The sequence below is a fragment of the Sparus aurata genome, chromosome 16, assembly GCF_900880675.1.
Source record: "Sparus aurata chromosome 16, fSpaAur1.1, whole genome shotgun sequence".
NCBI classification, from domain to species: Eukaryota; Metazoa; Chordata; class Actinopteri; order Spariformes; family Sparidae; genus Sparus; species Sparus aurata.
In genome coordinates, this window is record NC_044202.1 from 21,640,609 (window position 1) to 21,701,556 (window position 60,948).

The window sequence follows — 60,948 nt, forward strand, 5'->3', positions numbered from 1 at the left end:
TGCCATTACTAGCAGTATTATTTCGAATTATTATATGAGCCCACAGCAATATAACATCATAGCAAGGACTATTACATAACGGAGAGGCCTTTTTTCTGAGTTCTGCCTCGTTGCACTGTGTCTGTCGTGAGGGGGCGGGTCGAGAGGCGAGCTGCCTGAATCTGACCAGTGTTATGCCGAGAAGTGCCAGGGGCATGCAGATCCCAGCGTGCAGGCACTTCTCGGCATAACACCTGTCCACCATGAAGAAATTAATTTTTAAATACACATGTAGATGCCGAATACGCTACAATGACTGCCGAGCTCAAAAGGGGGAAGAAATAAACGTAACGCAATAGTTACTTTTCCCAGTAACTAATTACTTTTATAGTGGGGTAATTCCGTTACTAACTCAGTTACTATTTGGGAGAAGTAACCAGTAACTGTAACTAATTACTTTTTAAAAGTAGCGTGCCCAACACTGGTTGTTGGTCTTGTGTTTCTACTGTACACTACCCGGGTAGGTATTAGTTTATGTGTTCACGTGCTTATCTGGGAAATCCTGTTGCGCTCCACGACGATCTGACTGTGAGGACCTTGTAGTAGCTGGCCAGTGTACTAACAGATTTCCTCAGAGTTCTCCTGGTGGGCTTGGCTCGCCATCAATCTCAAACTTCTCTCAGCTGATCCGGGGTCACCAAAAACCAGTATACACATATTGTGCAGAACAACAAATCAAATTACTTTATCGTCTGCAATAAAAAATTAGATAATCATAAATGAAATAATATCAGATTCAATTAATCAAGATCTTTTCACTTAACTTTTTAATTTATAGAGATATTCTTCCCATGAATTTACTATTTTTTAACAGTATTCTTATCTAAACAATTATTTATCAGATTTTTAACAGTATTTAGACATGAATTTCCTCACATCCACATTCACAATGAAATTACAGCATTTTAAATAACACAGTAACATGTTTTTAACCTTTAAACATTTTTAACAGTGCTTTCACACAAAATGATGAACTCATAAACACAATATAGCAATATAATACTCAGTAATGTTCAGCATGTATAACTTCCAAAATACTCCGACTGGTTTGAACTCAAATACTTAAGTGCTAAATGATACCTAAATGGCTATTGCCCCCGTAACTCCGAGTCTTGACCCCCCTGTGTGGAGATGTGGGTTATAAACGCTACGCCTGTCCGTACAAACAGCAGGCGGCAGCTCACGGCAGTGATGCGGTGTATGCTACAGATCAGGCCAGGGTGGCGACTGCTCCTGCGGGCTCCGTTGCTGGCGGTGGTGGTGACGCCGATGTCCGCCAGACATCCCCTGGCCGTGACAGAGCCATGTCCGCCAGCTAGGTTACGTAAGCATAACAGAGTAAACATTAACATTTAGCCTAATGCTAGTTTGGCTGAAGTTAACAGAATTCAGTAATTTAACGTTACTGACACGTAATTGTCATTATCTTATCTATCATCTTACCACTGTCTTGCTTTCCATTTCCAGAGAGATAACTCCTCTAAACTCCTGGGATGATGGGGGTGAGTACAACTGGTTGGAAGTCATTAAGGCTCACCGCAGTGGATTGTTTTGGCACCGGCGTGATGGTGGTGATTTGGAAGCACACAGGGAAAGCTGCATGGACTAGTGACAGGTTAAATACGTCAGTCCAGACCTCAGTCAGCTGCACAGCACTGGCCCTGAGGATCACTTTGAATTTTGTTGTTAATCAATAATATCATCCTTTGACTGGGACAACAAATCCAATAAAGTGAAATGAAGAGTTGAAAGCTGGTTCTATTGGGCAGCTTTCTAAAGTGAGAATATAAATAAAAGGTTGCAAAAAACTTCTTTCTCGACAGTTAAAACATTAATCAGTCACATATTAATGTTATTAACAGCTCACCTCTTTACAGCAGAAGGTTGTTGTCCTTAAAAATCAATGTAATGACCTTTTGACCGGTTACTCTTGAAGGAAACACAGCTGGGCTCATTTCCAGGTCCAGGTCCAGTGGTTTTAGAGTGAGGGACTCCCTCCTCTCTGTGCTCACATTTATTCATGCTGCTCAACTCACACCCACTTTGATCTGGAGAAGAAACACAAATCATTCATCTGAACATCAACTCAAAGCATCATGTCTCCTGTCAGAATATCAGCTGCTCCTCCTCTGATTGGCTGCTTCATATCAGTCACATGAATGCTGCACTTCTACTGTCTGTCCAATAGATGGTGTCATGGAGCATCAGACTGGAAGTGAGTCGTCTGCTCTGAACACCAGTTTAACCATCAAGACACGACTGGAATATCGGTTCTAGTAACACCAGTAACAGTAGAGGAAAGTATATTTACTCGAGTACTATACATAACTACAATTCTGAGGTACTTCAGTCACTTCATGCTCTTCATAACTTTACTTGACACATATCTTTAGTTTATTTTAATATTCAGATGATCAAGACACAATATTATTGTAGATGATATAAAGTCATTAATGTTGGTGTTTTTATTCCATGTGAACCTCCTGTGTTAATACAACTGACATCCTGCAGTTTACTTCCAAACCACCAGATGAAAACATCTCAACACTGAGGGTTCAGTTTATGTAATGACATCATAGTAAATGGTGAGCCACATTTGAGTGTTTGGACTTTGAATTTCCAGGATAACATGTATCTGATGATTATTAACAAGAACCTGAACACCATCATATTATACGTCACATCAGCTACAGTCAACAGCAGCAGGGAGGGGAGAAAGGAGAGGAAGTCTCCAGAAAGAATCACTCCATTTTGTGAGTTGTTGAGTTCAGAAAACCTTAATAAACTGTGTGAATCTTGTAAATTCAGCATATGTTACAGCCTCGTTTTAGGGGGTCCTACATCCAGGAGAACAGCTGCTCTCCAGCTGCGTTCGGTGTGTCAGACAGCGGGAGAACAAAAGCTCGTCTCGGCCTCCTCCACAGGCTGATTCAGGCAGAAAAGGTTTCCATCATCATCAGCAAGTGGAGCTACACAGTTGACAACCACTCTGTGTTCAAACACTGACCAACTCACTCCACTCTACTCTTATTTCACCAGCAACACTCACACAACGATCCTATAATGACACTGCATTCTGACTAGTAGTACTGTTGAGCCCCATAAATGATGCAACATGTTTTCCCCTTGTGTGAATGCAGGTGTAATTGTTTTAAACTTTGATGGAGATTTTGCTTCATCCCTTTATCTCACCAGGAACATCTGGTCACCAGAAGAGGAAAAAGCACCATGACAGTGAGCAGTCAACAGTAGTTCATGTTCCAGTCTGCAGCTTCTCTCTCGTCAGTCTATCCAGCTAAGCCGGACACTGCAGCTCCTGATTCATCTGCACTGCAACTTGACTCTTCCCCATTTTGGAGGCAAATATTGTACTTTTTACTCAACTACATTTGTTTTAGAACTAGGTAGACAGGTACAGGTAGACAGGTAGACACAAAGGTGCAGGTAGAAAGGTAAAGTAAGACAGCTCTGACATTTCGGTCAACCTGAGCCTCTTCATGTTTACTGTGATTTTATCAGTTTTTCCTTGTGTGTTTTGAGTCGCTGAGAAAACAACTTGTGCCAACTTGTGCCATCAAACCAAGTCAACCTGTTTGTTCAGATGAAGGTTTGTTATCTTGTTGTCAGTTGTGAAACGCAGGGAAACCAGTTTTCGGTCTTGGCTCTGATGCAGCATCTGTAATGTAACTTAACCTCTCCGCACCCACCCGCCCGCCGACGGGCGATTTCAGATAAATGACTGTATGTCTACACTGCGCAGTGACGTATCCCGCTTCAACTTTCATCAATATGGACATACTATACGTCGTTAGAAAGAGGAGAATCTCCGCAATTCATTCATCCAGTTGATTTTGCAGAAATCATGAGCACCAAACCATAAATCATTGATATTCACCAGCATGGTAAACGTGAGACACAAGAAACACACGGCGACTCCCTACCTTTGAAGCGGCCATAAAGCCGTAATATGTGTCCATTCCTCAATTATCTATATTCCAGTTGTCCGTAAGAATCCACTGATCAAAAGCATCAAAATGGTTTTTCATAAAATTATTCCAGCTTGTGAATATCGTCCTGTAAAGTCCATTTGTTTACCGTCTGCCAACTTTGTCCGGCATATAAAGTTCATACTTTACCGGCCGCACCGAAATGTTTTCTAGTTCCTGTATGGTGATGTTGGGTATGCTTGTTTTCATCACTTTGCTAGCTACAAAATAAAAGTGTCCCCATCTTTTTCTGTTCAGTTTTCACCCCAGCAGAGCCCCTGAAGTAGATCGAGCGCTGCCTGTTTGAAGGACCAATAGACTTTGTTTACTGTTTTTCGTTGCCTTAGTATAGGAATAGCGTATTGGCTATCGACATGTCAATAACTCAGGCTTCTAGCCAATTATTTTACCTTTCTAATGAGGGCAGGCGTGCCCAGGTCAGGTATTTATGAGCCGAGGGGTTTCCGTGCGTCTGGCGACTCGTGGGCGGACTTTACGCAGCAGACGCACGGTGAAGAGACGCAGCAAACATTTACATTTCTTCGTAGGCATTTTCAGAGTTTACAATGCCGAAAGCCAGGAAGAAATCCAAATATATCCGAGAAGATGACCAGGAATGAACTATAGCATCATCTGATGAGAGTCAAGACAGTGAGTATGACTCTGAGAGAGAGATGTTCGCTCAGGGACATGACGACATCTTAGATCGGTGAGTAACGTTATCTTTGATCATGTTTTATTTATTTATTTAGCCATGAGTGAAATTTGAATGAAAGTTAGTGGGTGGGGTTTTTTTTATGATTACAGTAAACAGTACAGTATACATTAGCATGTCATAAATGATGCTAAATGGTTAGCGCCCCAGGGCCTAATTAGCCTTGCTAAGTCTAGCTAGCTAGCTAGCTACTCAACTACTCAACCAAAGTTATGTAATCCTTGTAATCCTATTCTATAATGTCAGGGTTTTCCCTGCCATTATACGGCTTAGCCGCGGCGCCCAAGCGTTTTTGCCTCCCGCCTAAGTAGGGTTCTCCCCAGACGGTGGAACAGCGGCGCTACACCGCTAAACCGCTAGGTCAGCGGCGCTATACTCCGCGCGTGACGGTGACGAGCGACCGTCCCCCGGCTGACGGCGATGAGCGTCCGTCCGTCCGTGTCTCTCTCTTCCCCCACCCCCCGGGACAGACTATCCTCTAATTCCCTTTTATTTAGATTTTTTTTTTCAAGCTTGTAAACAAATTGAACTAGATCTTTTTCACTGACCAGACACTGGGAATATTCCCCCAATTCAATTATTCTGTTTATGTACAGTTATTTCCCTGATGTTTTTGTGTAATATATAATATCATATCCGTGTTTATTTGTTTCCTATGTAAATAACACCCCATTGAAATGCATTTATATATTTTTTCATTATATTTGGTAACATTTGTGCATTGCATTGTGTTTTGTAGGTCACAGTCTGACAGTGACGTGGATTGGGAGCCTCAAAGTAGGACACTCAGACGCCAAACCCCATCTCCTGCTGAAGGTGGTCGGCAGATGCGGCAACGATCGTCTGCATCCACCAGTGCTACCTCCCCCGCTGCATCTTTCACTGCCCCCTCTGGCTCAGGGGAAGCTGCAGCTTCTACACCAACTGCTGGACGTTCCCGTGCTGCCAGACGTGCCCGGGGGAGGGGCAGAAGAGGAGGATCCTCCAGAGCACATAGCTCCCACACGGAGGAACAACAGTGGCATGATGTGGGGGATGACGACGTTGAGCCTGCTCAAGTTGCCTTCATGCCGGTGAGACAGCCCGGACCACAGCAGGAGACCAGAGTGGCAACCAGTCCACTGCAGTTTTTCAGACTGTTTTTCACCGACGCAGTGCTTGGGACTTTGATGGCAAACACTAATATTTTGTTGATATTGGCACAGTTATACATACAGTAATAGTGTATTGATAGATAATACAATCCTTGTTTGAAATTCAGTTCAGTATAGTCTGTCATTTTTGTATAATGGTAACTATTCTGTAGTGTCTTGTCACATGACAATATCTCAATATGGCCACCTAGAAGCGTGTGGAAACCCCTCCAACCACCCATCAAATGAATGTGTGAATAAATTATGTTTTGAATCATGGAGAAAGGTTTTATAGTCACCAGAATGCTTCAGTAATGTTTCCAGTGTCACAGAAGTGAGTAAAAGCATTTGGCACAATTTGGCCATTTGGAGACGTTTTGGAGAGGTTCGTGGACGCCAGTGACACCACAAACTAAAACCTCCATAACTCCCATAAGGGTAGGCCTAGAAGTCTAAAATTTCACCCAGGTGTAGTTGACAAGATGAGGAAGGTATGTGCTATATTGCCATATGCCTTACATAAAGCACATCCTAGTTATTGTTATTCAAATGTGACCTATTATTTTCGAAGACAAAAAAAATGTTTTAGAGCCATGTTTGAACTGATGTCATTTTGGTTGTGTGTATGGTACATGCTAAATAAACACATTCACAGAAACTAGAGGTTGTCAGCTTTCAAATGGCGTATCATACATCCATCTCGGACTTGTAGTTCTTGTGTTATCAGCTTTTCCATTTGGGTATGCTAAATAGGTGAAGTTACTGAAAATAGGTGGGTGCGAACAGGTTAAAGGAGAACTTCGGTCGATTTCAACATGCAGCTTTATCGCTCAAGCTACCCTTGACCTGCCAGTACCGAAAACGCGAACACTTTGGCGCACCTCTTACAGCGCTCCTTGAACGGAGAGTTAGCATTGACAGCTAACAGCATGGGGTCAGAACATACACTGTGTTTTAAGCGTCTTAACGTGCTCCAAATCTCACCCCAAAAGGTATGCATCATCAGCAGACACCTTACAACACAGCACTGTAGCGTTATGACTCACAATGAATAAAAAAGTGGTTAAAACAGTGTGTTTGTGCAAGCAGCTACATACCGTTTGTTGACATCCATGTCGTAGACCAAACTAGTCAATCCGTCGAGCGTGCGCTTACTCCCTCACTGGCAGCGACAGAAACTTGAATTTTGCAGATAGAAATGTATTCCAGCTTTTTCGTTCTTCTGTTCATAACGTGCATGTTCATGTTACAGCCTGCCATGAGCCATTAGCCTTACAATAGCCTGATATGAGTCTATTCGCTCTGCACCGAGAGTTAGCTTGGTGGCTCATGCTAATGGTTCTTACAGAGAGCAGAGCAGAAAGTCCGTGATGATCGAGGCTGTTTCCGAAATAGTCACGACAGAGAGCTTGTCTGATGTCGAAGTGAAAGACATCGACGATGAACCTTTTAAATTTGACGGTAGTCCATATTTGTTCGTACCGGGGTTTACAGATGAGGAGTTACTTGCACTAGAGAACGAGAGAGCGGAGAGAGAGGCGCAGACAGCGGAGCAGACAGAGGCGGCTTCACGGTCAAGGACATCAGCGACCTGGTGGTGCTCTTCTGGATGTTGTGTCCAAATGGATACAGAAGAGGAAAGCCTATGCTGTAAGGAGTGGGACATCTTACAGCCTAATGTGTCCCAGGATAACGCACAGTGTGTCACCCGCACAGAGTTCAAACGGAGTTTGCACGTCTATTTGAAGGACGACCAGCCTCAACAGTGATGTTTTGGGGTCATAGAGAGGCAAACGGTGGAGGCTTATATTCTTATATTTCTTTATTCTATTGCCACAATTGGGCATTGCACAATCTCGTACCATTTTCAGTAACTAGCGCTGCTTGGATCATCACGGACTCTCTGCTCTGCTCTCTGTAAGAACCATTAGCATGAGCAGACAAGCTAGCTCTCGGTGCAGAGCGAATAGACTCATATCAGGCTATTGTAAGGCTAATGGCTCATGACAGGCTGTAACATGAACATGCATGTAATGAACAGAAAAACGAAAATGCTGGAATACGTTTCTGTCTGCAAAATTCAAGTTTCTGTCGCTGCCAGTGAGGGAGTACGCGCACGCTCGACGGATCTACTAGTTTGGTCTATGACATGGATGTCAACAATGGTATATAGCTGCTTGCACAAACACACTGTTTTAACCACTTTTTTATTCATTGTGAGTCATACACGCTACAGTGCTGTGTTGTAAGGTGTCTGCTGATGTTGCATACCTTCTGGGGTGAGATTTTGAGCATGTTAAGATGCTTAAAACACAGTGTAAAGTTCTGACCCCATGCTATTAGCTGTCAATGCTAACTCTCCGTTCAAGGAGCGCTGTAAGAGGTGCACCAAAAGTGTTTGCATTTTCGGTACTGGCTAGTCAAGGGTAGCTTGAGCGATAAAGCTGCATGTTGAAATCGACCGAAGTTCTCCTTTAAGTTACATTACAGATGCTGCATCAGAGCCAAGACTGAAAACTGGTTTTCCTGCGTTTCACAACTGACAACAAGATAACAAACCTTCATCTGAACAAACAGGTCGACTTGGTTTGTTGGCACAAGTTGGCACGAGTTGTTTTCTCAGCGACTTAAAACACACGAGGAAAAACTGATAAAAATCACAGTAAACATGAAGAGGCTCAGGTTGACCAAAAAGTCACAGCTGTCTTACTTTACCTATCTACCTGCACCTTTGTGTCTACCTGTCTACATGTACATATCTACCTGTCTGTCTACCTGTAACCATCTGACTGTACCTGCCCGTCTACCTGTACCTGTCTACCTACCTGTCTACATGCCAGTCTGCCTGCCTGTCGTATTGTACCTGATAGATCAGAGAAGAGTCAACTAATGAAAATACAGATGTACACACAGGAAGTAACATTGTGGAAATATTGAATCACTGCTGTCATCAAGATAGCTCCATGACAGCAGTTTCTTCATCAAAGGTGTGTCCTGTTACCTGTCAGAGTTCTGACCTGTTAAAGTCCAGATGAGCTCAAACAGGATGTCTACCTCCAAATGGAGCTGTGTCAGAATCACTTGACAGTAAACAGGCAGAGGAAGAAGAGAAGAGGAAACTGCATTGAACAACACTGCCTCAAACCAGAAGCTGGCAGCAAATTTAGACCGAGAACTGGTTTAACTGCATTTCACAACTGATAAGATAATAAAGTCGCCCCCTCACACAGACTTTCCCGCTCCCTCAGTCAAAATGTAGTATTTTCATTCTTTTTATATTGTTTTCAGTCTATGATGTGTTCAAAACAACTCAAAACTCAGAAGAAACTCCACTGACTTGTTAAAACCATAATGAACAGTTTTGGAAATTCAAATTCCGAGTTTCCAGTGGTCCTTGAACCCATAGTAATAGTAACAGCAAAGAGCACCAAGCATGTATGGCTAGCTGTAAAGAGAAGGAAATGCGATGCAACACAGGCAGTGAAATTTCAACCATGGTTAACTCTGATCAGCTTGCGCGAAACCGCCTGTATGTGTCTGCAATTGTAGACATAATTGAATTTCTCGTCTCAAACGAACTGCCACTGTGGGGTGACGTGGATTCAGTCTATAGCAGAGATGAGGCGGGCAGCGGACTGTTTCTCTCACTGTTTGATTACACTCTGAGGCAAAACCAAGAGCTAGCAAAGGCTTTCAGTACAATTCCAAAAAACGCAACTTACACATCACATGATATGCAAAGTCACATAATTGAACTGATGAGCACGATTGTAACAGAGCAAATTGTTAAAGATGTTGGGGAGTCATGGTTTACACTCAAGGTGGATGGAACTAAAGACCTGACAGGCAGTGAAAATGTATCTATAGTTGTGCATTATGTGGACAAGGACTTTAAAGTGCAAGAGAGGCTGTTATCAATGCAGACAACAGACAAGTGTGATGCCCAGTCACTCACTAATGTTATGCTCAATGAACTGTCAAATGCTGGTCTTGACGTGTGCAATTCCCTTTATAAATTTCTGAAAAAGCCCACTGTAGCGGCACAGTACAAAAGAGAGAAGCTTCAAAGGCTGTTAGAGCAGTGATGGGCTGGACACCTTGACACTGTGTCTGTGGTGCTGAAGTCACACACCGCACTGGTGGACTTCCTGAAAGAAATCGGAACCACAGGAGCAAGTGCTGATGTGAAAATTGGAAGCTGTTGGACTTCAGAAGGCCATCACACAACAGAGCTTCAAATTTCTCACCTGTGAGATGCACACAGTATTGGGGCTGATGGACCCAGCCAATCGGATGCTGCAAGCCGAAGAAACGGATCTAATCACCGCAGTCGGGCTCATTCAAAGTGCCTCCTCTTGCATAGAGGATCTACGATCAGATGTGGAATTTCTGAAACTGTGGGCTGACAGTGGGGATGCAGGTGATGGCGTGCCTGCTCCTCTAAAACGACAGCAGCAGGCCACCAGGACTCTTCAAGACTACGTGGTGAGTGAACGCCTTGGGAAGCGCGAAATAGACATTCAACAGGAGTGTAAGAAGCTGTTTTTTGGCATCATCGACTTGACTTCTGAGTGAAATGGCTGCGCGTTTCCGCGAGCGTAATGGGAAATACATGGCAGCTTTGAACGCTTTGGACCCCATCAGTGAGAATTTCCTGGAGGCCAACAAAGTGAAACCACTACTGGATTTAACAAACACAGAAATGGTTGAGGCACAGTTCACAGTTGCACGGGAGTTTCTGAAAAACAGGTGCACAGGCCAGGACGAAGAGAAAGTGACTTTGAGTCAACTTGTTGTAAAGGAGTACACACACAAGTTTTCTCATACTATGCATCACGTCATCACAAAAAATGTAAAAATATATAGGCCTAATGTACAATAAGTGATTGCATAAGTATTCACCCCCTTTAAAGTGACTGACTGAATGACTTTGTCTCAAGTGATTGTGGTATAGAGCTTAGTTCAGGCCCAAAATATCAAGCCCGACCCGATATGAGCCCGTGCACGTTGTGTCCGAGCCCAGCCCGGCCCGACACATAAACTGTAATTATGAGCCCGAGCCCAATTTAAACCTGACATTTTTAATATGTGGGCTGTTATAACTGGCATTCTAAAGCTCCATGTTGCACTTAAACTACACAATCAGTGACGCCGTTAACGCGTCTCTAACTCTAATCTGACCACTTTTTTCAGTAATGAGTAATCTAACGCAGTAATATTTCCAAACCAGTAATCAGATTAAAATCACTTATTCAAGTCACTGTGCCTTACTATTATTTTTGTCATTTGCCTTAGTAAAAATATATATTTTGCTATCTTCTTGCGTCTCGGGCGTCACGTGCACGAGAAGTCACGTTTTCAGCACGAAGACAACTCACGTGAGATGGGAGATACTCTGCTTACAAGAACTGCTGCCCGGCTTCTTCATCAGTCAAAGCTTTATGGGGGCCATGTCAGAGTTTCTGTAGTTTCTGGGCTTCCCTCCTCAGAGGTGTTGGCATGCAGTTTGATGATAAAAGAATTCTGCGGAGGCAAGGCTGGGTGGAATGATAGAGAAATCTTTATTAAAACAGAACCTAAAGCCTTGAGTCCAGATCAGAAGCGGCCGCATTCTGATATTATCAAATCTGTGGACAAAACAATGCCAAAATGCTTTGCCCTCTGCTCCATCAAAACCTCAGCCTTTGCTCTTAGGAGGTCTACCAAGTGCCACCCCCCTGTTCCTTCTGTCAGGGCCTTTTTTAGAGTCTCTTCTCAAGGACACCCACTTCTTCTGATTTGTTCCCTTGCCAAATTATCTAATGGACTAAAAAAGGAGTTTGACCTGTGTTAGGCATCTCTCACTATTTGGAATGCAGGTCAAACTTAGCTAAGCACTTTACCGTCTGTTACCTTTGGCCCCTCACAATTGGAAGCCAACTCCTGGACCTTCATTCACACAATAAAAATCAATTGGTCATGATTGAATTCAAACTAAGTAGATCAGTCATGATTGAATCTAACCTAAGTAGGTCAGAATGTGTTGTCCTCCAGATACCTCATTTCCATTTTTGTTCCCCAGAACATTTCGATCTTTGGATTGGAAAATATTTTCATTTTCAGCAGGCTCCTCTTCATCACTCGATTCCTCCTCGTCAGTTCAAGCAAAATCTTCATCATTTTCAGTGATGTTCTCTTCCTCTAGCCCAGGGGTACTCAAATACAAACCTTAAAGGGCCACAAAGATTTTTTTTAATGACTCAAAGGTCCATGTATTGAGGTCGGCCAGGCCACATGTAATAATACTGTAATATTCAAAACAAAACGTCCTTTTCATTCTAAACAACAAAATACGAACTAAAATAAAATGTAATTTCCATTTTAACATAAATCAAAATACATAGTTGAATATTTACTCTTTTTGTTTGCCTTCAAACATTGTGTCCATCAGTTCATCATGCATTATATAATTTCATTGTGATATAGATGTGACAAGAATCCTGCTTGCAGCTTGATATGACGATTTCAGTGCATTCATCACAGCTTCTCCTGGCATATTGTAACGCCCCTTGTGGACTGTGGCGCAATGGATCTTGGGTATTCTGTTGATGTTGGTGTAATTATGATTCGTGAATGTGTTTTTGAATAAGATGATATGTAAGATGGTTGTGGGTTAATTCACGTCATTTGTTCTGTGATTAAATGATGTTGAGTTTTAACAAGGATGATACAAATTTTGGCACCGTGAGTGAAAGGGTGTTTGCCGGGACGAACTCCCCGTCCGTTACGCTACAGGTGATAATGTATGATGAGACTTGCTAGAACATGTTAAACAACATAAGTGTGTGTCACTGCTGCACTGTCAGACCCGTGCGTTCTGTCCTGGTCGGAGGGAGAATGAATAGAAATGTTAAGTTCCTACTTCTATGAGTTGCCGTTTCTCACTGTCCACTTTATTATAGCAGTTTACTTGGAACACGCCATCTCAATCTCTTGCCACCGGCAAAATGTGAATACGCGAACTGCTCCGAAAACGAAAGTGAAAGTTAAAAGTTGCGATCGCAACGGTGAGTGACCCAGCTGTCTTTGTAACGTTGGCATGGAGACAAGTCTCGGTGTACACTTGCTGACCCAAACAAAACACACGGTGAAGGAATAACAGTATGGGGGCCACAAACAGGAGGCCGGCGGGCTGGATGCGGCCCGGGGGCCGCCTATTGAGGACCGCTGCTCTAGCCTAATACTTCCTCCTCTTCTTCTGCAGGTTGTTCCTCATCTCTCTCCTCCTCCACAGGGTTAGAAATTACTTCAAGAATCTGTGATCCAGTGTGGGTTGTCTTCATTGTGCAGTCTCAGAGTGAAATGTGAAATTCCACAAGAATGATGTAAACTATTTTTTTGTTTTGTTTTGTTTATTGTTATCTTGTCCCCAATTGGAAAAAGGTATATCAAAGGTGTAGCTTGTGTACTGTCTGGAGGCCCAATGCAATGCAATACCCAGTGTGTGTGTGTGTGTGTGTGTGTGTGTGTGTGTGTGTGTGTGTATGTGTGTGTGTGTGTGTATGTGTGTGTGGTCATTGTTCTGGAAAGCACAATAGTGTGACCCACTGCACCACTAAATGTGGCCGGGTCAAATTGACCCAGGAAGACCACAAATTATATACAATTTAATAAAACAGGTATAATTTAAACAAAATAGTCATAATGAATTTAACTTGAAAGAGCATAGTAAGGAACCTACCATCCATGTAATTTAAAGGCAATTATATGGAAGAAAACCAAAGTTCTGACATATTAACTTTTGAAAACGGGTCAGATTGACCTGAAGAGAACAATTAAGGAGGAGTGGTAAACTGGCTCAACCACCTGGTGGATGCAGGAAGTGAGATTCACATGTACTGCACTGTGCCACACCTGAAAGGAGCAGTCCAGTCTACGGCTCCTACACTTGAGTATGGCAACAGGCTTACTCTCTGAGGTAAATCATTTAAGGAGGCTATATATTAATCATATGTTTAAGTTTTTTCTTTAATGAGTGTTATTTGTGATTTAAGAAGCTAGAGAAGCTTAGAATAGCTGAGAGTTCAGTGATTTTACTCTGGATTCTTTATCGGCAGTTTCTTCCAGTTATTTTGATGTTACATTATAAAATTGGCTTATTGGCTATTTCTTGCATATTTTTTAAAATATTAATTGTACCTGATAAATAGGGTTACAGATAGTGTCCTTGAACAGCTCAAACAGTCAACAGTCAATTGGGTCAATTCAGCTTAAAAGCAGGTTAACTTTATTGTTCTCTGTCACACTGACATTATATATATATATATATATTTTTTTTTTTTCTGCAGGTGATAGTACAGTTCGGACTACAAATGTGGATGCTACGATTCTCCCAAGTGTGTTTGGGACTGCAGTCAGGACTTAACTGTGTAGCAGTCCCACTGTTTAAGTCGGGCTGTCTTTCTTTGTTTTGGGCTGATTTTTCACAACCCCTGGAATGATTTTAAGAAATTCAGATCAGCTGTGTGCAGGGTGGGAAACAGCTTGGGGTGTTCCCTTCCCAGGACAATTTGGATCTCGCTTAACCAATGAACTTTATTTTTTTTAAATATTTTTTTGGCCTTTATTGATAGAACAGCTGAAGACATGACAGGAAAAGAAAGGGAGAGTGACACGCAGCAAAGGGACCTAGGCCAGGAGTCGAACCTGGGTCAGCTGCAGAGCCTTAGCACATGGGACGTGCGCTCTACCCACTGAGCTAAACAACACACCCAACCAACGAACTTTCTGAGGGAGCAACTAACAATCCAATCACTTTGAAACATCCCAGGTAAGCTGAAATTGTTTTTGTTATTTATTAGAAGGTGCCGTTTTCCCCTTAAAACATAACAAGTGAACTTCCCCAGGATAAATAAAGCCAATCTCGTCTTACAGTGGAATATGTAATCGAATTCATGGAAGTTCAAAGTATCTGAGCAGACATGACTTGAGACTAGGCTGACACCTGGTGGCCTTAATATACGTTCAACAGTGCGCGTTCAACGATGCGCGTTCAACAGTGCGTGTGCCCTGGGCGCGCGTAGGCATGCGCATTGTGCGCCTTAGCACATGGGACGTTCGCTCTACCCACTGAGCTAGAGAAGACCGCTACTTTAGCTCCTCGGTCAGCAAAAGTAAAGCTAAATTACTTCTAAAGCTAAATATCAAAGGCCTTGGAATCACAAAGAAAAATCTTGCATTCGAGTAAAATGGTAGGTAGCATCTCTGTTCTGTTAGATGACCAAGAAGAACTTATATGGCTTTTTTCCTCTCGGTATGCCAAGCCATGGGCTGTTAGCCCCATGCTAGCCAAATGCTGTTAGCCTCGGCGTCTCTTTTTGTCGTTCATTAAATTAGTGTCTATAAAGATGTTCATATGTTGTCTGTATTAGGAGTAGTTTTTGAAGAAAATCATTCGAGTCCTGTTGAGCAGTTTGCTGTGGTGATGTGTTTATTCAAAGAATACCGGTAAACTGGTGAGCTGACAGGCACAGAGCAGGTGATAGCCGATGAGATGACCCAGAGCAAATGAAACAGTCGCATTTTATACAGTCACAACAAAGAATGGCAGATTCAATCAACAGGTGGGGGGAGGTATGGGGCACACATTTAACATAGCGATAAAACCAGGTCCAGACGTCTCTTGATCAACTGGTGTTACGCAAATGTGCATCCGCAGGGTGCAGGAGACAGACAGAAATCACCATTTAGGTCTGGTAGTCAAAGGGCTCTTTCCAAACGTCACTTCAAAATGTGTATTTTCTTCCTCATAGTTTTGTAGTGTGTATGCAGGCATATATATAATGTGTGTATGTGTGTTTGTATGTCGGTATGCGCAGTAGGTGATTTTAGGGGGGATGCCGCCCCCCTTGCTAGCAAAATCACCAATAAGCATCCCCCTTGTTAACCTTCCATCACTCTCCATCCGCTAGCAGCAGAATTTGTGTTACAAATCACAAGCGGCCATGCCGGCGCCGACACACAGTGGAGTCAAGCCGGGCACGGCTGCCTGGTTTATTTTTGACGAAAGCTGCAACAAGCTGCACAGAGCAGATCCTGCCAACAGGAAGTCAGATACACAGGAACGGCATAGAGCATCCGGCCAATTTTCAAAATAAAACAATCTGTACAAACTCATAATTGTATAAAAACAGAAAAAAAGACCAGCACCAACTGTTTTATCCCCCTTTAAAACGCACTCTGCAGGACAAACTATGTGATTACACCTAAAACCTTATAAATCAGATGGTAAATCAATAAAGCCAAATACTGATAAATTGGTCGGGCTCTGCTAATTTGCATACAATACTGATCTGCATACAATTTAAAGGTGTATTTACCCATTACTTTAATACAGTTATAAAAAGACCTTTGTAGTAGGGAGAGAAGGAAGGTAACTGGATAAAATGGAACTGTAGAATTATAAATGTCACAGTTATGGTTAAGGTGTCCTGCAACAATGTTCTTTGGGAGGTGTACAGGTGTGTCGAGGCAGGATGGTGCTCCCATTGGGCCATCCCCCCTGTTAAAAATAAACAAATCACCTACTGGGTATGTGTGTGTGTGTGTGTGGATGTATCGTCAAGTTAAAATGTTGCACTGCAAAAATATTATGGGATTTAGTTTTGTTGGGCCTCGCATTACACAAGGCCGAGTTAAGGAGTGTTTAACAACAATAAAGGGGGGATTTAGGTTCAATTTGGCTTTCCTTTTGAATTATATTGTCTATTTTATATGGTCTATTTTGCTATTGCTCTGTTCTTGTAATATTCCGACACTGCTGTGACAAACAAATGTCCCCATCTGCGGGACATTAAAGGATTTCTGATTCTGATTCTGAAAATATTGGTTATTTCAATTTCATTAGAATAAAATAAATGTATTCATCTGCCCTCCTTTCTACGTCCAGACCGAGAATAATCCCACTGCTTCAGATGGACTTTATGAGGAAGCAGCCCATCCCATACCTTCTTTAAGTACTTGCACACTAAGATAAGCTTTCACTGTACCTAAAGATTTCCCTGTTATTTATTTCTCTCACCCAGAGCGGTGTAGCCCAACCTTTTCAATTAGTGACGCCTGATAACTGAGAAAAGTCCATTAAACTCTGTTAAAGCCTTGTAACTGGATGATTACTGTTCGGTCAAAACTGTTTTTTTTGTTTTTTTTCCTCAGGATGGAAACGACCAGCCTGGAGATGAGGCCCCACCTGTCCCGGCCCCATCTGACCACAGGTAATTTCATTGTTAGACTTCGTACTTTACAGCGTGGACATGTGCTCCACAGTACTCACAGATAACCTCAAAAGCAATGCAATATTAGCACAATACAGTGTATTACATTAATTTGCAATCTATTAATAAAGTACAATTTAGTGTACTTTGCTGGTGTTTATATATCTGTCTGTCTGGGGACAGACTTTGTCAGCATATTAACGTCAACACTTTGCAAGATTCAATCAAATAACTTGACTGAATGAAGGCAGGGTTGTAGTTGTGTACAGGCATGTGCACACATAACATTTTAGGGTGATTAAGTTGACTTAAGTTATTTAAATCCAACAACGCCACCTAGGGGAATTTTGCCCCCAGGAAATATTTTAGGTGGATGCAACCACTTTGGTATAACACAGAAAAGGTCACAGGTTCGATATCACTCAGCAGAGACATGCTTCCAAAAATAGACACGTTTATTTAATATTTCTCTTTTTAATAAACACAATTCTTTAAAAGTATTATATAAGGTCTAGTGGAAATTATTTTGTAAATTTTATTTCACAGTCACCCTTTTGGCCCAGTATTGCACAGTTATTCCTTTGGCCCCATAACCTTCACTCAAAGTATAATCAAAATGAAAAGTGTAGTACACAGGGCTGTGAGCCTCCCAATGAAGGTGACTAGCTGAAAGAGAGGGGAAGGGGTCCAATGAGACACACCAAACATGAAAACCTGCACACCATTGAATCACACCACGTTGCGCTATTGAAAAAGGAAGTGAAGGGGACCGCCACCAAAGGAATCAGTCAGCCACTCGCTCAGGCCCAACAGCTCCTGTTTGATGAAAGAAAGACAGCAAACGTTAATAAAATCAAAGTCATGGAAGTGGGGGCACAGCACAAACCAACACACTAGCTTCAAAGAGCACCACCACACTAGAATTGGGCCAAGATGTCAGCACTGGGTTTACTGGTGCTTCACACAGACACCACGTCCAATGGGATAAATGAATAATGAAATAAGGAAAATATAAATAAATTAAACACTGGGATTTACAACAAAAATAATGAAAAATAAATGAAATGATACTGTACAAAACAACCCAACGGTCATGTTCTATGTAAATAAAAATACCGAATGCTCCTTTAATTATGCTCAGAGTAGAGTGAGCGGACAGAGCAAAGCAGAGCAGCGTGGACAGACAATGCAGGCAGAACAGCAGACAGAACAGCGGAGATTCCCAGCGAGCAGACGGCTTAGGGTTGGAGATAAACCACCTGCTGTGGTGAACAGCTTGGCCGGAAGGTTTCCTGTGCAGCGGCCCCGTCAACGGGAGCGAGAGGCACCGGGGATGAAGCACAGCAGCTCAGCAAAGCAACGCCGAGCACACACTGGTCGTTACGCACAGGCCGTTACGCACGGGCTCTGGGCCACACGTTCCCAACACAGTCCCTCCAGCCAGCAGACAGGCCAGCTCCGCTTATGATCTCAGTGAGGAAACACGATCCGACACACACAGCTTCTGAAACAACCACGCCACGTCACGCCACGTCACGCCACGCCACGCCACGCCAGACCACGCCGCCAACGTGAAAACCAGACTCCATATGACAGGGAAGCCGACACATCTCATGAGAAAGGCGCGCATAGGTCGGTGCAGCACCGCCCCGCAATCAAGGTGATTGAATTCCTGCCTACAGCCCGATGGCACTTAAAGCAGGAAGAAGAAAAGAGATTTATTCTGCAGCACCTGTAACCTTATGAGAGGACATTTAACAAAGGGAGAAAATTACAATTTAGCCATAGTGTGTTTTCTAAATGAATAAATAAATTCCTTGTGACTTTGCTGTTGTAAACATGCTGTTCCTACTTACAGTCACAGTAGTCATTTCTTGGTTTTGTCACATTTTTAGATGTGTAGCCTGTATTTCTAGTTTGCACTTGCCCTCCAATAAGCCTAATAATAAACCAGTATTTTATTGCTTTTAAGCACCGCAGCTGAATTGCATGTCTTCTAAACCTCAGTATTATGATAATGTGAATAAACTCAGGTTGACAATAACTCTTTGACACAAAATAAATGGCAATTGCATATCACTCACAGCTACACAGGATACACAGCTAAGTAGTTAGCTTGCTATAAGTACTTTGTTTATTAATTTTACATCAATTAATCTAAATATTGTGTAATTAAGGCCTGAAAAAAAATTTGGCTCGTGCTATGCGCGCATGTACTGCCCTTTTCTGACTTTGAGCCCCTGCCCCTTTATAATCATGTGCACATCCCTGACTGGGTATGATCTCACCGGCTGTGTGAGCAGCTCGTGTTCTGGCAGTAATGTCTCACTTTTCATTTCAATGTCCATGTTCACAGGTTAGATCAGACACACTGCCGAATGAGACTGCAGCTGTGATGCATCATCGACAGATTCAAAATCAGGTTATTTTAACCACGACAAGTGCTGTTCTCTGCAATCATATGGACATCATACTAGCTTTTCACTAAATTTTAAATGTCTGTATCTGTAGAATCTTTCACAGGCATGGAGAGAATACACACAACCAGTGAAGGTCATCTTATTCCCTCGCTGTCTTTCCTCCACCCACTTTGTCCCTCTATTGGGGGTAAAGGAAAATCACTTGGGGTGGCTTAAAAAAATCGATTTTCATAACAAACGCAATTCTTATCTCGCATAACTAAAAATGAATTCATTATTGTCAAAAAACAATAGTGTGATGTGATGGAATAAAATTATGAGAGGAGTACAGACCCCAGATTTACACCCAGGATTTACAGCATGCACAAGTTCCACTTATCTTCAAAACACAACAGCAGGAGCATGCATTTGCTGTCTTTAATGACTGGATGATTACCTTTGCAAGATGAACGTTCAGCGTCACATGTCTGACAACAGCTCACACTAAAAGAAGCGTCTGTTAAATGGTGGATACATTATTTTGAGCGACAACTCCTGAGACAGGACTTGTTTACCGTCAGAGTTTGATCTGTTTGGTCCAAAACATTTAGAAAGTCTTGAAAAGATTCAATGATTTTATCTCTATTCTTTGAGTTACTGTTAGTTGGTTAATATTTCAGTTATGTTAAAGTCGAGCCATTTTGGCTTCATGCTCAACAGAGCAGCTTTCATAGGAATGAACTGGGCTGTGCCTCCAACACTCTGTCCACATTTATGTAACGTCCTTGCACCTGAGCTGACTGAGAAACTACATTACCTGAGTACAATGTAGTTTCTCATTCTCTCATGTTTTTACAAATAGCAAATTGGTCCTAAAATAGAGAAGGGCCAGACAGCCTCAAGCAACGGATGACTTAAGAGGTTTGCCTTAACTCCAAGTCTTAGTTTGATCTCGGTCAAAGTCAGAGTCACAGTATCTTTTGTAAAAGCGGACCGTGGGAGATGAAGAAGAAATCAATGAATGTGATCGACTACAGACAACCTGTGATGGGACCCCATCAGCTGTGACGCCGTCAGCGTGTTCACATTCCAGCTCATAATTCCTCAGCAGTAATCAGCACCCACGGGTCAGACTGCACCAATCTTTAAACTCAGCATTCATTTTGATTTCAGCTACACACCAGTAAAGGCTAATGACTGCAAACTGCTGATGCTGTCATGGTGACAACATCTGTCCACCAACAAGCAGGGAGACAAATAAACAGCTGGCAAAGTGTTTCAGTCCAAACTACCATGGATAGTCACTCTTCAGTCCTCTTCACTGACTCTCTGTGCTCCTGTCCCTGTACTCTTTGTCTTCCAGAGTGAATGTGGCCAACGGCTATGGCAGAAGACTTCGTCTATTAAGGTTACTAATATGCTGGGCGGCTGAGGAACTTGTGATCATTGCAGCTAATGGTCTGATCGACCAGGTGGCTCTGGCTCTGGGGAGCATTGCAGCTGAGGCTCTAAGAAGCAGTGCAGCTGGTGATCTGGTATACAGTGCAACTGTTGCTCTTGGACCGTGTATGACCGAGGATCTGAGGCCCTGGATTGCCAGACAACTCAGGCCCCTAATCCTGGTATGTAGCTGGACAGACAAGTGCTTTCAAAAGGTGACTGTCAGGGTGGGTTCTCAAGCAGTTCAGTGAGGGATCAAGGATTTGATGGAGACGGGTGTCATGCTAGCTCTCTCAGGACAGGCAGTTGGTTAAAGGTTCACAATGTTGATGTAAAAATAATATACAGCGCCTGTAAAGTATTCACCCCGCTGGATGTTTCCCCTTTTATTGCTTTTATAAATTGAATCATGATCAACATAATTTGACGTTTTCTTTTACAAGGATTTATAACAAAACAAATGTTTTGATGTCAAAGTGACATTTCCAAAGTAATGTCAATAAATTGACAATATGTGATGTAAAATAAGCGACACAATAAGTGTTCACCCCCTCAGTCAGTAAGCCTAAGTCAGTATTTAGTAAATGCACCTTTGGCCCCGGGAAACAGTTGTTGTACGCAGGAAGAGAGGCCTCGTCCTCTCTCCATGTCCTCTCTTCCTGTCCTCTCTGCTTGATGTCATTCCCTTCCTCGATCCAGAGTAAGCATCCCATTGGTTCAGATGAAATGGAAAAGTCTATTATACTCTGTTAAAGCCTTGTAACTGGATATTTACAGTTCAGTCTAAACTGTTTTCTTGGTTTGTTTCATGTTTGAGTCCTGAAGGAAATGATCAGTAATTCCTCAGAAAAAGGGGGAATAATTAACAGATTATTAGATAATTAATCACATAATCCCTTGTGTTCCTGTTTCCAGGGTGAGAACCACCAGCCTGGAGATGAGGCCCCACCTGTCCCAGCCCCACTTATCCCCAGGTAATTTCAGTGTTAGTTTGTGCTTCACAGTGTAGACATGTGCTCCATATTACTCACAGATGACCCCAAAAGCAGCACATTAGCACAATACAATGTATTAAAGTGTAATGAATTTGAATTGTAATTTATTAATAAATTACAATTCAGTGAACTTTGGTATTTTGAGAATGGAAAGAGTTAATTTGACTGACTGTTCAGGAGTACTGAACTGTGCCATAAGAAGAAATCACAGAAGCCAGGCTCTGCTATAGGTCTGCACTATGGTTTAATGCTAACAGGAGTTTTATCATCATGTGTTTCAGGATAAAGGACATAGTAACACTTTTTTTGAGTACTTTGCTGGTGTTTATATGTCTGTCTGCTTCTCTTTATTCAAGTTAGTTATTGTAAGTGGGTTAGTATTACAGTTCTGGTAAAGTCACGCTATTTGGGCTTCATGCTCAAATGAGCAGCTTTCATAGTAATGAACAGGGTTACGCTTCCAACGCTGTGTCCAGGTTTAGGCTATGTAATGTCCTTGCACCTGAGCTGACTGAGAAACTACATTACCTGAGTACAATGTAGTTTCAGTCATGAACCAATAGCAAATTGGTCCTAAAATAGAAAAGGACCAGACAGCCTTAAAGGAGAACTTCGGTCGATTTAAACATGCAGCTTCATTGCTCAAGCTACCCTTGACTTGCCAGTACCGAACATTTGGTTCAACCATTACAGAGCTCCGTGAACGGAGATGTAGCATTGACAGCTAACAGCATGGGGTCAGAACTTTACACTGTGTTTTAAGCGTCTTAACATGCTCCAAATCTCACATCGAACATTATGCAACAACAGCAGACACCTTAGCACACATCACTGTAGCGTGTATGACTCAAGATGAATAAAAAAGTAGTTAAAACAGTGTGTTTGTGCAAGCAGCTACTTACCTGTTTGTTGACATCCGTGTGTTCCGGTAGCTAGACCAAACTACTATATCCGTCGAGCGTGCGCTCAACAGGCTTAACAGGCTATTGTAAGGCTCATGGCTCATGACAGGCTGTAACATGGACATGTACATTATGAACATAAACACGAAAATGCTGGATTACGTTTTCGTCTCCGCCAGTGAGGGAGTAAGTGCACGCTCGACGGATTGATTAGTTTGGTCTAGCTACCGGAAGGCACGGATGTCAACAAACCGATATGTAGCTGCTTGCACAAACACACTGTTTTAACTACTTTTTTATTCATTTTAAGTCATACACGCTACAGTGCTGTGTTGTAAGGTGTCTGCTGATGTTGCATAACTTTTGGTGTGAGATGTGGAGCATGTTAAGATGCTTAAAACACAGTGTAAAATTCTGACCCCATGCTGTTAGCTGTCAATGCTACATCTCCGTTCACGGAGCTCTGTAATGGTTGGACCAAATGTGTCTTTGGTACTGGCAAGTCAAGGGTAGCTTGAGCAAAGAAGCTGCATGTTTAAATCGACCGAAGTTCTCCTTTAAGTAAAGCTTCATGTTTTCAGCTTCATCTTGCAAAGTTGTGACGCTGACGTTAACCGACAGGCAGACAGACCAATAAACAGCTGGCAAAGTGTTTCAAACTGTCAGTTCCCCCTACATAAGATGTCTTCAGGACCACATTTCACCGTGATCACACACTCAGACTCACAAGGGACTCAAGATTGTCTGCCCTCTGTTCAACCATTTCTGCCACAAACTGCAACAGAATGCCTTTAGAATATTTTTTGCTTTTTCATACCTAAAGAAAGTCAATAAAAAAATGGTGCTGGTCTGATATTTTACATTTGTTTTCATCTTTAGATTTTTGAAAACTAACATGGCCTCATTGAATTGAATTGCTCATGGTGCCTATTTTTACATTTGGCAGGACTATTTCCTTTAAAGTTTTCATTTAACATATGCCTGGATATTTTGTTTTATACAATATCTACTTAAAGCGAAACTCTTGCCAAAAAGCAACCAAGGCTTTATTTGGGACTGAATATGAGTCAGACCTTCGTGTAAAAGCATAATTAGGACGAAAGAGGCACTTTTAAGATTTACCATAGTTTCGGTTTTGGGCACGTTAATTTTGGACGGGAGTGCATGGGACAGGACATGCTAGCATCAAAATTGCTATTTTTAGAACACTAAGAAGGCTCGACGCAACATGAAACTTTGCTCGTAGCATCACTAGGGTCTCTACTCATGAACAAGAGCATTGAGAACATTGTTTGTGTACACAGAGTTGATGAAAAAGAAGGTTTTTGAACTACTCACGTTAGCTGCTGCACCTCCTGCGTGTCGCCCTCAAGGCAGACAAAAAATGTCGGCTCTTTTGGCTCCCAAGTGGCTCCTCAGATTTTTTGGTTGCTTTAATTAATTTTTTACCAAAAATAATGAAACATGGTGTGTAAAATGAATTACTAATATACAAAACATACATTATATCAAATGTTCATTATTTATATGGCATACTCAACATGGAACAGAGTGCTACAAAAAATGTATTTTAAAGTGCATAGCCTTTTGCACAAACTGTGTTATAGAGCTCTGGTTGTAGGTATAGGTGGTTGTGGTGGTGTTGTAGACACTGTAAACACTGTAGATGCTGCAGCAGCAACAACAGTTTCAGCAGACAAACTGACACTTTCATTAGCAACAGGTTCACTTGCTTGTCTTTTTTCTTTCAACTGCACTGATGGATGTACAGTTCTAATGTGCCTGTGCAGGTTATTTGTAGAGCCTGCTACATATGAGATTTTAACCTTCAATACTCCACACTCACACTTACTGCGTTTCCTGCCGTCACTCATTTTCTCACCTTTCCAGCATGTTGTCTCTGTAGTTCTCTCTCTCTCTCTCTCTAAGCCCCGCCCCTCCTGCTCAGTGCGGACACAGACGGCACCACACATCGTGTAGTTGACCAATCACGTGCGGCTTGAACAGAAAAGAAAAAAAAAAAAAAAAACGGCTACGGCACCCAATCGTTCACTTCAAAGAGCCGGCTCTAAGAGCCGTTTCGTTCGTGACCGACACATCACTACTGTGTACACAAACAATGTTCTCAATGCTCTTGTTCACGAGTAGAGACCCTAGTGATGCTACGAGCAAAGTTTCATGTTGTGTCAAGCCTTCTTACTGTTCTAAAAATAACGATTTTGATGCTAGCGTATCATGCCCCATGCACTCCCGTTCAAAATTAACGAGCCCAAAACCGAAACTACGGTAAATCTTAAAAGTGCCTCTTTCGTCCTCATTTATCATCCTAACTTTACTTGATGAAGGTCCATGACAGATACAGTGTGTCTGTAATAATCCTAGTGCTGACAGTCTTTAGGTTTTCAACACTTTCTATTCCATTTATAAACATTTCGTCATCATTTTATCACAGCGTTTTATTAACAGGCTCTCCATGTATTAGGGTCACTAATAATATGCTCATCTCTGGTACGCAGGATCTTTAGGTTTCTGATCATGGCTCTGAGACGCTGGATCGTCAAGAAACTGTGGAACTATGCAACTTCGGCTCTGAGGCGTCTGTAGCCTGGTATGTACCTGGCCAGACAAGTATTTTCAAAATGTGACCATCAGGGTGGGTTTTCAAGCAGTTCATTGAGGGATCAAGGATTTGAGGGAGATAGGTGTCATGGTAGCTCCCTCAAGATAGGCAGAGTCAAGTTCACAATGTTGTTGTAAAAAATAATATACAGTGCCTGTAAAGTATTCACCTCATTGGATGTTTTCCTCTTTTATTGCTTGACTTCTTGCATGGTCACTCAGTTTTTGAGGACAGCCTGCTCTAGGCAGATTAACACATGTGCCATATTCCTTCCATTTCTTATGATGGATTCAGCTGAACTCTGGGGGATGTTTAGTGACTTGGAAATGTTTTTGTATCCATCCCCCTAAGTTGACCATTATTCCATTTATAAAAGAAATAAAACGGGAAAACAATTAATAACAATTAATACTTTTTATAGGCACTGTTACTGTGTGTTTGCATGCCAGAGTGTCTTAGGTGCACTCAGGTATTTAAACAACTATCACTACACAGCTACCAATAACATGTGAGTTTATTTAAGAATTCTCCACATAAATCTTAAGAAAGAAGGTAGCCAGATTCACACAATGATGATAAAATGTACCACAAACTAGTGAGTCCAGGATGATTTTCAAACAAACTGTGATTACCAACAACAGATTTTACACCCTGAAAAGCGGAAATATCAATAAAGATGCTCAGAAATAATGCTTCCTCTCTGGAAGCTTAATTGAGAATTAAATTATTACAAAAGTATGAACAGCAGGTACTTTTGTATTTATGTGTGATATATAAAAACTATTGCAATTTACAAAAATAGATATTTTCTGTAAGTCCATGTTTCACTCTGGTTTAATTCTGTCCTTAAACAGGTACATATATTTGCCCTTTTCATGTTTTATTGAGCAGGTTTAAACCACTTAAAATGTGTTCAGCATGTTCATAAAATACACAAAAAACAGTTTAGCAAACACATTCCAGAAAATTCAAGAGCATAAATAATCCTTTAGTAAGGGGAAATATCAATAGAGATGCTCGGACACAATGCTTTCTCTCTGGCAGCTTCATTGAGAATGAAGCATTGTGGCTGAGCGCAACGTGCAGCAAGTAGATCACAGATTAGCTCATTTGACAGGTAGATGTATAACCATTTACAGGTCTTAACTGTTTTTACCCCTTTCACTCGATTTAAATGTTTTTAAAGAATGAATTTGAAATTATGACTTATGAAAGTACCTTTTTACATTTTTAGCTGACCCATTTATGAATGACTTCTCTGATCACTGTAACTGATTTTGATGACCATTTACTGTTTTATGAACTTATATAAAATCAGTCTACCACACAGACACTAACATGTCCCCACAGAGTATCTCATAAGTGTTGAAATGGGTTGAGATTAGTATAATGCAAAGGCCACAGCTTATGATTTATCAGCTTTAGGTCAGTGACATCACAGCCTCAGTACAGTCTATTTATGTGTAGGTGTACAGAGAATAGAATAGATAAATGAAATGTTCATCTCAAACATCCCATTTACACAAAAAAGTATTTTAATATCACCTGAGAGATTTCCTCCCTGTTTAAACTCTTGTCACAACCCAACTCAACCGCCCTTTTCTTTCTCTCTTTTTTTAATACAGGAACATCCGGATCAAAAATCTAAATGAGTGAAGAGATTATCCATCATCCATCACTGACACCAGCTGCAGTCCACACCTTTAAATTTGAATTGCTTTAAAAATGTGATGTTTATATTTGAATATCTTTAAATTTGTAAGATGTTCAATGTTGTTAATTTTCCCTTGTGTCTGTCTCAGACTAGTCAATCAGGACACTCAAAAATAAACTTTTTTTTTTAATTGATAACCAAAACAAAATGATTTTTACATCTGGCATTAACAAATGAACATGCCAATAAATTTGGACATTTTAAAAAGTATATGTACAACTCCTTAATAAAAATGACAGTGTGGCTGGTACCTGTGTCTTTTCATTTAAAAATGTCTCTTTAATATAAATTACATAGATACAAGGCATCGAAATGATAATGTTACGTCCCCGGATGGCTAGGGGATGAAGGGAGTAACACATTAAAAATGATAAACCGGGAGTTAAGGAGACAAAGGAAAACTGTAACAAACAGTCACTCATAAACGGCTTTATTGCCCTCAAAAAGAAACTTGTCGTAGCCCACACGGCTGTAGTCAAGACAAAGCATGTCACAAAACACACTACACGTTGTAGCTCAGGCTCTCTGCTTATCACGGCTGCGGGGCGGCCCCACTGGCATCTGCAGCACCTTTATCCCCACAGGACCTAAGTGGCAAGCAGCCTCAGGTGTGCAATCCACACACTGATGAGGAGGAGGATGCAGGTGTCACCTGAATGGGTGAGAGAAAACACACAAAAATACACCCACAGCACTGGGGCCGCAACACCCCCTCCCATAAGAACAAACCATGTTTGTTCATACACACCCCACAAAACAATGTACATCTCCACCACATGTTATTCACGCACAAACACAGTGCAGACCTTCGCCACAAGTCATGTACACCTGGTGACACACAAAACACTCATGTTACCCCAGACCCAGCACCATAATGCCACTTGGCAACCAAAAACGGATCACTCACCTCACCCACGAGACAGTGCATCTGCTACTATGTTGTTGGACCCTTTTTTGTGACACACCCGGATGTTGTAACCCTGCACTAACAGAGCCCAACGCATCAGGCGCCGATTGTGGTTGCGCATCTGCGCCAGGAACACAAGAGGGTTGTGGTCAGTGTATACCAACACAGTGGAGGGGCTCGAGCCCACATACACCTCAAAGTGCTGAAGGGCTAGGAGCATGGCAAGGGTCTCCTTCTCTATCGTGGAGTAGTTGAGCTGGTGGCGTTTAAACTTGGAGAAATAACACACAGGATGACTTATGCCACTTTTGCCATCCTGCAGTAGCACAGCACCTGCCCCTGATGCACTGGCATCAACCTCGAGCTTGAATGGTTGAGAAAAATTTGGGGCTGCCAGAACAGGGGCACTACAGAGTAGAGACTTGGCTGCTTCGAACGCATTTTGACACACCTCACTCCACACATAAGGGACCGCAGGGCTGCACAATTTGGTAAGCGGGGCCACCACAACAGAGAAATTACGACAGAAACATCGATAATATCCGGTCATCTCAAGAAACCGCCTGAGTTCACGTCTGGTGGATGGGACAGGGTAGGACACCACCGCCTGGACTTTTGCATCCACCGGACGGACCTGGCCATGACCTACTCGCTTCCCCAGATAGGTGACGGTGGCCTTGGCAAACTCACACTTCGCAAGGTTCAACGTCAGCGATGCGCTAGCCAAACGCCGGAACACCTCAGACAAGGTGGACACCCTAGGCCCATGAGTCAGAATATACTACCACATCATCCAAGTAAACGTTACAGGCTGGCACATCTCCCAACACCAGATGCATCAAGTGCTGGAAGGTGGCAGGGGCGTTCCTTAAACCAAAAGCCATGACATTATACTGCAGAAAATGGTCTGGTGTGACAAACGCAGAGATAGCAGACGCTCTGGCTGTTAAAGGGACCTGCCAATATCCTTTCAAAAGATCTAATTTTGTGATGATGGAGGCAGGACCAATGCTATCAATGCAGTCTTCCATAGGAAGACTGGCAGAGGAAATGAATCTGGCACTGTAACGGAATTAACCTTTCGAAAATCCGTGCAGAAGCGCGGCGTTCCATCGGCCTTAAGAGCAAGTAAACATGGGGAGCTCCAGGGGCTACTGCTAGGTTTGGCTAGACCATTTTGTAACAGGTACTCGACCTCCTGCTTCATCACCTCCCTCTTTGGAAGTGGACAGCGATATGCATGCTGCTTGATGTGCGCAGCAGAGCCAACGTCAATGTCATGAGACAACACACTGGTATGGGAAGGCACATCACCAAACAAAGAGGGATGTGAGTGGAGCAGATTTACTACGTCACTGCGCTGCTCGACAGACAGGTAGGACAGATGAGACTCAATATTGGACAATATGCTCGAGTTACTCAGCCTCCCAGATTGCTCACCATCACTTCGCTCCTCCAAATCATCATCAACCAAGACGCCCGCACAGGCTAATGAAACAGCATCCCCTCCAGGAGCTGCAGTTGCTGAATCCGGCTCCCCTTTCCCCTCAGTGACATTTCTGGAAAGGAAAGACTTGAGCATGTTAACGTGGCACAACCATGTTTTGCGTCTACGCTCAGGTGTCAAGATTATATAGTCTGTGGGTGACACCTGACTTTTAACCACATATGGGCCACTGAACTGTGCACGGAGAGCTGCACCAGGCATGGGCAACAAAACTAGTACTTCATCACCAAGGTTAAATTGTCGCACCACAGCCTTCTTATCAAACCGTCTCTTCATGTCACTTTGAGAGGCGGCGAGTGCTTCCTTTGCCAGGGCGGAGGCACGATGCAAGCGCTCCCTACACTGAGAGACGAAGTCCAACACATTCACCTTTTCAGACTCCAACATAAATTTTTCAGTTAGCACCTTTAACGGACCACGCACATTGTGCCCAAACACCAACTCAGCGGGGCTGAAACCAAGTGATTCCTGTTTTGCATCCCTGATGGCAAACAGGACAAATGGGACGCCCTCATCCCAGCTCCTACCAGTTTCATGGCAGTATTTTCGCAACATTGATTTTAGGGTCTGGTGCCACCGCTCAAGCGCACCTTGTGACTCAGGGTGGTAGGCACTGGATACAGCATGTGAGATGCCTAGTGATCGCAGGGTCTGCTTGAACAGGTTGGAAAGAAAATTAGTCCCTTGGTCTGTTTGCACTACTTTCGGCAAACCAAAAGTGGTGAAAAACTTGGTCAAAGTTCGGGTGACAGCTGGAGCCGTGATTTTCCTTAGGGGAATGGCCTCAGGAAAACGAGTGGCAACACACATTATAGTCAACATAAATTCATTACCTGCCTTTGTACGGGGTAAAGGACCCACACAGTCTACCATCACACGTTCAAAGGGCTCACCAGAAGCTGGGATAGGGTGCAAAGGAGCTGGGGGCACCACCTGATTTGGTTTTCCCACTATCTGGCAGGTGCGGCAAGTTTTACAGTAACGTGCTACCTCCCCCTTCATACATACATGGCCAAAAGAAATGTTTGAGGATGCGATTATATGTTTTTGTGACGCCCAAATGACCAGACCACAAGTGTTCATGTGCCAACTCCATTACATGACGTCTATATTCCAGAGGAACGACAATTTGATATACTGTGCTCCAGTCCTCATCACAAACCTTTGCTGTGAAACCCACTTACGCATCAAGACCCCTTTATCAATGAAAAATGATTGTCTCCCCCCACCTTCGCCGGGGTTGTGCGTGAATGCAGCAAAACATTTTGCTAGGGATGGATCATTTTTCTGAGCACTACTCAGCGCTTTACGTGTTAGCGGCAAAGGATCTGCAGATACTTTGGTTTTTGGCTCCTGGGGCGTGCAATCCACCACCTCACCAACAGGGGGCAATCTATCCTCAGTTAGAGCAGATGCAAACAAGGAATCACACAGGTCAACATCTTTAGCTAGCTTAACAGACTGTGCTTGAGTGAGCACATTAGCGGCAAACACTCCTGGATGACCCTTTGTCAGGTCGTCAGGCTCAGACTGAGGGATGGGACTCAGAACCACTTCTAGCAAAGGAAAAACTTTACCCCCAGCCACGTCATTCCCCATGATGAGGTCGACCCTGTCCACTGGAAAACAGTCACGTGCTGCTACTGGGAAGAAACCAGTTATCAACCCGCACTTAATGTGAACTGTGTGGAGGGGTGCTGGTACAAACCCCATCTCAATTCCTCTCACCACCGCACTCGCGTCACAGGCCGACTCTGTACCCAATGGCAGCACACTTGAGAGGATGAGGGACTGTGAACACGCCGTGTCTCGCAGCACGGTGACAGGACGCTGATCCTCGCCTCTTCCTGTGAGGGAAACATAAGCTGGGAAAATGAATGGCTTGAAACACTCATCAGGTCCACCTGAACCACTGGACAGCTCCACCACAGAGGCGGTTTTTATTAGCCCGACACCTTTGGGCTGTTTCGACGCCTGCTGCTTACGCTTTAGGGACTGACAGTCAGCCACTACGTGACCAGGTTTATGGCAAAAGAAACACAGCTTTTCTAAATTACCAGCCACCTGCGGCCCAGGGGTTCGAGTCACTGGCCCATCAGTTGAGGTTTTGAGAGCGGCACCAGGAATGGACTGTTCACGTTTTACAAACACGGGTTTGTGCGTAAGAGCAAACTCAAGTACGCAGCCTGCTGTAGAGTGGCCACCTTTTGCTCATTTAAATAAACGACAATACGGTCTGGCAAACAGTTCTTGAACTCCTCCAGTAGCATTAGCTTGCGCACCGACTTCAGATCGTCAGCCTTACATGAAGAACACCAGCGGTCAAAGAGAAGCACTTTCCCCCGGGCAAAATCAGCGTGTGTTTGGCTTGATGTTTTTCTAAGGTTTCGAAACCTCTGCCGATACGCTTCAGGCACGAGCTCATACACACGCAGAATCGCACTTTTCACTTTCTCAGAGTTGAGGCCGTCCTCCACGGACAGGGACGAACAAGCCTCCTGAGCTTTGCCAGTTAGTTTACACTGAAGTAAAATGGCCCACACATCCTTCGGCCAGCGTAAAGCAACTGCAAGACGCTCAAATGCACCCAAGTAGGACTCAACCTCGCTCTCACGAAACGGGGGCACCAACAAAACATTTCTACTCACGTCAAAGGCGGTATCTGACGAGCGGACGCTGCTGGACGCTGCAGTCTCCTTCTGCAGCTCCAGCTGGCGCAACTTAACAGTAGTCTCGGCCTCTACTTCCAGCTTTTTGAGCTCCAACTCCCTCCGGAGCTGAAACTCCCGTTCTTCCCTCCTCTCCTGCTGGTCTAACTGCAGACGAGCTATCCGGAGCTTCAACCGAGCGTCTACTTTTGAACCGGGAGACGACTCAACCGAGAGTGGTTCAAACCGAGGCATCGTGAACGGCTTCATCTCCGGCCCAACCCTCCCCACATCAGGAGTAGGCTCCACCGGCTTTGACCGTGCCGCCTCCCCCACCTGAGGAGCGGCCGGCGGCCAGGAGCTCTGGCGACCCGGGGGCGGGGTCCTCACCGGCGGCCACCAAGCCAGGAGAATCCGACCCAGGTACCACCAACACACCCTGCTCAACTAAGCCGGTAAGTATAGCTGCTTTAAGCTCTCCCTTCACCCACGCAGTTGAAACAGGCAATTCATACTTCCTAGCAATTTCGTACAAATCGCGCTTTTTACAGAGTTCAAGCTGCTCCACAATAGGATCAGCCACAAACTCATTTAACACAAAAGTCGCCATACTCAAAAACAGCAGATAAACAAAATCACACACAGCCACCGGCTGGTTTAAAATTGCACACCACTCGGGCCAAACAAATCACAACCGATCGCAAAAAATGAAATTAAACCACTGCATCCAACAGCAGCACACGCGGTAACACTGACGTCAGACGCCACACACAATCATTACCCGACCGGCCGCGCGAGAACAAAACTCCTCAGATCCTACCTATAATAAAACTTCACCTGTTTATCTTCTGGAGCGTGCCGGGCTCGAGGCGACTTGAAAGGCTACTATCAGCGGCAAGCCCTGAAACGCCTGCCTCCGACAGAGATTGTTATCCCCGCCCAGGATTACTCCGAAAATAAAAAAGGCAAAATAACAAAAGAGTGCCCGATGGAAAGGCTGATTAAACCCAGCTGGACACTCCCCTAGTCTTACCTGAGGAGCAGTTACCCGCACAGTTGCGTCGGCAAAACAATGGCACACCAAACAACCGACACTCACGACCCTCTGTGGAGTTTTCTCCGGCTCCTGAACGATCCCGGACGAGCCCCCAAATGTGTTCCGTCCCCGGATGGCTAGTGGATGAAGGGAGTAACACATTAAAAATGATAAACCGGGAGTTAAGGAGAACAAAAAAAGTAACAAAAAGTCACTCATAAACGGCTTTATTGCCCTCAAAAAGAAACTTGTCGTAGCCCACACGGCTGTAGTCAAGACAAAGCATGTCACAAAACACACTACATGTTGTAGCTCAGGCTCTCTGCTTATCACGGCTGCGGGGCGGCCCCACTGGCATCTGCAGCACCTTTATCCCCACAGGACCTAAGTGGCAAGCAGCCTCAGGTGTGCAATCCACACACTGATGAGGAGGAGGATGCAGGTGTCACCTGAATGGGTGAGAGAAAACACACAAAAATACACCCACAGCACTGGGGCCGTAACAGATAATTTGATCATTTTTACCTTTTTCAGCCAATTGCAGTCACATTGACCCCACAGTTACATTTGCTCTTACTTGATATTGTCCACCTGGTTCAATCTAATGCAGTCTAATACAACTGTCACACCTAAAGGAAAGCTTTAGGAAAAAGGATCTAATGTTAAGTTTTGTTGAAGCTGTTTCAGAGGGCAGCTGTTTCAACAGCCTTTTAAGGATGTTTGCTGCACTGCTGAACTCAGTTACACTGAGAGGTGTTAAATATTGTGTTAACTCTCAGTGATATCAACTGGTTACACAAAATATACCCTCTAAATGAGGTCTAGCATAATCCAGTTAAACTATTAATTTTTTTAAAGGATTTAACAAAGGAGATCATGTTTGAGCCCTTTAAGTCTGTAACCCACAGCATCTGAGCGGATATTGACTCTCCCATGGCCTCTCTACACCACCCCTGGACCCCATAACTCCAAACTATGACACAGTAAAAAAAAGTAATAACAAGAACTGCTAGATTATTAAGAGACTGTGCAACATTGCCACCTGGTGACTCATACAGACCACTGCCTTAAAAGTTCATTACATCTTTTTTAGACAGTGAAGTGTTGATGATGAGTTGAGGAGTCTCACAATCTGAGGAGTGAAGCTGCTGTGAAGTCTGGTGGTACAGTAGCTAATACTTTTTATCAGTTGTCAGATGGCAGCCGGGTGAACAGACTGTGGCTGTTCAGGTCAGATGGTGAAAGGGTGTGAGAGAGAGCCTTGGTCTACCAACTTTTATTGGTTAGCATCGATAAGCCCGGACTAGTTCACCTTAGAGCAGAGGTTCTCAACCTTTTGCAAGCTGGGCCCCCCCAAAGCTGGTACATTACAGTTGCCCCCCCCCCCCCCCCCCCCCCCCCCCCCCCCCCCCCCACACACACACACACACACACACACACACACACACAGAGAGACACCGTCGGGGGCCCATGAAGGAAGAAGAAGAAAAAAAACAGCTATTGCTACAGGCCCTGTTTTTGTGAATGAAATATCTAGGGGCGGGTCGGCAAGGTAACGCTGAGTGGCCTTGATGCCTGTCAGTCATGATGAGTCTCGTCACCTCTCCGCTGTGTCTGCAGCTGAGCACGCCTTCTTCCTCCCTCCGGCAGGCAGCCTGGCCCTGCTGCAGTCCTCCTCGGACAGACGCTAAAGCTCACTTTGATTTTTTCATCATCTCTCCCTCTCTTGGGGTCGACAGAGAAACGTCTAGCGGCTGCTTCTCCCGAGTTTTCCTCTGCATATTTTACGACAGAAAGTTTGAATTTGAAGTCGTACTTTTTATTTTGTGCTGCACCGGAGCAATGGCGATCATCAATGTGATACTGACTGACAGGAAACAAGCACAACATGTGAATAAGGCGAAGGAGAAAAACGTCGGTTGTCAGTGATCACGTCTTCTTCCTTGATTAAAAAATAAATAAATGAATTAGACCCGGCATTTATTTGGTTATTTATCAAAATATACACCTGCATCCGGCGGGTCCCTGCGGTTAATTAAAACCCGGCTATTATTTGGTAATATAAGTTACATTTACACCCCACTCCGTACGCCAGGGCGGGGACGACGGCGGCCATGCGCATCCTGGACGCGGAGTGCTGTGTGTCTCCTCTCTGCTCTGACTGCAGGCTGGACTGCTGCGCGAGGCTACTGAGAGACTGACCGCCTGTGAGTGCTTTTGGACGGGGGAGGGACTCACGGCAGCACCCGCTGCTCGTTGAGCACAGTAACTGCAGAGTGATACGTGCTGTCAAGTCAGCGTCTCCGAACACCACAAAAGTCTCCAATAACACCAGTAAAAGATAGATTTGTCGGTAGTCGCTTTTGACAAAAAAAAGCCGCCAAAAGGATGATTTGTTTGTGTGTTATAATGGTCCAACTACTTGCATTTCGACATGGGGGGAATTTTCGTGATTTTTTTTTCTTTTTTTTCTTTTTTTTCCCACCGGTTAAGAACCACTGCCTTAGAGGAAAGAAAGACAAGGCCTCAGCCAACAACAGTTGTACAGCATCATCAGCAGGGAGGAGCGTGTTATATATAACAAAAAATCAATATTATATCTGCCATAAGGTATAATTTATTACAGGGCTGTCACATTAGACTTAACTACTACCTGTAGGTGGGCCGATAATACGGTGGCCCTGAGAGCTCACAGCACTGCAACTTAAGAAAACACATGCAAAAAGACAAAACATAAGCAAATTCAGACCACAACGCAACACATTAGAAAAATGCGCTGCAAAGACAATAACTTGCACATCTAAGATTAGAGACAGTTGATTACAAAAAATCCAGTATGACCATGCATTACTCTAACACTATTTGCACATTTTTCACTGAAGAAAGTCTTGAATTAATTTCTATCCAATAACCACACTATCAGTGGTGGTAATCCTCTTTAACACCTGCAGTTATGGTGACCACTCACTGTCCCCAGCTCCTCAGTCTCTGTTTCTATCTCGTCTGTTGTTTTGTGCTTTTAGCTCTTTCCAGTTAGATAACACTCAGACTGGATGATCTTAAAGCATGCATGAAAACTAAATCATAAATCATGCACATAAATATGACCCATAATATAAAAGCATACATGTAAACATGACAGAACTGCAAAAGTGCATCTGAGGTCTGATGAGCAGCACATCAGTCCCAACTAAGGGAGCACAATGTTCCCATCCAGTCATAAAAAAGGCGGAAGGCTCATGATGTCATCAAGTTTGTCTTTGGGGTCAGGGGGGCATGTGGGTGAGCTCAGAGTGCTTCAAGGTTGGAAGTTGGTCATTTTCAACATGACAAAACGCAAAATCTCTCATGACGTTGGAATGTAGCATGAATGTGCTTTCTCTTCAGCATGTTATCAACAACAGGATCTATTGTGAACAACTATCTGCAGCTGCTGGTGTCAGTTCCATGAGGTCAACAAAGACAACAGTTTTTTTATCTTCACATACAGTTCATACTTCTCATATCTTTACTGTGGTTTGGCCACTGCCAATCATTCAGTGTAAACAAGGGCTGTAGTCATTCACATGAATGCTTAGAACAGACTTGTGACATTAATTCTGAGAACAAGAGAACATACTTTTTGTTGCTGTTGACAGAGTTACAGGTTGTACATAAATGTCGTTAAAACAAGAGTTGAGAGCCAGAAAGATGTGGAGTAAAGGAAGAACACATTTTTGTCCAGTCATCCAGACTTGCTCTGAAGGTGTTCAGACAAGTTAAGCCAGTTTGACAGCATGTTTTTCTTTTATGCAACCATTCCAAAGACAACATCAGACACCTGAAACAAACACAACATGCTGAAAAATCCTGTCAGAGCCTGAGTTTGTGACACACATAGTTGGTAAAGCAATACAGTCTAGCTACCTGCAGAATACTGGAAGAGGACAACATTTCTGGACACCTCATTATACTCATGTCATATGTAACTACAGGAAAACAGGAGTTATTGTGGTGGTATAACTGTTTCTACTCTTCTGGTGTGAGTGTTCACATGTTGAACCTGGCTGATGGACCAGAGTTAGGGTCCCATTCAGCCAGTAGAGCATCAGTGAGCTCACAGTAAATAACACTTGTGCTGGCTGATGGGTCTGACTCACAGTCAGTATCCCAGTTCAGCCCAAAGGTGTTGGATGGGGTTGAATCATAGAATGTATGTGAAAGTGGTATATGACAATCAAAAAGGCCTGACAAACAGTGACACACTTAACCCCTGAGTGACCACTCACCATCAGCATTATCCTATAAAATCAAACGTTTGTGTGGCCTGTTAGTAAAGATAATAATGTACTTTCAGTCCCAACCCCAACTCTGGTATCAATGATTTTTCTTTCTCTCCAAAAATTTGAAAGAGATTTAAGGAATCACATTAATAATTGATTAGCATTAATAATAAAGCATCCCAAACAAATATATTCATGTATCATATTTGTGGAATTAACAAGAAGGCCTAGAAAATGAAGAATTAGTCAAAGACAGAGTTTCACAGAGACATTAGCACTTTAGACACAGAAGCAGACAGGCTGGTACAGACATGCTGCCACAAACTGACACTTTTTACAAGGAGACAAACAACTTCATGTTCTGATTTAATGCTTTAACGCAAAGCCTCAGTCTTTAAATTTCTCCTCGCTGAACAACTCTTAAAATCACATGATTTGTTAATGGAGCCTAGTGATGTTACAAGTTTACATAATGGGTCAGCTGAAACAGACGGTGTGTTCAAAAACATCTGCTGCTAACGTTGGAAGTGTTTGAGTTAAGAGAGCCCAAACACTTTTTCTTCTTCTTCAACTGCCAGAGAGGACATCAGCTGGCAAGGTGTTAGTCCAGGACACATGCTAAAAGCATGCTCTTGGGAGTGTTCACACCTGTACTCAGAGCTGTTCATTGGTGATGGAATATCAGCACACACATTGGTACCAAGTGTGAACAGGGTCAAGTCTGTTTTTGAGGTCCTCTGGTGAAGCTAATCTCTTGCAAGTAGGAGGACACACTAGTTTGTTTTTGAACACTAGTTGTTCTCAGGCATCAGACCGGGTGCAGGCTAAACTGGTTTTGTTGTGTAGAGATACTTGATGTATTTTGCTTTTGTCTCAAAATTGGATGTTTGGTTCCATTTGGTTCCATTTTACAACAAATAATCGGATCTGTATGATATAATGATTCATATTTGTGAGGAGGATATGAGCTGATTAACATAAACTTCCAGTATTTATTTAAATTTCGACGTTGTACTTGCTCCGTGACTTCAGAGTGCACACTTTAACAGACATTAACAGACTGCACTTCCTTGTGCCCACAAATTCCAGTCAGTCAGATAGAGCAGGACCGCCCAGCTGGAGGCAACAAAGAGTAATTGCCAGGAAGAACAATTCATAGCATGACAGAACACACAACAGCAGGATCCTTTTGCTTCTGGATGGTTTTTCAGCACAAACATGGCATACTATAAAGGTAAGATTTCAGTGTAAATATCCATTTTCACTTTGTGACAATGACATTTTTTCACAACTTTGCATTTATGTTCACTGACAAAGGATAGAAGAAAGGTTAAAATATGACATGACCTTTTCTATTACTATTTAATCTATAGTCCGGTGACAAAGATTTACAAATACTGTCAATTATTACATTATAATTATGAATAAGATGACAGTGAGGCCTACTAATCCCAGTAACACTTTTGAGAATCAGGTTATTAACTGCCTGTCTGTCTGTCGGTTTGTTCCACAGACGGACTGATATACAGTCTCTGTTCTCTTTGGGCTCCTTCCTCTCTTGATTCATGTCTTTCATACAGCTTTTGAACATTTTTTTACAATTGATTGAGCCATCAACCGTAGACATGAATCAGTTCATTAGTGACTATGAGGATAGTCACTAATAAACTGTTAAGCTCACATTTAAACTAGTAATATTAACTGTATGAGCTCACTTTGGCTCATATACTCAGATTATGAGGAGATAATCAGGGACCTGCTGCTGCTGCTCCCTCTTTGTGGCTGTCTCTGAGGCAATGTGGTTCATGATGTGAAGCTTTGCTGGCCGAACAAGACTGATATAATGTTTTATAACAAAGGGTTCATTTCCACTGGGGACGATGAGGACATGTCCCTCCAACCTTTTGAAATAGCAGATTTTGTCCCCATCAGTTTTTAAAAAACATAGTGTGTTATGCAAAAAAAAAGAAATGTACTTAACAAATGAGACTACGTTGTGCTCCATCTGCACCTGCAGTAGATACAGGCTGCTGCTGATTCTGGTATGAAATAATGACTAACTTTTGGTCCAGGAATTAAAATTGTGTGATATGGAATTTTTTTTTTTCTTTTGTGTGTGTTTTTGTATCTTAGGGAACTACAATTGATATGTCATTATATAATCTTGTGTTGCAAAATGACAATTCAATCAGTGTTGTATCTCAAATGTTTCCAGAACACTATTCAAACTAAGGCTAAGCAATATGCCTCAAATGTTATTCTTCCAGGAAGGCTACTTGAATGCTTCAGTTATCGTTTGTTAGACAATGAAATGTTCTTCTGTCATTTAACCACGGTTAGTGAAGGAACTTTAATGTTCAGGAGAGGTGTGTGGAGGGAGAACAGTGTGTAGAGATGGAATATTTTCACATTCATCTCAGTAAATACAGGATTTATTTCAGCTAGACTGGTGGTAATTGTGGAAAGACAAACCAAGACTGTTTCTGGTGAGTTTGAATAAAGTGTGTTTTATGATGAGGAGTGTGAGTACAGGTCTTGGGCTACTGCTCCAGAGGAAGCAGCATGTAATCTGAAAAAATGCCATGGTTAATGTAGTCACCAGATCTGAAAAAACAGTACAGTGGTCCTGAAACACTGGACTCACACAGATTCCTTTTTAGAACCTGGTGCCTACATTACCCACAATGCAACTCAGCCGCTGAGTTCATTTTATTAGACTAAGAGCTTGTGAAACATAGAGAAACCGCTGTCCGCATACTCCCAGCTGAGGCTACAAGGGTTACACTAGCAGGCTATCACCTCGAGAGTTACTAAGTGGCAATGGGAGACTATCGCCTCGCCTATCTGGTGAACATCCATGTGCTGACAGATGGTTTGAAAGAGGAGTAAAATAATCCATCTATGTCAACCTGGAACGACATTCTATGAACAGAGGAGGTGGCCAATGACATTACGTATCACCCATCCACAATGCTGTACTAGTTCCCTTCCCAGACAGCTGAACAACCATTCACACCTGGGCTCACCTGGGCTTAGCAACCCACATGAAAGACAGTTGGCACGAGTGGTTTTAACGCCTCTCAAACTCAGAGCTCACACGTGTCCTTAGCTCTATATGGACACTCCCACGCAGAGTTTAAAATCGTGCAGCTCCTCCAGTCTCTTGGATGAGAAGTGAAACGTCTTCAACAAACTGAAACAAGTCCAGTTGACTACAATACAGCACTTAGATTTACCATGACCTGGATGACTGAGAACCTTCATTAACATCTGGTGAACATGATAACTTCAGCAGACATCTCTGCAACACTTTGACAACACATCAGCATTGGCATCATGTCAAAGTCTAAATGATCAGCCTCAACATTAAAAACCACTGACAGGTGATGTGAAAACCATTCGTCATCTCGTTACAACTCTATTCTGTTGGGAAATCTTGCGTCCTGCTGTGTGGACGCCACTTGACACACACCACTGATCCAAACACCGTTGTGGTACAACAAGTACACCCCCTCATGGCACTCACTGATGGCAGTGACCCCCTCAGCAGGACAATGCACCCTTACACACTACAAAATGTGCTCAGGAACCGCCTGAGGAACACAACAAATAGCCAAGGTGTGGGGCAAGTCTGATCCATGGAGGCCCAACCCCAAACATACAGCACCCAAAGGAAACAACTACAAACGTCCCGGTGCAGGACACCAAAGGACACCCCCAGTGGTGTTTTGCCAATGCTTTGACAGGCCAGAGCAGAGGAACCTGCACAATATCAAGTTGTTGGTTCAGTGGTGTGACTGATCGGTGTGTCTTGGACTGCACTGTAGCTGCACTGTACTTTAGATTCTACAGTTCTGTTTTATATTCTTTTTTGTTTTCTTCTTCTGCATGTCTGTTTATATTGCTATCAGTTTCTGTATGGTCTTGTCTTGACTCTTGACAAGGCAATTCAAGACTCTTGAATTGCCTTGTCATTGAAAGGTGCCACTGCATATTAGCAAACGTGCCTTGCCTACCTTTACACTGACATGATGCTCAGAGTTTAGAAAATAGTTTGTCTTATTGGACCAGAGCCTTTCCAAACCTGTTGAATAACGTAAAAAAAATGCCTCGTCATCAAGCTAAACAAAGGCTGTTTCATCAGCCTTGAAGCCTGACTGTTGGCTGGAAGTACACTTTGACATTGTCTCATGAAAGATGACTCTTATCTTTCATTTTCAAACACGTAGCTAGCTGCGATATTCCATCTGGAGTGCACACACAGTTTGACAGTGCAGCACTGTATGACTGAATGTGTATTTCTCTCCTACACAGATTCAAATGAAAGGAGAATTGTTCTAGTCGGGAAGACCGGAGTGGGGAAGAGCGCAGCAGGAAACACCATCCTGGGCAGAGAAGCATTCGAGTCTGAACTTTCTCCGTCTTCCCAGACGTCTGAGTGCCAGAAAGCCAAGGGGGAGGTGGGAGGCCGACCGGTCGCTGTCATTGACACCCCGGGCTTGTTTGACACTAATTTCACCCAAGAAGAAGTCCTGAAGAGGATCAAGACGTGCATCTCTTTCTCTGCTCCTGGTCCTCATGCCTTCCTGGTGGTTCTTCAACTGGGCAGATTTACCCAGGAAGAGAAGGACACCATCAAGATGATTCAGACCACCTTTGGTGAAGACGCAGCAAAATACACAATGGTGCTGTTCACACATGGAGATCAGCTGAGGAAGCAAACCATCGAGGGCTACATTGCTGAGAGTCCTGATCTGAAAGCCCTCATTCGGACATGTTACGGTCGATATCATGTCTTTAACAATGAAATCAAAGACCATCAACAAACCAGTCAGCTCCTGGACAAAATTGATAAGATGACAATGGCCAACGGTGGAAGCTACTACACCAACGAAATGTTCCTGAAAGCGGAGGCGTCCATAGAGAAGGAGAAGCAGCGACTCCTGAAGGAGTTGGAAGCACAGAGGCAGAAAGAGCTGGATCAAATGAGAGCCAAATATCCAGACAGGGTCTACCACAAGGAGGAGAAGCGGGTGTATATGAGATACGAACGTGAGGCCAGAGCACGTGCTGAAAGATCAAATGAGTTTGTCTCTGCTCCAGCAATAGCTATAGCTACAGCCTGTGGTGCTGCTGTTGGAGGTCTGCTTGGAGTTGCAGGAGGTCCAGTCGGTTTGGTAATTGGAGTAGCAGCTGGAGCAGCTGTTGGAGCCACTGTTGGTGCTTTGTCAGTGAGAGTCTCAGAGCGCTGCAATGTTCAGTGAGGACAGAACATTTATTTAAAGCCACTGTAAACGTTGGACTGGATAAAGTGGGCAGGGATACTGGGGAATTTGTTTCCCCTTTTGCTACATGAACTGTTGGAGGAGAGACATTGGATACCGCGAAAGCACTCTTTGTATCATATTCTAATAAGAAAACACAGTTACGGCAGCTTTAAATGATGATGTTTATATTTGATTGTCTGCTTATTTACTTATTGTGTCAATTCTTTACACAAATGATTTAAATGGAAGATCAATGTATATTAATATTTAAGATATGGGTTCAAATGTTAACCTGAACTGGGGATAATCACCTTGTATTATTCTGCAGCTTAAACAATGTTATGACCACATTATATTTGTACAATATGACTAAAATCATCAGTGTACTTACCATGAAAGATTATGATAAATGTGTAGCATCTAAATAAATCATGTTGAGCTGATGTACATTGTGTGGATTCATTTCTTGAGCTGATATACAATATATGAAAGATAAGAGAAACTATTATTTTTCTCTCTTTTGTCAAAACAGCTTAATTTGTATTAAAGGAGTAGTTGTCTGCGTTTTTTCCATGAAGACTCCACATGTGAGTCTCTTTCTCTGTACTCTCTGCCTTCCCTTACCTTTCTGTGGTGTGTAGCTCCAAGCCCTTTGGTTGCTTCTCCAGATATCTTGATATTTAGACTTCACATCATTAAGAACAGTATTACAGTCCAGAAAAAGGGACCCAATAGGTTGAAAAAACAAAAACCTGTTGACAATTTAAACATACCTTTTTTTTTTTCATTTAATCCATTCTATACTTTCACTCAACTACAATTCAGAGGGAATTATTGTGCTTTCAGTTCACTACATCCATCTGTCAGCTGTGGTCGATGGTTACTTTCAATCATCTGATTGACAATAATCATATGACATACTTACAATGAGCTCTGCCTCACCAATAACAGTACAACAGTCATATGCTGCTGACACATCAGGCATGCTTACAATAAAACAGATCATAGTATTGTAGTCACAGGACATTTTTCTTCAATGAGATATTGATACAATTAGAACATTAAGTACTTTTAGCTGATATTAATAAAGTCATGTTAACCTTTTCATGTTGTAACATTTTCAGTGCAGATCTTTTTGTGGTGTTTAAACTGTTGAGGATCTCAATACTTCCTCCACGACCGGTGCAGAACAAAGTGATGAGAGCGCTGTAAAAGAAGTTTCTCCACAACAACAGGACAGAATAACAGAAATAACCACTCACCTTCATAACCACCATACACTCATGTTTTACAAAACTTCATTTCAAGGCGGAGTGTGTTTGTATTGTGTCAGCTTGAAATTGTACGTTTTTATTTTCTGCATATCCCTTAATTGCAATTTGTGATGTGTTTCTACTTTATACATATGGAAACTATGTTATAGGAGTTTTGGAGTCTCATTCCTGACTCGTGACATGGTGATGCTTTGGGACTGTAGGTTGGTCTGTTTCCACTCAATGCAACAATGTTTCCACTCAATGCAACAACGTTGGGAAAACCAAACAGTCAGTATTTGACATTTTGGGAATGACACATAAAAAACAACTTTTCTTGAAAAGACGACCTTTAACGTCTGCTGCTTCACATTCTTGGACGGACAAATACTGTCTGATGTTAGATCAAGTTTAAACACATGTTTATTACAATTCTGCATTTAAGTTCAATACTTTGAACAGAGCTAGCTGCAAAAGGACACATGTATTGAGCTAACAATAAAGATGTTGCTACGTTTTATCTCAACAGGATCTCGGAAGCAGAAGACGAACGATGAGCTACGAATTATTTTGTTGGGGAAAACCGGAGCAGGGAAGAGCGCAGCGGGAAACACCATCTTGGGGAGAGAAGCGTTTCAGTCTGAACTGTCCTCTTCTTCCTGGACCTTCCAATGCAAGAGAGCCGAGGGAGAAGTCAGAGGTCGAAAGGTCGCCGTCATTGACACTCCAGGGCTGTTCGACACAAATTTCTCCCAGGAGGTAGTGGTGAAGAAAATCAAAACGTGTATTTCTCTGTCTGCTCCTGGTCCTCACGCCTTCTTGGTGGTTCTGAAGCTGGACAGGTTCACCAAGGAGGAGAAAGACACAGTGAGGATTATTCAGAGTACTTTTGGCGAAGAGGCAGCGAGATACTCACTGGTGTTGTTCACACATGGAGACAAGCTCAAGAAACAAACTATCGAAAGCTTTATTTCAAAGAGTGAAGAGCTCGAGGAGTTCATCCAGGTGTTCTACGGGAGATATCACGTCTTAAACAACCGCGTGAGGTACCAGGAGCAGATCGATCAGCTGCTGGAGAAAATTGACAGAATGACTGTGGAGAATGTGGGAGGGCACTACACCGCACAGATGTTCAGGAGCGCAAAAATGGCCTCAAGGAAAGAGAAACAGAGGCTTTCAAAGGAGCTGAAGGCCGTAGAGAAGCAGCGGAGGAGCGACCTGAAGGCTGAGGTGGAGAGAGAAATGAATTTAACAGGAGGGCCTGTTAAACAGGACAAGTGTCTGCTGCAGTAGAGGATGGAGGGACTGCTCAGAAACTCGAAGAAGAAGCTGCCTGTTGATTTTTATGGTCAATACATAACAAATGTAAAAATTGTTGCTTTTGGCAGACACATTAGTTTTGTGATCAAAACATTGATTATGTGATGTGTATGACGTGCTTGGTTGCATTAATCCATTTTGAATCAAGATATGTCAAGTCAGTCAAAGCTGGAAGTGGGCCGGTATCCTTTTCTGCTCTCTCCATGTCAGGTTGTTTGGGAGATTCATAATGTCCCTAAACAAACTGCTTTTCCACCTGACCTTTCACCTGCTAGCTTTTCTCTGTCGGTGCTTCTTCTGTGTGACACACCTTAACAAGAGAGAGGAATCAGTATGCAGGGATACACACCAACAGTTGGCCTCTTAACTCTGTAGGCCTGTATGAGCCCATACGTTGGTGGAAGACTTCATGGTCGATGTTAATGTTGATGTTCAGGATTGACTGCATTGTGTATGTAAGTGTTTGCGTGTTTGGCTATTTGGATAAAGATTGTCTTTGTGTTTAAATTCATTATGTATTTTGACGTGTTGAGCTGTTTGTTTATTCCCTGATGTTTCTTATGAACTGGCTCATTATATATTAATTATCATATCACGATGGTTGTGGAATATTTTATATATATATATATATATATATATATAGGCTATCTCAGAACTTATGTTAGACTTTTACTAATGAGTTACAAAAGTTATTTAGAACCACAATGACAGAAAATGAAATGGTATTTTATTAATTTAATATGTTTATTTTATGTCAACTTCACTGAGTAGGTGCAGACACACACACACACACACACACACACACAGTTTTTGATGTTTCCACCTGTGTGAACTTAGCTTTTCTATTCTACTCTAACCCAGTTTCTCCTGATCATGTGGAGCCATTTATGTGTTTTATAATTAGTAATAATATCTTGTGACATTCATAAAATTTAAACTAGTAAAAACATGATTATTGTTATTTGAGACTAAGTGTGCTGACGTCACTGGAGTGTGGTTTTTACTGTTTGAAAATATTAATAAAAATCACCCGTGAAAATAAAAAAGCTTCTGTGAGCACGTGAGGCTGTCATGTGACGAGTAGAGGGCGTGAGCGCGCGTCCTGCAGCCGCGCGCAGTGTGCAGTGAGCTCAGAGTCAGGATGGATCTCAGGTTTCTGCTGGTGAATCTCTTATTTCTCGGATCGTCTCTGCACCTTTGCTCTTGTCAGACTTACGTCCTGAGCGACAAAGACGGTCTGGGGAGAGTGTTTGACGGCATCGGAGGTTTGAGCGGTGGAGGGGTGAGTTGAGTCACTTTGAAACTACTTCCTGGTCTGATACGGACTGAGCCCCTGGTCGTCTCCTCTTGTTCTTCAGCTCAACTCACATTCTGTCTGTTCCTTCCTACAGGCGACGTCTCGTTTACTGGTGAATTACGCAGAGCCGTACCGCAGCCAGATATTAGACTTCCTGTTTAAGGTAATGATACTTGATCCAGTCAGTCAGTCCAGTGGACAGAACCGAGCTCACTGTTTTGCCTTTCCTGCCGTCTGCAGCCGAACTTTGGAGCCTCTCTGCACATACTGAAGGTGGAGATCGGAGGAGATGCTCAGACTACAGGTGTGTGTGTGTGTGTGTGTCTGTCTGTCTGTCTGTAGGGACCAGCTTGATCTTTAACATGACGCCTCATGTCGTTTCTAATTATCACATTCCACCTGAAGATGACTGTTTGAGTGCACTGATGTAATGTAGATGATAAAGTTTATAGTCAGACTCTAATATAACCTGCCTCCTGTACAAAGTGTCTGGTAAGGACTTCTATATGAACAATATGAATACCAGTCTTGTTTTTGTTTTTTACCACCTCACGTCGGACCTGTAGCTGCAGTGAGCAGCACCAGTCAGGCTCGGTTTGAGTAGATGCAGAATCATCAACATCATGATGCCGCTGAGAAGTGATTTCTGTTGGTCATGGGTAGAAACTGTGGATGAACTTTGGATTCATAGTTAATTTAATAATCTTTAGTTGTCTTTTGTCGTAGATGGAACGGAGCCGTCTCACATGCACTACGAGAACGATGAGAACTACTTCCGGGGCTACGAGTGGTGGCTGATGAAGGAGGCCAAGAAGAGAAACCCAAATATCACTCTGATAGGTGAGAGCGTGTAGTGTGACCTCTTCTGCCTTTCAAAATAAAAGTGAAAACGTTGAGAGGAAATTAAGATCACATGAGAATGTACGACTAGAAAACTGAAATCAGTTGGAGACAAAAATATGACTATTACTTCTACAAATTGATATCCTGAACCCCTGATTGATGAACCTTCTAGTATACATATGGCCTTCAGACATCTGGTGTGTGAGGTTTAAAGGCCTCGTTGATCTCTAGACTTTATTCAGTAACAGTAAACAGGGCCGATGGGAAATGTGGTCTTACTGAAAACAGCAGTGAGGTGATTGTTGACACTGATGGTACACTGTGGTGCATATTGCATCTTCTGCCTTACATGTGTGTGTTGGTGTGTGTGTTCATGTAGGTTTGCCCTGGGCGTTCCCGGGTTGGGTGGGACACGGTAAGAACTGGCCCTATGACTTCCCAGACATCACTGCGGCCTACGTGGTGAACTGGATCCTTGGTGCCAAGCAGTACCATGACCTGGATATTCAGTATGTTGGGGTGTGTACTCGTTTACTTTGGATCGTATTCCTACTGAAGCTACATGCCGTGCACAGTGCGGGTTTCTATGTATACAAGATCTGAAGAAACCGTCAACTGTGCACATACTGTATGTACGAATACATGCAACCATATCTACACATCTCTGGTTGTGTGACACAGTTTACATGCAGTTCAAAGGGCTTCTTGTTTATTACATGCTTCTTTCTAAACCTGTTGATCTGTTGATGTATAACATCAGGAGCTGACATTTGTTAATTCTATTGCTGTTATTTCTTAAGGTCAAAGTTAGATCAGTGTTCCTCCAATATCTGTGACAGCTGTCCTCACAAGGTTAACAGCTGAGACCTTGTGACAAACAGTCGTTTCCTCAGTCAGGCTGAAAACAAACTCTCTGATTTATCAGAAAGGAAGTGAAAACAAGGGTGAACAGTGATTCATCATTCATGTGAATGTGATGTGACAAGAACGCCCTGAGGGATTTTCTTCCAATTACGCACAAATGTCCGCTGATTAGATTTTGGTGGTCAAGGGTCAAAGGTCGAGGCCATTTTTTTGCCATTACTGGACAGTTCATACGATGACTGAAACAAAAATCTACGCAAATGTCTCATAAGATAAAATGATTTGTATATTTTATATCCAAATGGTCAAAGGTCAACTTCATTTGCCATCACAATCTACTGCTGATGGAGGCATGCAGTCCTCATGACTGTTGTGGTGTTCCCAGGTTTCATCACTTCACTAAATGTCATAACCATTAGGAATAATGGCCTGAAAACATAATTAGGATATATTTTATTGAAACTAACCTGGTGACAACACTTGAGGAGAGTGTGAGGCCTGTCAGAGCAGCAGCACCGAGGTTCAGTTCGATTTTCCTCTGCTGCTTGATGAAGCTGAACATGTACCGCTGGTGTCACAAGTGAACCTGCACACGTTCTCCCTCTTAACTAAACTCTCTTCCATCTGTTTAGATTTGGAATGAGCGAAACTTTGACATCAAGTACATCAAGGTAATCCAAACCTCTTCTCTCTCACTGTGCATTGTGAATGATTATCCTGAAATGTGACTTAAAGCAGAAAAACAGCCACCAACATTGAGTTGTGTCCACGCGAGAGATGCACTTTGCCTCTCGGTGTTTGAAATGATGTGAACTTCTAGCTGGGTTCCTCTGAGAGCATGTTTTGTTGCCAAGGTGCTCCGGGACACGCTGGATAAAGTTGGTCTAACTGGCGTTGGCGTCATCGCGGCAGACGGCGATTGGAGCATCGCTAATTCTATGATCGTTGACCCGTACCTTAATGATTCTGTTGAGGTGATTGGGTAAGTACAGCTGGTCACACAAACGAAAGATCTTAACTCATCATCACTCATTTGACCCAACGGCAGTGCAATTTAAAGTCTAAAGGCGTGTGCTGTGGGTTCACTGAAGGGCGATTTGATCCGTGACAACTGATTGACTAAACATGTGATGCACCTGTGGTGAGGAGTCCACTGCATTTAGGTGTGTCTTCACCTAAAACACCCATTCAGTCTGCCTTGGCCTCTTCTCTGTAGATCTAGCTGCCTTCTGGGATCAAAGCTGAATGTTTGCGGCTGTTTTTCTGTGGTGCCTGTGTGCATGCTCTTACAGAATATAGTGTTTTCTATAAAGCACAACACTTATATCACTAACAGTAGGTCACTCATTGGACTTATTAACAGTTCAGTGTATTGCTGCCACCATGTAAAACAAGGTTGAGGTTTCTTCTTCAGTGGTTTTAAAGCTACACAAATACATTTTTTTTTATTATTTGTTTTAATAACAATTCATATTCCTATGTGTAATGTGTTGCTTATAGAGACAAACCCACAGAGAACAATCACTGTGTGCTGAGCAGAACATCAGTAATGTGATGGGTCTTTTTTTCATCTGAATTATTCAGTATTGATTGTTAAAATCCCAATGTCTAACTATGCGTCTGTGCTTTTGTTGGTGAAATGCTTCAGTGTTACTTGTCGGCTGTGGTTACATGTTGTAGGACTGTGGAAATCAAGTTGTGTCATTGTGCTGGGATACATATGTCGGACAGTACTACATTGATCCTGAGGGGAATTTGGCCTCAAATTTAAAAATGTTATGTGAATATTTTTCAGTATGTGAGCACATTTTAAGTGCTGCATTGTGATCAACTGGTGTTTCAGTTTGTTGAAGACGTTCCATTTCTCACCCAAGAGACTTCTTCAGTTTAACTAACTGGAGGGGAGCTGCGGGGTTTTAACCTCTGTGTGGGAGTGTCCTTACAGAGTCGTTCAGCACACCTGTGAGCTCTGAGTTGTAACGTTGTTAGGGCCACTTGTGGGTTGTTGGACCAACAGGCCTTTATGTGTGTTGCTAGGGCTTGGTGAGCCCAGGTGTGAATAGTTGTTAAGCTGTGATGCAAAGTGAAAACAGTGATAGGTATCTTTAAAATGCGCCTAATTAAAAAAGTCCCATGGCACGTCTGTGTCACTGTTTCTGCTGTTTCTGTCAAGCACACCTTCTTCCTTTGCAAGCACACTGTATATAACATTCAGGGTTTGTACGGGTGCTTGAAATCCTTGAAAGTGCTTGAATTTCAATGTTGTGTTTTCAAGGTCTGAAAAGTGCTTGGATTTTAGTTTAAGTGCTTGAAAGTGCTTGACATTATAACTGTGTCTTTCACAAAATTGGGATCAGACTTGATAATTAATGTCTGAAGTTTTTGCTATTATGAAATATATTTTTAGATATTTACAGCATAATACAATGTACATGATTGTGATAAAAAGTGAAGAAAAAAATCATAAGTATATATACTCCTTTAGATACGTATTTTACCTCAGCAATTAAGGTGCTGGAAAATCTTAAAAGTGACCCTTAGAAGTGCTTGAAAAGTGCTTGAAAAGTGCTTGAATTTGACCTTGAAAAATGTGTACGAACCCTGAACATTATACAGTAAACTAACTGTGTAATGGAGCTTCTGATGGTTTAGTTGAAATTCTTTCTGGGAAAAACTTTGTTGCTGCAGGGAGATTTCTTTCCCTCCACACTCTAAGCTGGGTTTCAACATGACATCAGTTGGATAGAGAGTATCTGTAACTAAAAGTGAGTATTTGCGACAGTAAATAAAAAGCTGTCACACACTTAAGCGCTTAATTGTGTTTAACTCCTTTATGTGTCGTTGGTAAAACAAGTGAAGGGATCCAGCTGCAGCCTCTGGTTGGGCTGTGCGTCTGTTGAGACGAGGGTTTGGTGGGTTTCCAGTTAGCTGAGTTGGTGCGCTGTGTGGAGTTTAAACCAGTGTGATTTTCTGCTAACACAATGGCCATTTGTCAGGTGGTCTTCTTCATGAACGACAAGCGAGAACGGCCAGATGAACGATGGTGGTAAGTGCTGAACTCGCTCAGCACGCTGTTCATGTCCTGTTAATGATTGTATCTCTCTGTTAAAGGATCCCCATTAGACTGATGGATATGATAGCGTCTTTCTGCATTTCCTATGACTAACCGACTTTAAAATAAAAGTCGGCTCTTGTTTTGACAGTAAAACACTTAACATGTGTTGGCAGGTGACCGAAACATCATCTAGTTCTTTCTTCTTTATAGTCCGTTTAATACCAGAAACCTTTTTTTAGGTGTATGAGTTTTACATGGTCGCAGCAATACTGTATAGCAGCACAAATTGACACTTATCAGGGCTGTGAATCGTCTTCTTCCTCTGCTCTCTGTGTTCGTGTGTGTGATTGTGATTGTGATTGTGACTGTCTGCACCAGCTGCTGCGCTACACTCTGGATAAGAGTGGTCTGGAGCGGGTCAGGATCATAGCCAGTGACAACCTGTGGGAGCCCATTACCCTGTCTGTGCTGCTCGACCCTGAGCTCAGCAGCGCTGTAGACGTGATAGGGTAGGATCCCTCTCAGTGCACCCGGCACTCTGTCTCCAGTGGTTGATGTCGTTGTTATTTGCATGTGATATGTCCAGTACTAAAACAGTAACATGACTTTATGCCAGTGTTTCTTTTGTGCGTGTGTGCATGAGCATCTGCGTGTGTTCTTACATGAGTTTGTGGTTATTAAGCTACTAGAGGAGCAAAAACAATATTTCATGATGCTGACTCAGTGTTTTAGTGGAACTGCTTCATTCTGTTTTCTGTCTGTGGAAGGATGGATGGACAGACTTGATCCCAATATGTGAAAGTTTGATTCAGAAATTATATTCAGACTAAAGGATAAGACAGTTATTAAGACATTCACATTGCATGTGTCTAAAAATGTTTAATATGGAACTATTTAAAGGTCCGGAGTGTACGATTTATTGCCATTTAGGAGTGTGGTTACAGACTGCTAAATATCTACATCTATATCTGTATGACACATGTTGACCTTGTTTGTGGTGTGTGTGATGTTCAGGGCTCACTACCCGGGCACCGTTACAGTAAAGGACGCCGTGAAGACGCAGAAGAAGCTGTGGTCATCAGAGGACTACAGCACTTTCAACGATGAGGTGGGAGGAGGCTGCTGGGCCCGCATCCTCAACCAGAACTATGTCAATGGACTCATGACTGCGTGAGTAAAGATGCATCAAATAACTTCAAAATAATTTGCATTTATGACTAAGTGTGCTGATGTTGAGTAGTAGTAGTAGTAGTAGTGCAGGAAAAAACGCTCGTTGTGTGCTCATGCTGCTGGTGTTTGTAGTATAGTGTGAATATGCAGCAGATGCAGTCACAGTCACTGACGGCAGCAAACAAGTTCAGGACATAAACTGCCTCGTTCTGGTCTCCTGGGGATTAAAACCCTGGACCTCTGACTCTGGACACAGAGTCTGCACTGGGGGTGTCACAATACCAAAAATTCAGTAGTCGGTGCTAATACCAGTAAACAGGGTTCGTACGGGTGCTTGAAATCCTTGCTTGAATTTCAATGTTGTGTTTTCAAGGTCTGAAAAGTGCTTGGATTTTAGTTTAAGTGCTTGAAAGTGCTTGACATTATAACTGTGTCTTTCAAAAAATTGGGATCAGACTGGATAATTAATTTCTGAAGTTTTTGCTATTATAAAATATAATTTTAGATGTTTACAGCATGATACAATGTACATAACTGTGATAAAAAGTGAAGAAAAAAAATCACAAGTATATATATTCCCTTAGATACGTATTGCACCCCAGCAATAAGGTGCTGGAAAATCTTAAAAATGACCCTCAAAAGTGCTTGAAAAGTGCTTGAATTTGACCTTGAAAAAAGTGTACGAACCCTGAGTAAAATTACACGATTCTCGATGCCAATTTCGATACCACGGTACAAAAAAGGATTTTCTAAGATTCCATGTACTTGGAACTTGAATTTCTTTATTAAAATATTTGAAAAATATCAAAGAAACAGCACAGGTATAAAGCACAAGCACCTGCATGCCCTGCACATCGACTCCAGCCCGCACGCACACACACACCTAATAGTAGATGCAGTCATTTGTAGTCACAGACAAGTGGTGGCAGGCAGTTCATTTTAAAACATTAACATAAAAATCAGGGCTGTCTAACGATTTTTAAAAAAGACAAGAATGGGAAAGCAGCACAGCATCTGTTTTCAATTGCAAATTTAACTCCAAATGTACTATCCAACTATCAATTAGGAAACAACGTTCAGTGTGGTCACTGCGAAATTGCAGTAAAAAATTGTGTAAAAAATGTTTTTTGGGGGGGTAATCATGTTTTGACAAACCAATTGCATATTCATTTGTAACTATATTAAACCAAGATATTCTGTGAATTTCGCTAGTTTTGACACGATACTTGCAAGATCCATGCTCTCTTTCTCTCTCCTAACTGAGGCTGCATTACTACGAGGTGGCTAGTGCTTTAACGTTAGTGCTAGGCTAATGTTAAAACTACAGCATAAGCTACGTACGTAACATAAGCCATAACAAATGTGCCCACCAGCCCAAACATTGTGTAAAGTGTATTTCAGTATGACAGATTAAAAAACAAAACAAAACAGAAACATTCATCCTTTGGATGTTGTGAATGTGAATCAGGACTCACCATGAATTCTTTAAACAAATCCAGATGAGGGTCTTTCAGGTGCTTTGCTAAATTGGAAATATTACTTCCCTGGGTCTGAAGACCACAGTAGCATCGTTTGCATAAAGGCTTCTGTGGCTTAATGATAACGCCACTGTCATCTGCCTCATACGCAAAGTACATCCATACACGACTCTTTGTACCTTTTTTATTAACAAGTGGAGGTGGGGCTCTTGCTGCAGCCGCAGTTGCCATCTTCCACAGGTGATTTTTGGTATGCCTGCCATGTGTAGTTCCACTTGTTCGTGACCTACTACTTCTGAATGTAAACTCGACTGGAACACTCTGAGGCGTATACTGCCCCCATCAGTTTCGGAGGAGGAGCGGCACGATTCTAACACTGGAATCGGTGCGAGCAGTATTCGAAAAATATGACCATCGTCTGTGTTTTGACAGGTATCGCAAGTATCGGTTCTTGTGACATCCCCAGTCTGCACACCTTCTCGCAGGTTGAAGCAATGACAACACAAGTGTCCAAAACTAGGGTGCCTTTGTCTGTTTAAACCTAAAAAAGAAAGACTTGTCCCAGACACAGTCTGCTAACCTGCTGCCACCTGGCAAACGATACAGAAGAATCTGACTCGGGGCCACAACTTACTTTTTGTTGTACAACTCTGTGTTGTAGAATGACACTAAAGGAACATTAAACCTTTAACAACAGACAGAACAGACACGAACCACTGACTCACTTTGTATAACACACAGACCAAAGTTTACATATTCACCATTCCGTCAGCCATATGTAAGTTTTTAGTCTTGTTAACTTAGATGGGGAAAAGTTCAAACTTGAAAAAAAACTAGATTTTAAATAAAGTCTGCATACACAAAAGAGACTATATTTCTATGGTGAGGTGTAAAAGTGTGGTGAGGGTGGTAGTGACTGTGGGAAGCCTGGGATGAGCCTCTGTCTTGTGTTTTATTCTCCTTCCAGCACCATCTCCTGGAACCTTGTGGCCAGCTACTATGAAGAGCTGCCATTCGGCAGAAACGGGCTGATGACGGCTGAGGAGCCCTGGAGCGGCCACTACATGGTGGACTCCCCCATCTGGATCACAGGTCTGCGTCCTGCACTTACAGCATGTCAGGAGGAAATGTGTGAAAGTGAACAGCTCTGCAGCGACTCAACCGGAACACGAGGCGCTCTCATTTTCAACTGCTACATTAAACCGGATCACAGTCTGAACAGAAGCTTGGAGCGGCTCAGTTTTCCTCCCCCCCGTGGTGTTATTGTTGGTGCCGCTGCCACAGATCCGTCTAATGCAGAGGGCATATTCTATTATTTTGTATTTATCGAGTGTATCCTTGTTTTATTCAGCAGCTGGGCTACTGCACTGAGCAGAACATACCTGTGAGAATCTCAATGTCACCTGGAAACCCTGATCCCACTGAGTGAAACAGCTGGTTGTGTTAATAAGTACGCACGTTGTTTTACTCACTGGTCTTGTAGAAATGATGTTGGTTTTGAACCATCTCAAGTGGCGGTGGAGGAAACACGTATCGGTGGGGGAACAGACTCTGACACAACACCGGAGCTCCACCTTGTGGATATCCGCTCGTTCTCTCTTGTTTTACCTCGACGTCTTTCACTCTCCTTCTTCACCTTCCTTGCCTCCTCCATCAGCAGCTTCTTTTTCTTTCACAGTAGAGAGTTTCCACAGTTAGTGACCGGGGGAAACAATGCCTCTTCCTGTTTTTGGTTGCAAACTGGCAGACGCGCTTCCTGCGTGTCCTAATGTGACCTCAAATTGTGCAGGAAAGCCTGGTGTCTGACTGAATATCAGAGGGAAAGTGAGCTTTAAAGGGAAACAATCTATAAGCAGAGGGTGGAGATTGTTTCAGCAGTCACAGTGGGACATCAGTATGAAACTGCAGAATGAGAAGTGTTGTCTTTTGTACGGTTACTTGGCCAGATCTGTGGTGACCCCTGCTTCTGACATAATTTAGCTTGGCGGTTGCATAACTGACGTCAGCATTCACCGGGGTGTTGCAGTCCATGACCGGGTGACCCTTGTTTGCATCGTCGTGCATTTAACAGTGATTTTTGTGGCTCTCAATGAAAGTATTCCTTGATTGTGAAATCAACATCTGTTGAAGTTCTGTTCTGTTCAGCTGTTTGCTCTCAGCAGATAAATGTTACAGTTCTGTACTGTGTTGTTCTCCTTAAAGCCCACACCACACAGTTCACCCAGCCTGGATGGAGCTACCTGCAGACTGTTGGACATCTGGAACAAGGTGGAAGTTACGTCGCCCTGACCGACGGGAGAGGAAACCTCACTGTTGTCATAGAAACCATGGCAAGTCGGGCTTTCTCATTCTGATCTTTACCTGTTGCGGTTTTCATCTTCTGGGTCTGTAATTTGAACTCAGCAGTCTGGTTGAGATGTTAATGGATCACGTCTGACTGTTGACCCCATTGTCTGCTTATAAAAAGGACATAAACCAATTAAACGGAAGTTACCTGGCTGGAGTGAAGGCTATGATGGTGTAGCTGTACAGAAGATGAAAACAACAGAATGACATTTTAACAGTCAAACACTAAAAGTGCTTTTGATTGACGTTTTTTTCCCCCATTTCCTTCACAGACTCACGATCATTCAGTGTGTATACGACCTCCGCTCCTTCCCTTCAATGTGACATCCCAGAATGCAACTTTCCAGCTGAAGGGCTCCTTCGTACGTTCCTTTGAGCTCTTCATTATGCTGCTGAAAGTTACAGAGTGATATTTTTCTCATTCAAAGTTAATTTATTTTTCTCAGGCCTCCATCAAGGAACTCCAAGTGTGGCGGTCGCAGTTCAACTTCAAAACCCAGGAACCCTCCTTCTTTGAGAAACTGACCCCGCTGAAGGTAAAACAGGCAGCTCAGCAACGCAGCACAACCGTTTCTACAGGACACGTCGGCACCATGCAACAGTTTTAACAGTTGTCATTTTCGACATGTTTCTGCTGATTGCAGCTTGTAAATGGATCGTTCACCTTACACCTAGCTGAAGACGAGGTTTACACGCTGACCACAGTAACAACGGGACAGAAGGGAAGTTACCCTGACCCGCCTCCCTCTGCACCCTTCCCTAAAGTCTACAAGGACGACTTTAATGTCCGTAAGTACAACATGCACAGAACCCAGTTTGGTTCTGTTTGGTCACAGGATCCTTAAAATCTCACACAGTTCTGATGGGTCCCTTTTGTAGGATCAAGCTCCAACCAAGTGTGTGATAGTATGTGATGTTTTCATGGCAGGATGAACAGAAACCAGCTCATTAATGATAAAAATTGTATTAACAAAGGTAGAATACTATTTATAATGCTAAGTAATATTGATTTATTTTTTGTAGCTGAAAATACAGATATCAATAGATCGGCCAGTTTACATAACACAAACGTTATTATCACACACTGTTATTATATATTTACTATTTCACGGTTTAACAATAAACATTTGTTAGCCAAAATTACATCAGTGCACCAAAACGTAAACTTCACTAGAAATGTGATAATTATATATTGCACCAAACATATTTACTGCGTTCTGATCTAAACAAAAGTTTTCATATCAGTGACCATCAGACAACATAAAGCTGATCGTGATAAACCTGTGACGGGTCAATAGAATCAGCCAGCCACTATATTTCTAGACTCTGATGCCGAGTTCAGTTAGATTCAGGTAAAAAATGCATTTGTGAAAAGTTATTAAATATTAACATAAGGGACATAATGATCCATAGGATTATATGTCATGTCAAGAACAACAGTTTTGGTCCTAAAACACCTCCCCACCTCCTGTAGGAAACCCTCCCTTCTCAGAGGCTCCAGACTTTGCTGACCAGACCGGGGTGTTTGAATACTACATCAACATGACCGACCCCGGACCTCACGTCTTTACCTTACGACAGGTTCTGACCCAGCGGCCCGTCACATGGGCCACTGACGCCGACCAGGCCGTCAGTGTCATAGGAGACCATCAGTGGTGAGTGGATGTAAGCAGCACTACTCTCCCAGTGAGAAGACAGCCTGACCTCAATCATGCCAGATCTAACTTAACACTGTTTGTTCCAGGCGGAATCTCACAGTCACTTGTGACGTCTTCATGGAGAGCGTTAACACCGGTGGTGTGTTCATAGCAGCCAGGGTGGATAAAGGAGGCGAGTCGGTCCGCAGCGCTAACGGAGTGTTTTTCTGGGTGTTTGCGGATGGCACATACAAAGTTACCAATGATCTGGGTCAGTACAGTCACCCTCTGGTCAATTACTCATTTTATTATGGAGAAATATCTCAAAGGAAAAGTGTCCCCCTTTTTTTTTTTTGTTGCACATTTTAAAGAATGAGGCAGGTAACATGGTCATTTACCTTTTTGTCAACCAATCGAGGCTTTCAGCTCCAGGCCCAGTGGTTCCTGGAGACAGAGAGCCTTCCACTGAACAAAGATTCATGATTTCTTGCAAAATCCTAAAGCTTTTATGAATTTTTGAAGTTCGGCCCTCTGAGCTAAATCTCAGCATTTCAGTGATTTCTTGTGTTTATTCTAATTCTCTTATCTTCTTATTTTTCACTGGATTGGGATGAAATTTGTTCTGAACATCCAAGAAACCCAAAGGAAACATGGCAACATGTATTCATTAAACAGTTGTTGCTGAATGTTTGAAGTAATCAAAGTAATAACAGGAAGTCATTTTGTACCAGAACTTGAATAAATTAACATCTCCACTAGTTTTCACTTTCTGGCAACCGATGGTTGGTTCTGTGTAGTATTAATTTTCTGTGCAGAACCAACTAACTTCATTGCACATATAGAATATTTTTATTGTTGATAGGAAAGCGGAGCACTCGTGGTAAACCTGGTCCTACATGATGAGAACATTCTCAGTCCTGACGTCACTGAGCTGATAATCGTTAAAATAACACTCAAGTTATCGTTAACTAGCATCCAGAAATGACGCCATGTTGATTACTGTGTCGTGTCATTGTTGAAGTTAGAACAGATTATGTATCCAGCATGTTCTGTTGTTTTTGGTCTTGTTAAAAACTGTTTAAATGTGTTGACGATAAGAAAAGTCCAGTATGAACAGCTTATTTGAAAGAAACCATTGTACCAACCAGCCGAGGTGGAGGTGGAACCGTTGTGACAGCTGAACCTCTTGTCTTATCGATGTGTGTGTTTCTTCTTGTCTTTGGCCGACAGCTGGAGAGACGGTCCTGGCGGAGGGACAGTCTGGTACCAGAGCGTATGTGTGGCACACCTTATCGCTCACTGTGGAAGTAAGTAAAGGTTTATTCTTTACATCCTGGACTGAACCAACGTATGCAAACATTCTACATGCCGGTTCACAGGCCTTCTGTTGTGGGTCGCTGCAGACAGTGTGGAGAAGCTTTAATGGTGTTATTGTTGCGGTCTGATGAGACAAATCACACTCTTCATCTCTGTAGTCTTTCTGCTGTGTTCTGCCTGTCGCTGCTAAACACATATCTGCTTCTGATCCAAATAAAGTGGCAGTATGTGAAAAACCTCATTAAAATAAAGCAGGATCACTTTCTGGCATTGTCTCGAGAACAGACCTGCACCGCTTCATCTGTCAATCGATTAGATGATTGAACATTTCAGTAGTCATCCAGGAGTCATCCTGTATCTGATGAAGTGGATCAATGTGTTTCATGAGAGCTTCTCCTGCTCCTCGTCTCTCCTGCAGGGTCAGTATGCGTCCGGGCTGCTGAACGGATACCCGCTGTGGAAGAACGCTGTGGTGCTGACAGCAAAGAACGGCTGGGCCGCCATCGGTACACATTCGTTTGAACTGGCCCAGTTTGATAACTTTGCTGTGGTGGCAGAATGATTTTTTTTTAACTGTGAGTTGATAATTTACACTATGCTGTGAATAATGTGATTAATTTATTGACTCGATCGATGCATTGCTTTCACACTTCACTGTGAAAAGAATTTGATTGAATGAAATGTGAAGATTTAAAGTGTCTAACTCGATACTGAAGGGAAGAAGATGCACATAATGAAATAAATGCACAGCAGCCGTGATAATTCTGTCGGATGTATTTTGTAAATGATTTTGAAATATGTGGGGTTTTTTTTTTTTTCTCTTTTATGTTTTTGAAAGAACAGCTTGGCTTTAATCTACAGTGATGTGTTTCAAATAAATCAAATAAAGATGACTTATGGAGTCCGTTTCTGGTAATTACAGACTCTTAACATCTGTTATCTTTATTCATGACTGCACTGACTCACTGATTTCACTTTCAGATGTTTTGATGTTATACCTCAGCACTCTCTGTGTTTGGTTTGCTGTTCTTCGGCTTTAACTGTACGTTTGCCATCAGTAGAGCTGTTGCTTGCACAGATTCCAGCTTTAACCTTCTCCTCACTGATGGCACTGCACCGGTCCAGATGAACAGCCTCTGCATTCAGAGAGCACTGGGGTGAATGTGGTGTGGAAGCACAGCGGATCGTCCGGAAATCAGACGGTTGCTGGTTCAACTCCTCAGCTCCCCTGGCTGCATGTTGAAGTGTTCTTGAGCAAGCAAGCTACTGAGCTACTGTGCAAGCAACAGCTCTACTGATAGCAAACTGCTGATGATGATGATGATAATGGAAATGTTCAGCAGAAATCCAAGTCTGTTTAATGTGCAGGGTTCGTACGGGTGCTTGAAATCCTTGAAAGTGCTTTAAGTTCAATGTTGTGTTTTCAAGGTCTGAAAAGTGCTTGGATTTTAGTTTAAGTGCTTGAAAGTGCTTGACATTATAACTCTGTGTCTTTTACAAAATTGGGATCAGACTGGATAATTAATTTCTGAAGTTTTTACTATTA

General features: G+C 42.8%; 2 protein-coding genes across 4 annotated transcripts; both read left to right on the forward strand.

Moving 5' to 3' along the window:
- The first annotated feature begins 38,599 nt into the window (after window positions 1-38,599).
- On the forward strand, window positions 38,600-45,906 carry LOC115597376 (GTPase IMAP family member 9-like). Of its 2 annotated transcripts, none has more exons than XM_030443221.1 (2): window positions 38,600-38,789; window positions 44,605-45,906. In XM_030443221.1, exons 1-2 carry the CDS (start codon window positions 38,774-38,776, stop codon window positions 45,366-45,368), a joined length of 780 nt encoding a protein of 259 aa, XP_030299081.1. In that variant the 5' UTR covers window positions 38,600-38,773; the 3' UTR covers window positions 45,369-45,906. The 2 variants fall into 2 exon arrangements, with proteins under 2 accessions (XP_030299081.1, XP_030299080.1); XM_030443220.1 differs by lacking the exon at window positions 44,605-45,906 and adding an exon at window positions 41,870-43,265 and having other exon boundaries at window positions 38,619-38,789.
- Window positions 45,907-46,475: 569 nt separating this feature from the next.
- Window positions 46,476-60,295, forward strand: galcb (galactosylceramidase b). Of its 2 annotated transcripts, none has more exons than XM_030392218.1 (17): window positions 46,476-46,677; window positions 46,787-46,855; window positions 46,933-46,996; window positions 47,419-47,532; window positions 47,915-48,054; window positions 49,032-49,070; window positions 49,254-49,381; window positions 52,469-52,624; window positions 55,070-55,194; window positions 56,305-56,432; window positions 56,721-56,810; window positions 56,895-56,984; window positions 57,093-57,237; window positions 57,923-58,103; window positions 58,193-58,356; window positions 59,316-59,392; window positions 59,821-60,295. In XM_030392218.1, exons 1-17 carry the CDS (start codon window positions 46,537-46,539, stop codon window positions 59,962-59,964), a joined length of 1,995 nt encoding a protein of 664 aa, XP_030248078.1. In that variant the 5' UTR covers window positions 46,476-46,536; the 3' UTR covers window positions 59,965-60,295. The 2 variants fall into 2 exon arrangements, with proteins under 2 accessions (XP_030248078.1, XP_030248077.1); XM_030392217.1 differs by lacking the exon at window positions 49,254-49,381 and adding an exon at window positions 51,833-51,963.
- The last annotated feature ends 653 nt before the right edge of the window (window positions 60,296-60,948 follow it).

Coding starts and splice junctions, on each gene's coding strand:
- galcb (XM_030392217.1), top strand. CDS start 46,537: ATGGATCTCAGGTTTCTGCTGGTGAATCTCTTATTTCTCGGATCGTCT. Junction 46,678..46,786: donor GAGGTTTGAGCGGTGGAGGG/GTGAGTTGAGTC, acceptor TCCTTCCTACAG/GCGACGTCTCGTTTACTGGT. Junction 58,104..58,192: donor GTCATAGGAGACCATCAGTG/GTGAGTGGATGT, acceptor TGTTTGTTCCAG/GCGGAATCTCACAGTCACTT.